The 69,265-nt window shown below is 28.4% G+C and overlaps 5 protein-coding genes, 3 long non-coding RNA genes and 2 other non-coding genes across 11 annotated transcripts; 5 read left to right on the forward strand and 5 right to left on the reverse strand.

The window, feature by feature from the left end:
- The first annotated feature begins 2,442 nt into the window (after window positions 1–2,442).
- LOC146886639 (protein DETOXIFICATION 16-like) lies at window positions 2,443–7,421 on the forward strand. The gene is made up of 8 exons (XM_085672278.1): window positions 2,443–2,762; window positions 4,774–5,318; window positions 5,427–5,513; window positions 5,638–5,694; window positions 5,818–6,056; window positions 6,286–6,404; window positions 6,495–6,581; window positions 7,166–7,421. The coding sequence occupies exons 1-8, from the start codon at window positions 2,565–2,567 to the stop codon at window positions 7,238–7,240; spliced, it is 1,407 nt and encodes a 468-aa protein (XP_085528404.1). The 5' UTR covers window positions 2,443–2,564; the 3' UTR covers window positions 7,241–7,421.
- Window positions 7,422–10,093: 2,672 nt separating this feature from the next.
- LOC146886640 (uncharacterized) lies at window positions 10,094–11,085 on the reverse strand. Its single transcript, XR_014994155.1, has 2 exons — window positions 10,626–11,085; window positions 10,094–10,197 (listed from the first exon to the last, which is right to left on the reverse strand). It is a non-coding gene; the product is annotated as an uncharacterized LOC146886640 (long non-coding RNA).
- An 18,197-nt stretch (window positions 11,086–29,282) lies between these two features.
- On the forward strand, window positions 29,283–34,260 carry LOC114181102 (protein DETOXIFICATION 16-like). Its single transcript, XM_028067448.2, has 8 exons — window positions 29,283–29,601; window positions 31,613–32,157; window positions 32,266–32,352; window positions 32,477–32,533; window positions 32,657–32,895; window positions 33,125–33,243; window positions 33,334–33,420; window positions 34,005–34,260. The coding sequence occupies exons 1-8, from the start codon at window positions 29,404–29,406 to the stop codon at window positions 34,077–34,079; spliced, it is 1,407 nt and encodes a 468-aa protein (XP_027923249.2). The 5' UTR covers window positions 29,283–29,403; the 3' UTR covers window positions 34,080–34,260.
- Window positions 34,261–36,932: 2,672 nt separating this feature from the next.
- Window positions 36,933–37,924, reverse strand: LOC146886641 (uncharacterized). Its single transcript, XR_014994520.1, has 2 exons — window positions 37,465–37,924; window positions 36,933–37,036 (listed from the first exon to the last, which is right to left on the reverse strand). It is a non-coding gene; the product is annotated as an uncharacterized LOC146886641 (long non-coding RNA).
- Window positions 37,925–41,598: 3,674 nt separating this feature from the next.
- On the forward strand, window positions 41,599–43,467 carry LOC114181136 (uncharacterized). The gene is made up of 3 exons (XR_003603754.2): window positions 41,599–41,735; window positions 41,842–41,912; window positions 43,237–43,467. It is a non-coding gene; the product is annotated as an uncharacterized LOC114181136 (long non-coding RNA).
- A 1,126-nt stretch (window positions 43,468–44,593) lies between these two features.
- Window positions 44,594–49,380, forward strand: LOC114181563 (protein DETOXIFICATION 16-like). The gene is made up of 8 exons (XM_028068042.2): window positions 44,594–44,835; window positions 46,817–47,361; window positions 47,470–47,556; window positions 47,693–47,749; window positions 47,876–48,114; window positions 48,344–48,462; window positions 48,553–48,639; window positions 49,150–49,380. The coding sequence occupies exons 1-8, from the start codon at window positions 44,638–44,640 to the stop codon at window positions 49,222–49,224; spliced, it is 1,407 nt and encodes a 468-aa protein (XP_027923843.2). The 5' UTR covers window positions 44,594–44,637; the 3' UTR covers window positions 49,225–49,380.
- A 2,741-nt stretch (window positions 49,381–52,121) lies between these two features.
- On the reverse strand, window positions 52,122–56,783 carry LOC114182411 (cyclin-dependent kinase D-3-like). Of its 2 annotated transcripts, none has more exons than XM_028069282.2 (7): window positions 56,344–56,780; window positions 55,494–55,792; window positions 55,302–55,410; window positions 54,606–54,731; window positions 53,892–54,127; window positions 53,496–53,807; window positions 52,122–52,770 (listed from the first exon to the last, which is right to left on the reverse strand). In XM_028069282.2, the coding sequence occupies exons 1-7, from the start codon at window positions 56,446–56,448 to the stop codon at window positions 52,725–52,727; spliced, it is 1,233 nt and encodes a 410-aa protein (XP_027925083.2). In that variant the 5' UTR covers window positions 56,449–56,780; the 3' UTR covers window positions 52,122–52,724. The 2 variants fall into 2 exon arrangements, with proteins under 2 accessions (XP_027925083.2, XP_085527915.1); XM_085671789.1 differs by lacking the exon at window positions 52,122–52,770 and adding an exon at window positions 52,803–52,983 and having other exon boundaries at window positions 56,344–56,783.
- Window positions 56,784–58,049: 1,266 nt separating this feature from the next.
- Window positions 58,050–58,122, reverse strand: TRNAK-CUU (transfer RNA lysine (anticodon CUU)). Its single transcript has one exon. It is a non-coding gene; the product is annotated as a tRNA-Lys (tRNA).
- Window positions 58,123–64,446: 6,324 nt separating this feature from the next.
- Window positions 64,447–67,284, forward strand: LOC114181133 (GPI-anchored protein). The gene is made up of 2 exons (XM_028067490.2): window positions 64,447–65,285; window positions 66,518–67,284. The coding sequence occupies exons 1-2, from the start codon at window positions 64,617–64,619 to the stop codon at window positions 66,863–66,865; spliced, it is 1,017 nt and encodes a 338-aa protein (XP_027923291.2). The 5' UTR covers window positions 64,447–64,616; the 3' UTR covers window positions 66,866–67,284.
- A 982-nt stretch (window positions 67,285–68,266) lies between these two features.
- TRNAK-CUU (transfer RNA lysine (anticodon CUU)) lies at window positions 68,267–68,339 on the reverse strand. Its single transcript has one exon. It is a non-coding gene; the product is annotated as a tRNA-Lys (tRNA).
- Window positions 68,340–69,265: the final 926 nt, after the last annotated feature.

The raw sequence follows: 69,265 nt of genomic DNA on the forward strand, positions 1-69,265 counted from the left end.
AAAAAAATTATTCATATATACATAATAAAATTAGTCATTAATTTTGGTAATTATGTATCAATAATTATAGTATCAATAAGTATAGTAAATAATACAAATTAACAATTAAATCAGCCATAATTTAATTAGTAATATTTTTTTCCATCTCGAAATTTTAGTCATTATTTACTACAAGAGAATTATTATGCTAATATATATTACATAAATTCTTATATACATTAATTAAGTATCAAATTGGTTTATATTAATATAATAACTTATAAATATGGTATAATAACAAATTTCTAACTAACAATTCACAAATCTTAACCCAGCCGTTTGTTCTTCAGTTTTATTAATACAGTCTAATTAATACATTACTAATTTGATTTTCTATATTATTATTTAATTAAATCTCATTTTAAATATAGCCTTTGAATTAATAATTTCAAAACTTATCAATCTTATCATATACCTATAATTAAATAATAATAATAATAATAATAAATATTTAGAGTGAAGTTTACTTATAAAGTTATAATGTGATTTAAAAAAAGTTTAAAACGTTAAATAAAACTTGTTTAAAATACTTCAAAATATTTAATAATATATTATAAGTTGTTTAACATACTTTACAACATTTAATAATATCATTATAACGTGTAATATAGCTTGTTTAAAAATTTTAAATATTTAATAGTAACATTAATAATTTGTTGAAATTGATTAAAATAGTTTAAAACATTTAATAATAACATTATATTTTGTTGAAAATAGTTTGAAAAGTTAATAATAGCATTATAATTAGTTGACTCATTGAAATCTTTTTTAAAAATTTAATATAATTACATTACATAATGTAATATAACTTGTTTAAAATATTTTTAAATATTTAATCATAAGTGAAAAATATTATAATATTCTATAAACACAATTTGGTCATAAATAACTTTTCAGAAGTAAGTCAAACATTGACGGAAGGATGTAGTAATTATATTTTACGTTAATAATTGTTGAGATATTTTGTTGAGCACCTCTAAGATTCTATTTTTTATATTATTTTATTTTTGGTTGTTAAAAAATTATATATTACACTAATAATTGTGGCTTCATTAATTCATACCATTCTTACATACTGTTCAAATTTTATTTAATTAGTTATTACCATAATTGTGTGAGTGAGACTAATTTATTAAATTAAAAAATTTGTGGTATAATATATATATATATATATATATATATATATATATATATATATATATATATTAATATATATATATATATATAACATAATTAAAAAGAAATTACAGGAAAATTTAATTAAGGTTGAGTTTCGGGTCAAAAGATATTCATTTCACGATTACAAATAATAATAACAATATTTTAATATGTTTATTTTATTTTTTAATTTAAAACTTTAATATGTGTTATTATATTACGGATTAAATATGTTTTTGGTCTCTCAAGTTGCAGTGAAATGTAAAATTGGTCATTCTTTAAATTTTTTGACTAATTTAATCTTCATCTTTAAAAATGTATGAATTTAGTTCTTTTAACCAGTTTTTGTTAAGTTTATTTGACGTTGTAAGTGTATTTCATGATAGTATTTGAATTATTTATATCGTTTAATCTAATTTTACTTAAATGCTAACTCAAATAATATCATAAAATGTATTTAAAATTTCAAATAAATTTAACAAAATTTGATTAAAAAAACTAAATTCACATATTTTTAAAGATAAAAAATTAAATTAGTTAAAAATTTCAAGAAAAAACTAATTCTAGATTTTAATAAAATTTGAGAAACAAAAATATATTTAACCATGTGTTATTAAATAGGTGTATTTATATTTAAGAGGTGTGAAACTATTATTTTTTTTTCTTTTATTCATTTTCCAGCTCAACTATGCCACCGCAGCATTTTCGAAATAAGCAGGGCCACGAACCCGCTTTTCCATGAAGCCACGATTCCATGCAAAGAACCAAAAAGCTGTTTTTTTCCTCTGTTTTCAAAAAGTTTCTGAAGATGTCTGTTTCTAAATTTAAGGCTTTCGAATAAAAACATGCAGCAATTAATGTATGAGGTATTCTTCCAAAAAATTATATTTTTAATTAAATTGACTCATCTTTTTATTACTTTAACTCATATTTTAATCATTTTTAAATCATCATATTACACAATTAAAGAAAATCAAAATAATAATTAAAATAATAAATTAAAAAAATAAATTAAACTATCAATATCCATAAAAAATTGTTACTCCTTTTTATCTTTTACAGAAGTTTAGATTTAACAGATAACACTCCCCTTTAAGACCAAAAACGCTATCACGATTCAACAAAAGATTACTGTAAAATCTGAAATTTCAGATGACTTATTAAGTATTTGTAGTCATGAAGTTATACAGAGTCCTGAAAGTAAACAGTACATTAATGTTATTAATTAATGTATTGACATCACAATTTAATAAAAGCAAATATTTATTAATTTCTGAGGATACGAGAATTCCGTGTTTCTCTCTCAGTACATAAATAATGTTGTGTTGGGGAAAGTTGTGTTGTGTGGGAGAGTGGAGAAAGAGAGAATGGGGTTATGGAAAAAGGAGATAGCAGAAGAATCAAAGAAGCAGCTATGGCTGGCAGGTCCTATGATATTTGTGTGTGTGTTTCAGTTCAGTTTACAACTAATCTCTCTTATGTTTGTAGGTCATTTGAATGAGTTGTTTCTGGCTGCTGTATCTCTCTCTTCTTCCATTACCAATGCTTTTGGTTTCAATGTCATGGTAAGTTTCCACCATTTTCTCTCTGTTATACTTTACCAACTTGTTGCAGAAGCTACTCTGATATCAGATTTTTACATGCATATGTCATATATGGAACTCTTCTTTCTCAGCCACCATTTTAGTTTGCAGTGTATTCTGTCTCTGTTGAGTTTTCATGTTTTTATTTTTGTTGTGTTTTCAAGATACATCATCGATGATGATTACTCGTTTTAAAATTTTAAAATATATTAAAAAAAATTAAAATATTAATACAGTATATCTTTAATACTCTAGAATGAGCAGTATAGCATAGAAAGTCCATTAAAGAATCTATACTCATCCTGTTATCAATTATATGTGTTCAAACACGAGTTCTTTTTGCAATTATAGATTTACACAGGTTGCTAAGAATCTGGGTCACTTCATGAATATGAGTTTGATTTCATTGGGAGAGATCACTTTTTCTATTTTAGATAATAATAATAATATGATTTTTACTTTTTTTTTTAAGTAATTTAGTATGAATTATTGATTAATATATCATTATTTTTTTCTAAAAGAATTAACGATCTATGTTAAATCCGGTTAGAAAACAAAGAATAAGAATCAAAGAATGATAATCATAGTATAGTTTTCCTTCTATTTTACTTTCTTTTTAAATAAGTAAATAAATACAAAGATAAATAATTTTTTAATTTTAATAAATTCTTATTTTTTTTAATTTTGTTATTTTTATTTCTACTTGCTGTAAATAGTAAAAGAGCAATTGTAATTTTAAAATTTTAGTATAAATCTTTCAAAACAATTCACCACTAAACAAATAAAGAGAATAATTTGAATAACAGAAATCGAGTAAAACTGTAATTATTATTATTATTAAACTCCTGTAATTTTTAGGTTGGTGTTTGTTGAGAACTCAAACATGTTATTAATGTCTTGTTGCTAATAAGAATGTCTATTTTCAATAAGAATGTCTGTTTTCTAGGTTGTTCTCGTTAACTAGTCAACACCGTTTCCCTATTTTGATGTGCATAATTATTAAGGTTGTCTCCGGGTTGATTTCTTTGTTAAAATAAGAACACTAAACTTGGTTAATGTACATAGATTGTTTTAATTTAGGGTTTGACATCTCAAACGAAATCAAATTAAATTTCAATTTACAAAGAATATAATACTTTAATTTTATGATATTAAAAACTAATAAGTATATAAGTTCAAATACACACAGGAGTGTAAATAAAATATGAATAATGATATTTTAACCAACTTTTAATCTATCATTTCAATTATTTCTTAATTATCTATTTCAATTTTTTTTTTGTAATGGTATGATGTGATGATCAAAGGACGATTGAAGTGGTGAATAAAAAATTGGTCAAAAAAAGTCAGTCAAAATATCATTATACATAAAATATACTAGCAATAGTTTGATGTTAGTCCTTCTAAAAGTTAAAATTGGATGTTTTGTATGAATCTTGACAAATTTTATGAATTTGATATGACCTCTACTTACATACATGGCTGGACTAAGTTTGTAAATAGAAAAAAAACTTTTATGCAACTTAGATTGCTATAGATATTAATCAACTCATATTCATATTTTTAACCTAAAACTTATAGATTTCTTTTATATATTGTTCATATTAATATTTTTTCCTCATAAACTTACAATTTCACACTTAAATTCTTTACATTATTAATTTAAATTTGTTACATTTCAATTTGAATTAATATAATGATTAATTCCTCTAATATCAAATAGAATAACACATATTTTAAATTGTCTATTATCTTTAGGACAAATGTTATTTGACACTATTTAACAAATTATATAAAGGTGAAATAGTTTTAACAAAAGTTAACTTTTATATTTTTAGAAGAAAAAGTAAATAATAGTGAGAAATAGTGTTAAATGGTAGTAAAAAAGAGAATGATGTCAAAATATCAGTTTCCTTATCATAATTATTATACACTATTTCTTCATCTCATATATAATGTTAATATTTTTCACTTGATGATTCACTTTGTTTAGATGGGTTTGTCAAGTGCATTGGACACATTCTGTGGCCAAGCCTATGGAGCAAAGCAATATCACATGGTTGGTGTGCACACTCAAGGAGCCATGGTGGTTCTTATCCTTATTAGTATACCAGTGTCCATTATTTGGGTATTCTTAGAGCCTATTCTAATCCTTCTTCATCAAAACAAAGAAGTTGCAGCACTAGCTCAACTCTATGCCAGATATTTGATCCCAAGTCTTTCTGCCAATGCTCTTCTTCGTTGCATTACCAAGTTCCTACAAACCCAAAACATAGTCTTTCCTATGGTCCTAGCCACTGGCTTAACTAGCTTGTTGCACTTGCTTCTATGTTGGCTTTTCATTCAAAAACTTGATTATGGTATTAAAGGATCTGCCATTGCTATTTGCATTTCAAATTGGTTTAACACCATAATCTTTGCACTTTACATTCGATTCTCCCCTTCATGCAAACAAACTTGGACTGGCTTCTCTAAGGAATCACTGCATAACATCCCAAAATTCCTCAGACTTGCTCTTCCTTCAGCTGTCATGGTGTGGTATGATCTTGTTTTTTGAACCACAACTTTCTTTTATAGAATGTATCAACTTGCATTATATCATTATGTTGCAGCTTAATTATGTTATATTGTATCATTATGTTGCAGCTTAGAATCATGGACGTTTGAAATAATTGTGATCTTGTCGGGTGCTCTTGCTAATGCGAAATTGGAAACTTCAGTTCTTTCTATATGGTTAGTTTTTCTGTTGATATCTGAAGTGCTAAGCTACTGTATGTTATTATATTTTTATCTTTCTCATTTGAAACCCCACTTTCTTCCCTTCTTAATCATCAACTATATTTCTTTTTTCACCCAGTCTTAACACATCTGGTATATTTTGGATGGTACCATTTGGAGTTAGTGCTGCTGGAAGGTTAGTCTTTCTTACAAAACTGCATTGTTTATATTATATTCATTAGTTTTCAAAACATGTTTAAAAATGTCTATGTTATTACCATCTATGTAATGTTGCAGTCACATGTTACCTTTTAAACAGTACAAGGATCTCAAATGAATTAGGGGCTGGTAAACCAAAAGCTGCATATTTAGCAGTTAAAGTCACCATGTTCTTGGCCCTTTTGGTGGGGCTTGTGGAATTTTCAGTGCTAATGTCGTTATGGAAAGTTTGGGGGCGTGTTTTTACCAATGTGCATGAAGTGCTCACATATGTGATTTCCATGATGCCAATTGTTACAAGTGCTGCCTTTGTAGATTCAATTCAAACAGCATTTCAAGGTATTCAATAAGTTCATTCAATTCAAAATTTCCATTTTTCCCTTCCAGTGTTCATTGAATATTCAGGAATTGGATTAAACTGGTTCAAGGAAAACAAAGTAATCTCATCCAATGCCATCATTTCTCTTACTTATTACCATCATATTACTAACTCGATCTCATTTAAACTTATCTAGACTTCTGCATAATCAAATTATAGAATGTGAACTTTTTCAATAATTGTGAACAGGTGTTGCTAGAGGATGTGGTTGGCAGAAACTTGGTGCATTTATCAATCTAGGATCTTATTACATTTTAGGTCTTCCTTTTTCGGTTGTCTCAGCTTTTGTATTCCACATGAAAGGACAGGTAAAATTGATCATTAAACTCTTGAGAAGAGATCTTAAAGTAAATATTAAAACTAACAAATATTAATGTGTTGATTCTTCGTGAGTACAGGGGCTATATTTAGGGATTGTATTAGCACTAACTGTGCAAGTGGTGTGTTTTCTTCTGGTCACGTTACGCGCCAATTGGGAGAAAGAAGTAAGTTGTCCTATCTTCAACTCAGTATTTGTATTAATTATGGATATTACGTTAAGAAGTTAAGTTAAGTCTAATTCAGCTCTACAAAACCGACTTGTAAGATAAGGTGAAGTTCGCATCCCACTTATATATCATGAAATTGTCTTATCTCTAGTCGATATGAAACTTCCAACATATTACGAGAGATAGAAATACGATGCTGAAAAAACTTGAATGATTGCGCATCTGTAAAATCTTACGAAAGATAGAGTTAAGTAATGAGACAAGACCAAGGAGAAAATTCTTATACATACTCCTAAAAGATGAAAGTTTTTTACACCTTTAGATAGATATTGCTATCTCTTAGAATGTGCTCTATCTCTAAAAGTTGTTGTGATGTCTCACTATGAAGCAAGTGTGTTGCAATGTCATATATTGAAGCAATTATTACTGGTCAATTGTGCATCTTATTAATATTAGGAAAACTTTAAGAAAAAAAATGTAATTTAAGATAAATTTAATGTAACTAATTAAACTAATTAGTTTTCTTAATTTGATTCTTTGGTAGTTGTTCCTTAACTAATAGGAGTTTGATAATTGTTCAGGCAAAAAAGGCAGCGGCAAGAGTAGGAGGCAGTGGAGTCCAAATTGAAGACCAAAATGTTCATACTTCTTCATAGTTCAACAATCTTTTGTACTAAGTAGAGCACCTGCCTTGAAAAATTAATGTTGCTTAATTATATGAATCTCAAACTTAGCATCAATGTACTCATAGAACAACCACAATTACCTTTGCAGCACACTGTCAAAACAATAACCATGAGTTTTTTGAGAAGCTATGATTCAATTTCTTTTAATATATATTTTGTTGCAAGAAAATAAAATAATATAAAATGTTTGAAGAAAAAAGAAAGTGAGTAAAAATTATATTCATTTGCCGAGAAGAAAGTAACATTAAAATGAAAAAAATGGTAAAGTAATAAATAAAATAAAATTAAAATAACATTTGAGGTGGAATATGAGACTCTCAAAAATCCAATTGTTGCTTCATAGTGAGAGAGTTCCAAGTTACAAAGAGAAATAAGGAGATTCATCCGCAAAAGTTTTTCAAAGCTTTATTATATATTGAGTGATGTAAAAGAATTTAGTAAGTACATGTAACTGTTTGTATGTTATATTTATAAGTTCATGAATGAATAAATATAGATATGTTAATCAAGTTCTATTACTTGAAATTTTTCTGAAAATGATAATTATCATATTTATATATTCAAATTCTTTTATTAGAACAATGTCTTAAGTTTCGAATTTTTTGAGAATTTGTTCCGAATATATTGACATTCAAGCATTTCGGGTCGAGTAAATACAATTACATTTTATTTTATTATGGATATAAATAAAAGAGAGAGAGTGTTTTATACTTTCTATTTCTCCTAATAATTGATTTCTAACTTGCTTTCCACTTTATGCCATGACATTATATAGATATTTCACTTTTTTTTAACTTTTTTCTGCATTATTATAAATGACCAATTGCAGTTCTCTCACGCAACTTTAATACAGTTTGTCTGTTTTGGATGATTTTTATTTTTTTATTCTCATCTTTTTTTTTTTTGACTTAGTGTGAATTATTGATTTTTTTTTAAAAAGATAGTAGTATATTAATCAATGATCCACACTAAATCACATAAAAAATCAAGGATAAAAATCAAAAAATGGAAGTCATAGTATCATTATCTATTTCGAATGATCAATGTTGCAGCAAGCAAGGTTAATCTAAGGTTTTGTTGGGATTGTTTATATAATATTCATTATGCAAACACATATGACATGTTACCTCTCAAACAATACAAGGATCTCAGATGAATTAGGGACTAGTAGACCAAAAGTTGCATATTTAGCAATTAAAGTCACCATGTTTATAGACTTTTTGGTGGGGTTTGTGGAATTTTCGGTCCTTATGTCGTTATGAAAACTTTTGTGGCATTATTTTACCAATGTGCATAAAATGCTCACATATGTGATTACATGATGCCAATTGTTGCAAGTTATGCCATTGTAGATTCAATTCAAACAAGATTTCAAGGTATTGAATAAATTCATTTATTAATGAGATTTATTACACCATTTTTCACGTTAGACAACCGCTAAACAATGTAATCTGAAATTAAAAAAGCGTGTCCTAAACTTTAGACAATAATTTTGTAGACGTGAAGAATATGACTGTAAACTTAGGATATTGATATAATTTTTTTACCAAGGTCACACACAATTTAAAAAACCATTGTCTTATAATATTAGAATATACACACATTAACAATTTTGTAATATTATAATATGTCACACATTTTTAAATGTTATTTATTGTTTCAGACAACACATTTTTAAATTTTGCTTGTTTTTCTTATAGACAATTAAACACATGCAAATCCCATGAAAAATAATACTCAAACTTCCCAAATTACTTACACTGTGACTTAGCCAAAAACTAAAACATATTCAACTATTTTTTTCTAAATTTAATTTTTATTTCATTTTATCAGTAGTGACGCAATAGTTAAAAGAAGTTTCTCTATAATGATTTTCTTTTGTGAAAAATGGAATGTGCAGTGAGAACGAAAAATTATATAATACTTTACAATTATAACTTTTAGAAATTTAGGTGTTGTAATTTTGTTGTTACAATGTTATATATTTTTATGAAGATTATAGTTTTTCTTTTCTTTATAAAATATTATAAATCACTTCTTCCCTTACAAAAAACATTTTCTGCATCAGCTGGTTGTTATTATCCATATCATTTTTATTAAAAGTCTTAAATAATTACTTGATACAGTAATTAATTTTGAGACTCTTTCATCTCATAGATTGGTCTTCTCTCCTTGTCATTAAGTCCTCACAACCTTCCACACTTAAGTGGTTACAGAATAACAACATTAGTACATGATAAGAACATGTGTAGTTAATTATTTACAAGAATAATAAAATCACGTAAACAGTTCCTTAAATATTGAGAAAAAGTCAATAAATTTTCTAACGTTACCAATTAAAGCTTTTATTTATTTATTTTCGTATGAAGAATGTCAATGCAACCTATATTATTTTTCAGTTTTCTAATGGACAATTATTAAGAGGAAAATTATTGCAGGTTGTACAATTATCCTCTGACGGAGATCAGGTGAGCCAGATCGCAATCGAATAAATTAAGGCGCATGAATTTGTATTACACTCTTAAGTAAAAGGAATTGCGTCCTGACTAATAGTTATAACTTTTAAGTTGTATCACACTCTTATGTAAAAAGAATTACTTCCTGACTAATAACTATAATTTTTAATTTAGTGGTAAGCGTTAGATCGTTACATTCTTTCCTTACTTTCTGAAACAACTATCGAAAAACAATACTTTTTTTTTACAAAATTAATTTCATAAACATGCATGACAGCATCTCCATCTAAAACTGCTATAAGAAACATCAACAATGCTTTAAGAATGAAAACTATATAAGACAGTAGTAAATTAGCATACACTGAAATGAAAGTTCAAATCATTAGCTTGTTAAACAAAAATTAAACCAAGGTTCTGCACAAACACAGCACTCCAGAAGAGCATGCATTCAGCCAAAATCAACCACGATGTCTACAAAAGAAATTGATCAGTGCCAAATCCCCCAAGAAATACATATTATACACTTTGAGTGTAAACAATAATTTCTCTTTATGTTGAATGACAAATCAATGTTAACATCCAGTTTTCCCCACCATTACTTTGTGAAGCGTGAGGCAAGGGCTCAAGAAAAAGCCCTCAACCAAGCATCAAGCATCCATGAAGAGATACAAGTTCTGTTGAATGCTGAGAACAAAAAATTCAGAGCAAAGGGATCCAAAGAGTACGGTTACTTATTTTTTTAATCTATGATAGTTACTTTCAACTCTCTTGAAACTACTATATAAATGAGATGCTTCTTATTGTTAAATCGCTGTCACTGTTACGTTCTTCTTCCTTTAAAAATCAACATAATCATAGTAGCTTCATGCAGACAGAGAGAGAAGGAAGGAATGACATACAACCGAAGCTGATACGCACTGTTTTTTCTCAATGTACTGATGCAACCACCATTAGAATATTTCATCCAGGTTGCTAAAATTCTAGATCTAACTTTCTTTTTAAATGTGATCTGTCAGCACTGCAGAACAAGAGATAAAATTAATCAATTAGATAGCACTACAAATTTATGAACTTAACTTACCATGAGCATGAAACCAGTAGCATTGACAATTGAAGTAGAGAGAGATACAGCAGCAAGAGGCAATTCACTCAAATGGCCTACAAACATAAGAGATATTAGTTGTAAACTGAACTGAAATACAGACACAAATATCATAGGCCATGACAGCCATAGCTGTTTCTTTGTTTCTTCTGTTATCTCCTCTTTGGATAACCCCATTCTCTCTTCCTCAACTACAGAGATCCTACTATGCTCACAGACTAATCAATATTTAGTTTTATTAGATTGTCAATAGCACATTGATTTGAAGAGTTCAAATGTAAGATGGAATTAAATAATAAATATATTTCAAGTGGATTATGACTTGTGGTTATAAAATAAAATTTATTTTACATGCAAAATATTGATAAAATATTTATTAATAATTTTTTATCTTTGTTATATTTTTTATTATCAAATTTTGTTATATTCCTAAAATATTGCAAAATATCTGTAAAATAATATTAATTAATATATTATAATATAACTCTTTATTATTATATTTTATTATCTTTATAACATTACTATAGAATAATCGATTATCTAATATAATTAAGATATATAATAATTTATTATCTAATATTTCATATAATAATTATATTTAAAATATAATATTTTTTTTATTTTATTAATGATAATGAGTAAGATATTTTATAAATAAAAAAATGATGTAAGATTCAATAAAAAAATATAATACCAATGAAATTTATTCATGATTGTAGTAGAATAGGATAGGATATATTAAGTGGACTATGACTTGTGGTTATAAAATAAAATTTATTTTACATATAAAATATTTATATAATATTTGTGAACATTCAAATTCATCCGGATAAATAAAATGTATTTTTAAAATTAAAAAATAATAAATAGAATAACCCACACTCTCTCACACACATCATTGATTGACTCTCTCACTCACTTCACACACATCACTCATTCACTCTCTCACTTACATTATTCAGGTAACACACTTTACTCTCTCGTCTTTTAAACACACATTCAACGTGCTTTAACACCTATAGCTATTTTTTTTTCTCATTATGATACACTTTTTGGTGTGACAATCCAAAATTTTCATTCTTCCAACCAACAGTCACAGTAAACAAACCCATCACCACACAAGCAACTACCAACAACTCAATCATCATTTCTCTCTCCATCGACACAATTGAACACGCAAAATTGACCGAACCAACACCAATCTTTCCTTCTTCATTTTTTTCACATCCACTAAATCTCAATCACATTCACAAAGTCCAGGCTCACACACCAACATATCCATTATACACTATCAACCAACACCATTTCCTTCGCCTCTCCCATTCTCGTTATCATCCATTCACCGTCGGGTCCCTCCAACACTAGTCACCACTCCAACATTTCCAGAATACAGTACAAACCAACACAGAGAAAAAGAGAAACAAAAGAAGGAGGAGAAAACAATCGCCGGCACCAGCACCAGCACCGCTGCCGGTGAGTCGGAGCTTCGAATTGAGATGCGCGACAGCGGCATGGTGTCGTGCCATGGTTGCGAGCCCTGATTCAACGCCAAGAGTGAGAAGTTCGGGTGACGCCGATGGAGGCTCTGACTGCGACGGACATCGCCGGCGATGGCTTTCGCCGATGGGGCTGCTGCGTTTCGCGCATTCCACGGGAGGGAAGGAGGATGATGCCGCTGCAGCACCGACGACGCCTTCTGTGGTGGCCAGCGACGTTAATGGGCACTCCGGTGACGAACGGCTTCGTCGGCGACGAACGTGGTACGTGCGGTGGCTGTAGCTGTTGTTTGCATCTGTGGTAGTCTGCGGTGGTGCTTGGTGGGAGGACGTCCCATGCTGCGTGAAGGGGAGAAGAATCCTTTGGGGTTTTCTGCAAAAGACAGAAGAAAGGGCTTCCTAAACCTATCATTTCTTCGTGCACCCCTTGGTTTCATCTCTTACACCTCCTCATTTTGTATTTTGTATTGGCTTGTTCATGTGCACCCCGTCGTATTTTGTTAATCTACACCCCTGTTGACTTTGTTTATTGTTTTAGTTGTGTTTCTGTGTTTACTCGTTGCACCCTTACTTCCATTACACACACTTCTCAATGCACCATTTTTTTCTATTCTCACACTCCATGTTATTTTTCTTTTTTTTTTTCTTTTTCCGTTAATTGAACTGATTCTTAAATTTTCAAACAAGCACGTTTTAAAAAAAAATAAAATAAAAATATATTTTAAAAGTAATTATAAAAATAATAATTTTCTTTATAAGATAATATAAAAAAAATTATAAAACTATAAATGAAAAAAATAATTAAATATGTTTTGAAAAGAATGTAATCATCCTGGTTGTCTTAGTACTTATAATCTTTTTCTTTATATAATTAAATACGTTTTTAAGGATATGACTACTCGTGTAATGGTATTAGGGATGGCAACGGGGCGGGGACGGGTTTCACTATCTCATACCCATCTCCGTAAAAAAAGTTCATCCCCATCCCCATACCCAAACCCAACGGGTATCAAACTTTTATCCCATCCCCATCCCCACCGGGTAACGGGTATAATCTTATACACATACCCGTACCCGTTTTCTTACTACTTTAATATTAATTTTAATTAATTTTTATAAAATAATAAAAAATTATGGTAAAGGAAACATAATATTATCAAATATTCAATATTAAGAGTATGGTTATTTTTTCGATATCAAATACTTTGAAATAAATTATAATTGCTTATATTTTATATTAGAATACCAAATAAAATTTAATGAGAACCAAAACATTTATTAAATTTGCAAACATTAATGAAACCTAGTTGATAAATTTTAAAAATATTTTTAAAAAAATATAAAAGGAAAAAAAATTCTTAAAAAAATATAAAAGGAAAAAAATATTTAAATTAAAATATATTTTAAATGTTTGTTTACTTCAATTTTTTAAATTATAATGAATCTATTTTTTATACACTAATAAAAGTTATAATACATCATTTGATTAAAATAACGCAAAGAACAAATAATAAATATAATAATAAAATTTTAACATAAATCTTGTATCTTTTAAACCACAATATATGTTGGATGGTGGTAAAATAATATTCATGACAATTACATTAAATTTTTATATTGTAGTAAATAAAAATTATTTATACAATTATAGTGAAAAAAATTAAAGTATGATTGTAATGAGTTAGAAAATAAAAAATAATTAGATAAAATTTAATAGTATTCTACATGATGAAAATAAACAAAAAATAAAAATATAAAAAAATTAACAAATGTGTGTCTTATAAACAATTTGGAGAGTATTGGAAGGAATCACACAAATGAAAACAAATATATAATTAAAGATATGATAAGATGAAAAATATCTTAGAGATCTAAGAAAATTTTTCAAATATCAACATATATACTCAATGTTTGATAAAAAAAATGACAAACAAATAATAAACATAATAAAATTTTATCATAGATCTGGTATTTTTTAAACTCCAATATATGTTGAATGGTGATAAAAAAATATTCATGACAAGTACATTAAATTTTTATATTGTAGTAAATAAAAATTATTTATACAATTATATTGAAAATATTAAAGTATGATTGTAATGAGTTAGAAAATAAAAAATAATTAGATAAAATGTATCGAAATAGTATTCTATATGATGAAAATAAACAAAAATAAAAATATTAAAAAATTAACAAATGTGTGTCTTATAAATAATTTGGAGATTATTGGAAGGAACTGCACAAAGAAAAACAAATGTATAATTAAGGGTATGATAAGACGAAAAACATCTTAGAGATCTAAGAAAACTTTTCAAATATCAACATATATACTCAATGGTTGAGAAATAACAAAAATTATTTTAGCGAAACAAAAGAGTTCTTCAAATGAAACAAAAATTAATAATAATAAGTAAAGAATTTTTTTTTATATTACCTAGTAAATGAAATGTTTATGCTATTAAACACTTAAATTGAAAGTATTAAATATTCTCATGTGAAAGGAAAATATACAATAAAAAAATATTAAAAAATAATAGAAATATTCAAATGTTAGACATAATTTTTTTTTAATTGACATACATCATTTTAACATAATTACATAAATGTTGTGATAAAATAAAAAATATATTGGAGATGCGAAATGAGTTTCATGACAAACCAAATATTTAGAAGAAATAAAAAATAAAAAGCATCCTCATTTAAATTATTAAAATATTTACAATTAATTAAGTAACCCTATATATATATATATATATATATATATATATATATATATATATATATAGGGTTACTTAATTAATTGTAAATATTTTAATAATTTAAATGAGGATGAGGATATGGCGGGGATGGGTATTATGGCGGGGATATATTCATCCCCATCCCCATACCCAATTGAAAAAATCGGGGATTCCCCATACCCATACCCATACCCAGTCAATGCGGGGATTCCCCGTCAAAACGGGGACGGGTTCGGACAATACCCACGGAGACGGGTTTGTTTGCCATCTCTAAATGGTATGTATCCTCCTGGTATTTGGTTCCTCTCTTTTATTCAAAACTATTAAAATTTTTTTTTTTTATTTTTTTTTTCTGTCTAATCGATCGTGTCCGATTAAAATTGATGTACATATTTTTTATCTAAAACTTTAAAATAATAGATTTATAATCTTTATCTTTATATAATACTTTAATTTCTTAATTTTATTAAATATGAAATTTAAATTATTTCAAATATTTTTAATAATTAATTTCAGCATGCGTACTTTTGCCTTCCTAAACCATCTTGTACATAAAAAATATTTATTTTAATCTCCATTTTTAATTACACAAAGGTCAAACATTATTAGAAAGTACACACGTAAGAGAGAAAACGGGAAGTAGAAACTGAAGTCCATTCCAAAGGGTGATTAAACATTTCCTAGTACATAGGAAAGATGCATGTAGTTTCTTGCATACGGTATTATATTATATTAAACATTTTTTTTCATGTAGTGTTAATGAAGTTGAAAAAAGCAATATTATGCAAAATTCTGTAGTTGACTAGAACACACTTTACTGGTGTACTTGGACAAAAAAATATAGAAATAACTCAAGTGAATCACACCAGGAAATATATGTTAAAGAGAATTTTCTTTTATTTGCCAAATTGAATAATTTAATAATCCTCCTAGTGATTAGGTTATGTACCCCCATCTAATTTCTTTCCTGTCATATTTCCTGTCATAATATATATATATATATATATATATATATATATATATATATATATATATATATATATATATATATATATATATATATATATCAATTGTTTATATCTTAAGTGCTTCTTTACTATCAATTGTTTTAATTCTTATAAAGACTCTATCCTTGCCAAATTAAGAAATCGCATTTAAAATGTTGAGTGCCTACAAAACCTTTTATGGTCACACAAAAATTATTTTATATATAGTCAATGAATAAACTTTTTTTTTCTGATAATTTAATATCTTGATTTTTCAGACAAATAAGGCTGCTGTAAGGGTAAAAGGCAAAGGGGACCAAGCTGATCTACATTAGCTTTTAAGTCACCCAAATGGAACTTAACTTAATGAATATAAATTTTGCTTTAGTATCCAACATTACCAAAAGTATTATTTGTGGCACATTTTTTGTGTCATTTTAGTATTTTAGGGTTTTTTTATCACAAAATTGTAAAATAGGGTATGTTGATTTTTTTTAAATTGGGTCAAACGGTTATGGGGAGGACGACATCAAAGTGAAATTGTTCTTTACCCGACCGGTTTCATTTAAAAAAAAAAAACAATGTCGTCGTTGGAGACGACGGTTTTGGTTTTAAATGAAAAGTGAAGTTGTCCTCTAAGACTTCACTTTTCGCTTTTTTTATTTTCTTTTTTTATTATTTTTTTACTTTTATTTTCAAAATTTTCACTTTTCATTATTTTTCTTTTTTTTTCAAATATTTTAGATTTCATTATTTTTCTTTTTTTTTTCAAATTTATCATTTATCATTATTTTTTCTTTTTTCAAATTTTTCAGTTTTGATTATTTTTCTTTTTTTTATTTTAAAAAAAATTCAGTTATTAGTTTTATGTATTTTGTTAAAAATCATTAATTATGAAAAGAAAAAAAAAAATTGAAGAAGTGAAGTTGTCATATTAGAGGACGATTTCATTTTTTTCACCACACACAAAACGTTCTTACAGAGAAAACATTGCTTTTAAAAAAATATAAAGATACCGGCTGGGTGGAGGACGACTTCACCTGTAATGTTGTTCTATACCCTGACGACTTAATCCTTCTTGGCAAAAAAAAATGTACGAATCTATTTATACAAATTTCACTTCAAATAGACCTCAAAATAAAAATAAAAAAAACCCACATTTTTGTTTATGTTGTTGTTATTGATATGTTGGGTTAAGTGGAAAAGAAAATTCGTTGGTAATATTACATATATTGATATTAATTAATATATCATAAACATGGACGTTTGCTGATAATATTACATATATATGTAGTTCTGTCCATTAACATGCATCATGCATATACATGTGCATTAACGGTAACAGGACTACATCACTTACACGAAATATATATAATTAAGATGACAGAATACATGGACGTTTATTGGTAATACTAGACATATAGTTGTGTCCATTGGCATGCATCATGCATATACATATGCATCAACAGTGGAGGATCACGTCCTTTACTACATCAGTACATGACATATATATATATATATATATATATATATATATATATATATATATATATATATATATATATATATATATATATATATATATATATATATATATATAAGATGGGATAATACATGATGGTGGATGGATGCATATGCATGGGTCAGTTGCATGGGAAGGGTTGCGTGGTGTTGAATCCACAAATGAGGCGTGTAGTGTTGAAGACAGCTTGGGGTGTTGAATTGGATCCTTGTGCAACACGGTTTAGTATAGGGCAAATGGTGGAATTAAGTGATGTGCTTAAGACATTACAAGGGTTAGGAATCCCCATGCGTAAAAAGCTTAGGAGTATCCGAATGAGGTCAGTAAATGTTGGATTGTTCTGTGAGCTAACCATGGAAGACGAAAGAAGAAGAAAAAGAAGAAGAACAAAGGTAGTGGATTTTGTTGTCTCACCCATTTTCATATATAGCAGATTCAGAAATCACACCTTCATGCTCTCAACTTCATTTGCAACACAATTTATAGATCTAACACTTCTGCCTTTTTACATCACAAAATGCTGCTTCAATTGAAATATTTAATGCAAAGGAAAAAAGAAAGGTCAAAGAGAGAGAATAGATAAATGAAAAACACTTATTTTGACAATTTTCTTTTATAATACGAGCTATCATTTTTTAAGTAATTTTTTATTTTTTTTATTTTTTCATTCTCAATATTCTAAAATCATTTAAAAAATAACACTATATATTATAAAATAAAATTGTCAAAATATAATTCTTTTATATAAATATAGCATACAACAGCATACAACCAAAAGTAAGCATAAAGTCAGTATTTTTACTTTCATCTCGCATAACTCGTAGTTTCTGCGAGTCTTTCATGCAATAAGATGGATCCCGTAACACAATAATTTTTATCATATTTTAGATTTTAATTCGGACATAATTCTTCTATTTTATATTCTTTTATTATTATTATTTTACTTTATATTTGAATTTTTAAATCAGTTATCTTACTTCTATCTAGTATTGATTAATATTTTATAATTTTTTGGTAGCTTAACCAATATAATTTATTTTCATGTTTCCTTGTTCGTAAAAAATTTAACTTTGACATATTTATGGTATAAAGTTTAATAGTCTTATGTTTGCTTAATTTATTTTAATTTTATTGTGAATAATATACTCATGAAGTACGATAAACATGTGAAATATAAAATATAAAATTTTATTGTTATAAGTATAATGTTTTTTAATATTTTGTTTAGCGAATTAGTCCTTATGTGGGTATAATCCAATAAAATTAACTGTAATTCTTATGTGATGTAGGTCAAAATGGGACAAATCAACCCATATTATCATCCTTGAATAAAATAAGAAAAGAAATTAATTTCTTTTAAAGAAAAATAGATCAAAGAGAGGATGGATTTAATGTTTGGATGTTATTTGGTTTAAAATAACTTAAATAACGAAATTTTAATACAGTACATATATAAATATTAAACTTAAGTCACATAGATATTATTATATTAGCAACATTATTCATTTTGAACCATTCATAAATTTTCTCTTCTTTAATTATTTTATCCTCACACCCGTATTATCTCTTTACCCTGCATATCTATCCAATAATTGTTGGATTCACACCGATCATTATGATGAAGTCTTTCAAAAATTTAATTCTAAAAAAAAAATCACATGAGTAACAGATCTAACACTCTAAGTCAGTAGAGCAAATCAAGTGGTATTATTGTATACTCTCAATTACACACAGGTTTATCATAGAACAACGGTTAACATATTTAAATATATGAAATTAGGAGACAAAATATTTTTTTTAAGTACATAGTAATAATTTAAAAAAAAAATCAAGGACACACCTACACATATTCACTAACAAAAAAAAAACTTATAATGTCACTTATTCAACATTAGAAGTCGAAAAAACCAACATAAAAAATTATCAGTGACATTTTTTTCGGCGAAATCTCTTCATTGTTCTTCCTCTTTCTCGTTACATACGTAAAAAACTTCATCTTCAACTCATTCGCTTCATGTTAACGTTGTGGTTATCGTTTGGGTTCAAGCTTTCTTTCTCTCCGATTGCATTTCATAAAGGTTGATGTTTTCTCATCTTCTTTCCTAGTTTTAGAGTTTTGTTAAATAACTAGAATGTTCACATATTACATATTGGTCTTAGACTAAGAGTTGTGATGGTGAAAAACTTCAAAAAGTCATAAATTTTGCTATGAACCTCAAATGGAGATGCTTCAAAAACAAAAGTTATTGAAAATGAAATGACGAACGTGTTTGCCAATACAAAGGGGATTGGGATTTTGGACTTTTTAAAAATTCATTGTTTAAATTTTATTTTTTTGTATTATTTTTCACCAATTTTTTTAATACCTTATAGCTTTATTTGAGATACTTAGAGCACTTTGAAAATCTTGAATATATTTTGTGATTTTATTTTATATTGTATATTGATTTTTCATGAGTTTAGTGTAGAAAACTATTGGTGAAAATTTTAAAAGACAAACCTACAAATTGACGTTTGTTATTCCTACAACAAACGTTGGTTAAAATTTATTACAGATTTTGAACACATGTTGATCAATGTTTGTTTAGAGATAACAGACGTCAATTAAACAGGTTGTCAGACCTTCAAAAACCATCAAAAACTTAAAATACAAGATGTTAAAAGATTATTTTGTGTTGGTGTATACATGTAGATGCAGCAATGCATGTATTCCTATTAAAAATTGGTTGAATTCTATTTCTGTTTAAAAGTTAACAATTGAATTAAATTTAGAAAAAAAAAAGGTTTTAGAAAATAAGTATAAATGATTCCCCATCATTTTATATCAATAAATAAATTAAAATCTCTTTTTAATTTAAAGTCAAACGAACTTAGAAAGTTATTTTTATTTTATTTATTTTTAGCTTAAAATATTCTTTTAAATTAGTAGTTTTCCGGTAAAACAAATTAAAAGGTTTATTTTTATTTAAATTTATCTTATCATGTAATAGAATAACCTTCTTAAATAACAAATATTGTGTAAAAGTATTACAAAACAGCAAATTTAAAAATATCAAATTATTTTCATTAATAAAAATTAAATTATTAGTAATAATTTGTAAACTATACACACATGCCGTGAAGATAATGGATCTATTGAATGAGACTATTTAAGAAAAAAAAAGTTTATATAATTCAAGTGAAATTATCTTCTACCAAATACACCTAAGTCAAATATGTGATGATTCTATTTAAGGAAACACTTATGGCTGACAAAATTGCCGATCGAACACGGTGTTGTTAAAGAGTGCTTTATTAATGATGTAGTTTTTTTTTTTTTCATTTTTAAAATTTGTAGTTAAAAAGAATAGTATTTTGAAAACGTGTGTGTAAATAAGCGAAAAGAATTATAAAAGCTAATGAGAGAGTTTTTGTTATGAGGCTCTTTTTTTCAGTTTTCAGAGTTTTTTATGGAAAATGAGTTTGGTTTAGTTTTTGCCTAAAAGGAGAAGCAAATTCCAATAGTAGTATACCAAGTTTGAACTCCGTTTTCTAAAAACAAGGTCCAATAATAAGAGAAATTTGAAGTATACTATTTATTTTGTAAGAAATAATTAGTTTTTTTTTTAATTTATTGGAATAATTTTTGATTAGATTTATCTTACTTTATCAATCAATGTGGGGTTTGGCCAATTGATTCAAGTTCAATAATTCAACTTTAGTGGGATGGAAGTTAAACCAATGTTATAAAATTATTATAATACAGTTTAACTTCTAAAATACATATATAAATTAAGGATTAAATATATTTTTTATCTATTAACTTTCTGTGTAAATTGAAATTACTTTTCTTTTGAAATTTTTTACCAATTCAGTTATCCTTCTTTATAAATGCGTACATTTAGTCATTTTACCCAAATTTTGCGAAGCTTATGTAATGTTTCAGATGTGTTTCTCAGCTAATGTTGAATCGAAGATGTGTCAAACGGTATAAACAACTTAAATCCTATCATGAAATACGTTGAAACGTCAAATAAACTTAGTAAAATTTAGTTAAAATGACTAAATTCATACATTTCTAAAGTTGGAGGACTAAATTGAATCAAAGTTTCGAGGAATAATTAATTTCCATTTTCATTTGAAAGATAAGAGACGAAAAATATATTTAACCCATAAATTAAATATATGTATTTAAATTAAAATTTTATAATATTTATTATTAATCAGCAAAACACATTTGGTTTGGTGTATTTACATTTTTATTATATTAAAACAATATTATTTTATTATTTTGCCATTTTTATAAGTAATTAATTGAAAAATATAAAAATAATACATATATATATATATATATATATATATATAAATTTTTTGTAAAAATAATAATAGAAAAGTTATGTCATGGTTATTTTTAAAAACAAAAGTTCTTTAGTTATTTGAAAATAAAGAGAAGTTATTTAATTGTTTTATTAAAGATAAATTGTTTTTTATTTATTAAAAAGTAAAATTATTTAATTAAAGGATGATACAGAAAATTTTATCAAATAGTGTATTTTCTTTATTTAGTGATATAAATAGTTTTGTGCTTAAATAAAAATAAAAAAGTTAAATTAAACTTTATTTTTCTTAAATCTAATATACTACTAAGTGTTTTTTTTTTTCTAATTGAATCAGTTTTTAAAAAATATTAATTTTAACTAGTTTAACCAGTTTTGAACCCTATTTTTATTCTTTAATAAGTTTTCTTTAGGTAGATTTTATAATTTATTTTTAATCTGACCAGCTCCAATCAAATCTGATTTTCTAAACAAAGAGTATTTTTTTTTTCTCTGATATTAAGCATATTCCATTTTTAATCTGAACTAAAACATAAGCAAAGAATTTGGACTCTTTTTTTTAATCATCCATATCTTTCATTAACACTAATTATTTCATTTTTGACTCCAATATCTTTCCTTATTCATACATAAATATCCATTAAAAGAGTGTTATTGCTAATTAGTTGAATATGTTTGTGACCATTTAAGTTTCAAAACACGAATTAATAATGAAAAAAAAAAGGATACAAACATATTTAACACAATGAATAATTTCGTAGTAGTTGCCACATTATTGAGGACATCTTAATTGGAGAAAGTCAATGCTAATTAATACACAATAACAAACACAATTCTCGTTGTAATTAGTCATATAGTTGGTCACATTTGTAACAATATCTTCACAATTATTGTACTAACTCCATTGTAAAAATATTGATGTTTTATGAATTCCAAATTTCATGGAATTTTTTTTTTCACGTACACTTCTATTTAAAATAACAATGTGTGTTGATAAAATAAAGGGTTAAATATGTTTTTGTCTCTCAAGTTTCAGTAAAATTTGGAATTAGTCCATCTTTAAAAATTTTGACCAATTTAGTCATTCATCTTTGAAAATACGTGAATTTAATCCTTTTAACTAAATTTTTGTTAAGTTTATCTAACATTTCAAATGCATTTCATGATAGCATTTGAATTGTTTACACCGTTTAACACATTTTCGCTTCAATGTTAACTCAAATATTATAATAAAATGCATTTAAAATGTCAAATAAACTTAACAAAATTTTGTTAGAATGATTAAATTCACGCATTTATGAAAATGAAAGATTAAATTAGTATAAAGTTTTGAAGAAAAACTAATTTCAAAATTTACTGAAACTTAAAGGATAAAAACACATTTAACCCTAAAATAAACAATAATTTTTTTAGTAGATTAAATCTATCAATTACGGATGAAGTTTGAACTCTTTTCATCCAAACATACCGTCCAAATGGGTGAACTGATTTTCGAATAATTTTGCAAGTTTTGTAATCTGGTGTCATATTAGAAAAAGTTCAACTTATCTATTTAGTTTATTCAATATATCTCAGATTAAAAAAATTACAGAGATTACATGAAAGATCTTTAATAGTTGTTTTAAAAGTTAAAATAGTGATTTTTTTTAATCGGATAAATTTTATCAATTTATTAAACATGGCAGAATTTGAACAAAAAGTTCAAAAAAGTCAAACTAGATTTTTTTAAAATAAATTATTATTTTTTAATTATTATCATTTTCATTTTCTCTTTTCATTTTCTTGACTCAAAGCAAATATAAATATTATAATAATATATATAAAGGTGTAACATAAAGTTAATTTATCTTCAACAATAATATATTAAGGGTTTAATTACTCTTTTGATCTTTATTTTTGTCCAAAAATGTCAAATTGATCCTTCAATTTTTTTAAGTTTGAATTTGATCCCGGTTATTAAAAAAATGATGCAATTTGGTCTTTTTCGTTAAATTTCTTGAAGCGAATTGATGACTGTTTCTCAACAACCATTTCCCAGCAAGTGTACTGGTATGTAGTAGTATCAACAAGTGGTATCCAGAGGGATTTAACAAGTATATTGGTAGTGGTAGTTTGATTTTTGGGTTTTATGTTTGTGATAGAGAGTGCAAGTAAAAATATATAGTAGTTATTAGACAGATTGAGTGGAGTAGGGGCTATGAATTAATTTCATCTCATCTTTTTTTACTACATCACTACAATCTTGTTTTCTTACTTTGCAAATCATTCAATATCCTGGGAGTATTCTTTCTATGTAGATCTAGGTTCATCCCTGGTACACTAGAACCTAAGGACTTCAAACCCAGTATGATTCAACTCCTGGTAGAATGAATCATTGCTTTAATGTACAAGACTTTCACCTCTAGCATCCCCTTTAGCTATTGAATCAACACTAATAGAAATATGATGATCGATTGAACCTTAGTTTGATATCACTTTTTCAACTCAATTCCAACCAGTGAAATAGGATGAGTCGTCAATTCATCCACACAAGTTGAGATCAATCTTCCAACTCAAATCAAACCCGTGAAATAAGATGAGTGATCAAGTCATCATTAAGCATAAATCAAACCATAAACAATTGAATGAAAGCAAAGATAAATACCCAAGAAGTAGAAGTGAATAGAATCAGAACTGATTACATCAAACTTAGACACGAGGGAGTTCAGCTACTCATAGAATATTACAATGCAATTCCAACAACATCTACACATAAGATCTACACTAAAAGCATCTCCCTCGTGCCTCACAGACCCTATTCTATCTTTTTGCTACACTGTAGAGCCTCTAGTGGATGCTTGAAATGAGTACCCAAGGTCTTTCTTTATAGAAATTTTTGGGCAGTGGTCAGCCCAACTTTTGGCGCTCAGTCATGCACCGCCTTAAGTGTTAAGCACATTATCTTGTGGCTCAACCATGCACTGTCTTAAGTGCTGAGCACATTCTCTTGTGGCTCAATCATACATCATCTTAAGTGTTAAACACCATTTTGTTCTAGCTCAGCTCCAAAATTCATATTATGAATCCTTCATTGACCGCCTTACTAGAGCTCACCCATGAATTTTGGGGCTCAGCTGCATCATTTTTAATTCTTCAAGAAATTGCTACAAAATCGTCAAAAATTCATCAATTTCTTATTTTTCTTCTTTTTAGTACCTCATTCTGTAATTATAAGCTAAAATGGATTGTTTATTTACAAAATATAATCAATTAAAGCATGATAAGTGTCAAATTTATATGAAAATTTATGTATTCTAGACACTTATCACAAAACCCCACTTTAACTCTTTGTTTGTCCCCAAACAAAGCAAAACAAAATTAGTTTGTACAAAATGGGTCAAAATAATTTTTGCATTAGTTGGCCCAAGAACTAATATCAAATCTCAAGGCATTGCTCATAATATTAAACGACGTCCATTCAAACTATCAAAATACAAGTGCAAAAATCATTAAACAATTTTGAACACAATTTCTCTCATCAAAATTCGCATTCAAGTGCAAGAAATTCTCCTCCCCAGTTGAGTGTTTCACTTGAGGCAACCTTGCAAGCTTCCACTTAGTTTTGTATTTTTATTTTCAATCACTATGTACAAACAATTAGCATTGATCACTAAGGTCTTTTAAGGGTTGTAATGTGGTTGGATTGCCAAGAAAGCATGGTGTTTCAAGAGAAACAAAACTCACTGAGAAAGGAATTTTAACAATATGCATATGACATGAGTTTCTTTCTTCCTTTTCCAACCTTATTTGGCATTTTTCATTTATCCCTCCAAGGTGTATTTTTTTCACTCACCCTTTGGAACTGCATTAATTTGTTTTCAAGCTCTTCTTGATAACACCTATCATATAACTTAAATTACTTACTAACTTTCACAAAATTAATTTTCAAATTCACTCATTTTACCATCTAAATTCACTCAAAGAAACACATATTCATCACTTCAAATTCACACGAATTCATCTTCACACTCTCTTCTTAAGAAAATACACCATTGATGAAATGATTAATTGGGTTATAAAATTTATGAGTCATTTTATAAGATAGATTAATTATTTCACGTCCATATATATAATTCTTGAGTTAAGATATGTTTTAATACTAATCTATTATCTAAAACAAATTTACTAATATACATAGACATGATATCAAATATTTATTTTCTTTCATTCATATTAATTATTAATTATTGATAAGAAAACATGATATACTGCACTCCAATAAACATATAATATAAGTCTGTTGGTTAATTTTAATTTTCTTAAACTTATTAAAATTACATTGTAAATAACAACAATTTTATTAGTATATTTTCGTCCCTTATTTATTTTATTTTTTCCATGCACATGTAGACATATATGATCACATGTTGTATTTTTTGGCCAACAAGAGTGAGGTGGTCACAGAGGTTTTTGTTTCTTTGAATTCTCTTGCATCATATTCAATATGCCACATTTTTTGAACAATAGTGCTTTTGTTTCCCTTTTCAAGGTTAGCATGTCCAATCATATAAATCTCTCTGTTTGATAAAGTTAGTAAAAATTTCACTATATTTTCAAAAATTAAAAATAGCCTTAATTTTATAATGGATTTTTGTCATTTAGCCATTTCTCTTTCACACCTCTGTCTATTTCAATGCGAGGAGTGATAAAATAAAAAAGAGGGAAGATATAAATAATGCTATACTTTCTTTTATTTGATTAAGTGAAAAATAAAATAAAAATCTTCAAAATTGATCTTGCATGAGGTAATAAATATGAGTACCTTTGAACTAAGAGTACTTTCATTATTATATATTTATATTATTATTATTATTATTATTATTATTATTTATATACATCTTTACCAAAATTATTTCGATAAATTTATTCGTAAATACTATATCATCTTTTTGAAAATTAAGTTAATTTACGTGTATCACTAAAAAAAAATTATTCATATATACATAATAAAATTAGTCATTAATTTTGGTAATTATGTATCAATAATTATAGTATCAATAAGTATAGTAAATAATACAAATTAACAATTAAATCAGCCATAATTTAATTAGTAATATTTTTTTCCATCTCGAAATTTTAGTCATTATTTACTACAAGAGAATTATTATGCTAATATATATTACATAAATTCTTATATACATTAATTAAGTATCAAATTGGTTTATATTAATATAATAACTTATAAATATGGTATAATAACAAATTTCTAACTAACAATTCACAAATCTTAACCCAGCCGTTTGTTCTTCAGTTTTATTAATACAGTCTAATTAATACATTACTAATTTGATTTTCTATATTATTATTTAATTAAATCTCATTTTAAATATAGCCTTTGAATTAATAATTTCAAAACTTATCAATCTTATCATATACCTATAATTAAATAATAATAATAATAATAATAAATATTTAGAGTGAAGTTTACTTATAAAGTTATAATGTGATTTAAAAAAAGTTTAAAACGTTAAATAAAACTTGTTTAAAATACTTCAAAATATTTAATAATATATTATAAGTTGTTTAACATACTTTACAACATTTAATAATATCATTATAACGTGTAATATAGCTTGTTTAAAAATTTTAAATATTTAATAGTAACATTAATAATTTGTTGAAATTGATTAAAATAGTTTAAAACATTTAATAATAACATTATATTTTGTTGAAAATAGTTTGAAAAGTTAATAATAGCATTATAATTAGTTGACTCATTGAAATCTTTTTTAAAAATTTAATATAATTACATTACATAATGTAATATAACTTGTTTAAAATATTTTTAAATATTTAATCATAAGTGAAAAATATTATAATATTCTATAAACACAATTTGGTCATAAATAACTTTTCAGAAGTAAGTCAAACATTGACGGAAGGATGTAGTAATTATATTTTACGTTAATAATTGTTGAGATATTTTGTTGAGCACCTCTAAGATTCTATTTTTTATATTATTTTATTTTTGGTTGTTAAAAAATTATATATTACACTAATAATTGTGGCTTCATTAATTCATACCATTCTTACATACTGTTCAAATTTTATTTAATTAGTTATTACCATAATTGTGTGAGTGAGACTAATTTATTAAATTAAAAAATTTGTGGTATAATATATATATATATATATATATATATATATATATATATATTAATATATATATATATATATATAACATAATTAAAAAGAAATTACAGGAAAATTTAATTAAGGTTGAGTTTCGGGTCAAAAGATATTCATTTCACGATTACAAATAATAATAACAATATTTTAATATGTTTATTTTATTTTTTAATTTAAAACTTTAATATGTGTTATTATATTACGGATTAAATATGTTTTTGGTCTCTCAAGTTGCAGTGAAATGTAAAATTGGTCATTCTTTAAATTTTTTGACTAATTTAATCTTCATCTTTAAAAATGTATGAATTTAGTTCTTTTAACCAGTTTTTGTTAAGTTTATTTGACGTTGTAAGTGTATTTCATGATAGTATTTGAATTATTTATATCGTTTAATCTAATTTTACTTAAATGCTAACTCAAATAATATCATAAAATGTATTTAAAATTTCAAATAAATTTAACAAAATTTGATTAAAAAAACTAAATTCACATATTTTTAAAGATAAAAAATTAAATTAGTTAAAAATTTCAAGAAAAAACTAATTCTAGATTTTAATAAAATTTGAGAAACAAAAATATATTTAACCATGTGTTATTAAATAGGTGTATTTATATTTAAGAGGTGTGAAACTATTATTTTTTTTTCTTTTATTCATTTTCCAGCTCAACTATGCCACCGCAGCATTTTCGAAATAAGCAGGGCCACGAACCCGCTTTTCCATGAAGCCACGATTCCATGCAAAGAACCAAAAAGCTGTTTTTTTCCTCTGTTTTCAAAAAGTTTCTGAAGATGTCTGTTTCTAAATTTAAGGCTTTCGAATAAAAACATGCAGCAATTAATGTATGAGGTATTCTTCCAAAAAATTATATTTTTAATTAAATTGACTCATCTTTTTATTACTTTAACTCATATTTTAATCATTTTTAAATCATCATATTACACAATTAAAGAAAATCAAAATAATAATTAAAATAATAAATTAAAAAAATAAATTAAACTATCAATATCCATAAAAAATTGTTACTCCTTTTTATCTTTTACAGAAGTTTAGATTTAACAGATAACACTCCCCTTTAAGACCAAAAACGCTATCACGATTCAACAAAAGATTACTGTAAAATCTGAAATTTCAGATGACTTATTAAGTATTTGTAGTCATGAAGTTATACAGAGTCCTGAAAGTAAACAGTACATTAATGTTATTAATTAATGTATTGACATCACAATTTAATAAAAGCAAATATTTATTAATTTCTGAGGATACGAGAATTCCGTGTTTCTCTCTCAGTACATAAATAATGTTGTGTTGGGGAAAGTTGTGTTGTGTGGGAGAGTGGAGAAAGAGAGAATGGGGTTATGGAAAAAGGAGATAGCAGAAGAATCAAAGAAGCAGCTATGGCTGGCAGGTCCTATGATATTTGTGTGTGTGTTTCAGTTCAGTTTACAACTAATCTCTCTTATGTTTGTAGGTCATTTGAATGAGTTGTTTCTGGCTGCTGTATCTCTCTCTTCTTCCATTACCAATGCTTTTGGTTTCAATGTCATGGTAAGTTTCCACCATTTTCTCTCTGTTATACTTTACCAACTTGTTGCAGAAGCTACTCTGATATCAGATTTTTACATGCATATGTCATATATGGAACTCTTCTTTCTCAGCCACCATTTTAGTTTGCAGTGTATTCTGTCTCTGTTGAGTTTTCATGTTTTTATTTTTGTTGTGTTTTCAAGATACATCATCGATGATGATTACTCGTTTTAAAATTTTAAAATATATTAAAAAAAATTAAAATATTAATACAGTATATCTTTAATACTCTAGAATGAGCAGTATAGCATAGAAAGTCCATTAAAGAATCTATACTCATCCTGTTATCAATTATATGTGTTCAAACACGAGTTCTTTTTGCAATTATAGATTTACACAGGTTGCTAAGAATCTGGGTCACTTCATGAATATGAGTTTGATTTCATTGGGAGAGATCACTTTTTCTATTTTAGATAATAATAATAATATGATTTTTACTTTTTTTTTTAAGTAATTTAGTATGAATTATTGATTAATATATCATTATTTTTTTCTAAAAGAATTAACGATCTATGTTAAATCCGGTTAGAAAACAAAGAATAAGAATCAAAGAATGATAATCATAGTATAGTTTTCCTTCTATTTTACTTTCTTTTTAAATAAGTAAATAAATACAAAGATAAATAATTTTTTAATTTTAATAAATTCTTATTTTTTTTAATTTTGTTATTTTTATTTCTACTTGCTGTAAATAGTAAAAGAGCAATTGTAATTTTAAAATTTTAGTATAAATCTTTCAAAACAATTCACCACTAAACAAATAAAGAGAATAATTTGAATAACAGAAATCGAGTAAAACTGTAATTATTATTATTATTAAACTCCTGTAATTTTTAGGTTGGTGTTTGTTGAGAACTCAAACATGTTATTAATGTCTTGTTGCTAATAAGAATGTCTATTTTCAATAAGAATGTCTGTTTTCTAGGTTGTTCTCGTTAACTAGTCAACACCGTTTCCCTATTTTGATGTGCATAATTATTAAGGTTGTCTCCGGGTTGATTTCTTTGTTAAAAAAAGAACACTAAACTTGGTTAATGTACATAGATTGTTTTAATTTAGGGTTTGACATCTCAAACGAAATCAAATTAAATTTCAATTTACAAAGAATATAATACTTTAATTTTATGATATTAAAAACTAATAAGTATATAAGTTCAAATACACACAGGAGTGTAAATAAAATATGAATAATGATATTTTAACCAACTTTTAATCTATCATTTCAATTATTTCTTAATTATCTATTTCAATTTTTTTTTTGTAATGGTATGATGTGATGATCAAAGGACGATTGAAGTGGTGAATAAAAAATTGGTCAAAAAAAGTCAGTCAAAATATCATTATACATAAAATATACTAGCAATAGTTTGATGTTAGTCCTTCTAAAAGTTAAAATTGGATGTTTTGTATGAATCTTGACAAATTTTATGAATTTGATATGACCTCTACTTACATACATGGCTGGACTAAGTTTGTAAATAGAAAAAAAACTTTTATGCAACTTAGATTGCTATAGATATTAATCAACTCATATTCATATTTTTAACCTAAAACTTATAGATTTCTTTTATATATTGTTCATATTAATATTTTTTCCTCATAAACTTACAATTTCACACTTAAATTCTTTACATTATTAATTTAAATTTGTTACATTTCAATTTGAATTAATATAATGATTAATTCCTCTAATATCAAATAGAATAACACATATTTTAAATTGTCTATTATCTTTAGGACAAATGTTATTTGACACTATTTAACAAATTATATAAAGGTGAAATAGTTTTAACAAAAGTTAACTTTTATATTTTTAGAAGAAAAAGTAAATAATAGTGAGAAATAGTGTTAAATGGTAGTAAAAAAGAGAATGATGTCAAAATATCAGTTTCCTTATCATAATTATTATACACTATTTCTTCATCTCATATATAATGTTAATATTTTTCACTTGATGATTCACTTTGTTTAGATGGGTTTGTCAAGTGCATTGGACACATTCTGTGGCCAAGCCTATGGAGCAAAGCAATATCACATGGTTGGTGTGCACACTCAAGGAGCCATGGTGGTTCTTATCCTTATTAGTATACCAGTGTCCATTATTTGGGTATTCTTAGAGCCTATTCTAATCCTTCTTCATCAAAACAAAGAAGTTGCAGCACTAGCTCAACTCTATGCCAGATATTTGATCCCAAGTCTTTCTGCCAATGCTCTTCTTCGTTGCATTACCAAGTTCCTACAAACCCAAAACATAGTCTTTCCTATGGTCCTAGCCACTGGCTTAACTAGCTTGTTGCACTTGCTTCTATGTTGGCTTTTCATTCAAAAACTTGATTATGGTATTAAAGGATCTGCCATTGCTATTTGCATTTCAAATTGGTTTAACACCATAATCTTTGCACTTTACATTCGATTCTCCCCTTCATGCAAACAAACTTGGACTGGCTTCTCTAAGGAATCACTGCATAACATCCCAAAATTCCTCAGACTTGCTCTTCCTTCAGCTGTCATGGTGTGGTATGATCTTGTTTTTTGAACCACAACTTTCTTTTATAGAATGTATCAACTTGCATTATATCATTATGTTGCAGCTTAATTATGTTATATTGTATCATTATGTTGCAGCTTAGAATCATGGACGTTTGAAATAATTGTGATCTTGTCGGGTGCTCTTGCTAATGCGAAATTGGAAACTTCAGTTCTTTCTATATGGTTAGTTTTTCTGTTGATATCTGAAGTGCTAAGCTACTGTATGTTATTATATTTTTATCTTTCTCATTTGAAACCCCACTTTCTTCCCTTCTTAATCATCAACTATATTTCTTTTTTCACCCAGTCTTAACACATCTGGTATATTTTGGATGGTACCATTTGGAGTTAGTGCTGCTGGAAGGTTAGTCTTTCTTACAAAACTGCATTGTTTATATTATATTCATTAGTTTTCAAAACATGTTTAAAAATGTCTATGTTATTACCATCTATGTAATGTTGCAGTCACATGTTACCTTTTAAACAGTACAAGGATCTCAAATGAATTAGGGGCTGGTAAACCAAAAGCTGCATATTTAGCAGTTAAAGTCACCATGTTCTTGGCCCTTTTGGTGGGGCTTGTGGAATTTTCAGTGCTAATGTCGTTATGGAAAGTTTGGGGGCGTGTTTTTACCAATGTGCATGAAGTGCTCACATATGTGATTTCCATGATGCCAATTGTTACAAGTGCTGCCTTTGTAGATTCAATTCAAACAGCATTTCAAGGTATTCAATAAGTTCATTCAATTCAAAATTTCCATTTTTCCCTTCCAGTGTTCATTGAATATTCAGGAATTGGATTAAACTGGTTCAAGGAAAACAAAGTAATCTCATCCAATGCCATCATTTCTCTTACTTATTACCATCATATTACTAACTCGATCTCATTTAAACTTATCTAGACTTCTGCATAATCAAATTATAGAATGTGAACTTTTTCAATAATTGTGAACAGGTGTTGCTAGAGGATGTGGTTGGCAGAAACTTGGTGCATTTATCAATCTAGGATCTTATTACATTTTAGGTCTTCCTTTTTCGGTTGTCTCAGCTTTTGTATTCCACATGAAAGGACAGGTAAAATTGATCATTAAACTCTTGAGAAGAGATCTTAAAGTAAATATTAAAACTAACAAATATTAATGTGTTGATTCTTCGTGAGTACAGGGGCTATATTTAGGGATTGTATTAGCACTAACTGTGCAAGTGGTGTGTTTTCTTCTGGTCACGTTACGCGCCAATTGGGAGAAAGAAGTAAGTTGTCCTATCTTCAACTCAGTATTTGTATTAATTATGGATATTACGTTAAGAAGTTAAGTTAAGTCTAATTCAGCTCTACAAAACCGACTTGTAAGATAAGGTGAAGTTCGCATCCCACTTATATATCATGAAATTGTCTTATCTCTAGTCGATATGAAACTTCCAACATATTACGAGAGATAGAAATACGATGCTGAAAAAACTTGAATGATTGCGCATCTGTAAAATCTTACGAAAGATAGAGTTAAGTAATGAGACAAGACCAAGGAGAAAATTCTTATACATACTCCTAAAAGATGAAAGTTTTTTACACCTTTAGATAGATATTGCTATCTCTTAGAATGTGCTCTATCTCTAAAAGTTGTTGTGATGTCTCACTATGAAGCAAGTGTGTTGCAATGTCATATATTGAAGCAATTATTACTGGTCAATTGTGCATCTTATTAATATTAGGAAAACTTTAAGAAAAAAAATGTAATTTAAGATAAATTTAATGTAACTAATTAAACTAATTAGTTTTCTTAATTTGATTCTTTGGTAGTTGTTCCTTAACTAATAGGAGTTTGATAATTGTTCAGGCAAAAAAGGCAGCGGCAAGAGTAGGAGGCAGTGGAGTCCAAATTGAAGACCAAAATGTTCATACTTCTTCATAGTTCAACAATCTTTTGTACTAAGTAGAGCACCTGCCTTGAAAAATTAATGTTGCTTAATTATATGAATCTCAAACTTAGCATCAATGTACTCATAGAACAACCACAATTACCTTTGCAGCACACTGTCAAAACAATAACCATGAGTTTTTTGAGAAGCTATGATTCAATTTCTTTTAATATATATTTTGTTGCAAGAAAATAAAATAATATAAAATGTTTGAAGAAAAAAGAAAGTGAGTAAAAATTATATTCATTTGCCGAGAAGAAAGTAACATTAAAATGAAAAAAATGGTAAAGTAATAAATAAAATAAAATTAAAATAACATTTGAGGTGGAATATGAGACTCTCAAAAATCCAATTGTTGCTTCATAGTGAGAGAGTTCCAAGTTACAAAGAGAAATAAGGAGATTCATCCGCAAAAGTTTTTCAAAGCTTTATTATATATTGAGTGATGTAAAAGAATTTAGTAAGTACATGTAACTGTTTGTATGTTATATTTATAAGTTCATGAATGAATAAATATAGATATGTTAATCAAGTTCTATTACTTGAAATTTTTCTGAAAATGATAATTATCATATTTATATATTCAAATTCTTTTATTAGAACAATGTCTTAAGTTTCGAATTTTTTGAGAATTTGTTCCGAATATATTGACATTCAAGCATTTCGGGTCGAGTAAATACAATTACATTTTATTTTATTATGGATATAAATAAAAGAGAGAGAGTGTTTTATACTTTCTATTTCTCCTAATAATTGATTTCTAACTTGCTTTCCACTTTATGCCATGACATTATATAGATATTTCACTTTTTTTTAACTTTTTTCTGCATTATTATAAATGACCAATTGCAGTTCTCTCACGCAACTTTAATACAGTTTGTCTGTTTTGGATGATTTTTATTTTTTTATTCTCATCTTTTTTTTTTTTGACTTAGTGTGAATTATTGATTTTTTTTTAAAAAGATAGTAGTATATTAATCAATGATCCACACTAAATCACATAAAAAATCAAGGATAAAAATCAAAAAATGGAAGTCATAGTATCATTATCTATTTCGAATGATCAATGTTGCAGCAAGCAAGGTTAATCTAAGGTTTTGTTGGGATTGTTTATATAATATTCATTATGCAAACACATATGACATGTTACCTCTCAAACAATACAAGGATCTCAGATGAATTAGGGACTAGTAGACCAAAAGTTGCATATTTAGCAATTAAAGTCACCATGTTTATAGACTTTTTGGTGGGGTTTGTGGAATTTTCGGTCCTTATGTCGTTATGAAAACTTTTGTGGCATTATTTTACCAATGTGCATAAAATGCTCACATATGTGATTACATGATGCCAATTGTTGCAAGTTATGCCATTGTAGATTCAATTCAAACAAGATTTCAAGGTATTGAATAAATTCATTTATTAATGAGATTTATTACACCATTTTTCACGTTAGACAACCGCTAAACAATGTAATCTGAAATTAAAAAAGCGTGTCCTAAACTTTAGACAATAATTTTGTAGACGTGAAGAATATGACTGTAAACTTAGGATATTGATATAATTTTTTTACCAAGGTCACACACAATTTAAAAAACCATTGTCTTATAATATTAGAATATACACACATTAACAATTTTGTAATATTATAATATGTCACACATTTTTAAATGTTATTTATTGTTTCAGACAACACATTTTTAAATTTTGCTTGTTTTTCTTATAGACAATTAAACACATGCAAATCCCATGAAAAATAATACTCAAACTTCCCAAATTACTTACACTGTGACTTAGCCAAAAACTAAAACATATTCAACTATTTTTTTCTAAATTTAATTTTTATTTCATTTTATCAGTAGTGACGCAATAGTTAAAAGAAGTTTCTCTATAATGATTTTCTTTTGTGAAAAATGGAATGTGCAGTGAGAACGAAAAATTATATAATACTTTACAATTATAACTTTTAGAAATTTAGGTGTTGTAATTTTGTTGTTACAATGTTATATATTTTTATGAAGATTATAGTTTTTCTTTTCTTTATAAAATATTATAAATCACTTCTTCCCTTACAAAAAACATTTTCTGCATCAGCTGGTTGTTATTATCCATATCATTTTTATTAAAAGTCTTAAATAATTACTTGATACAGTAATTAATTTTGAGACTCTTTCATCTCATAGATTGGTCTTCTCTCCTTGTCATTAAGTCCTCACAACCTTCCACACTTAAGTGGTTACAGAATAACAACATTAGTACATGATAAGAACATGTGTAGTTAATTATTTACAAGAATAATAAAATCACGTAAACAGTTCCTTAAATATTGAGAAAAAGTCAATAAATTTTCTAACGTTACCAATTAAAGCTTTTATTTATTTATTTTCGTATGAAGAATGTCAATGCAACCTATATTATTTTTCAGTTTTCTAATGGACAATTATTAAGAGGAAAATTATTGCAGGTTGTACAATTATCCTCTGACGGAGATCAGGTGAGCCAGATCGCAATCGAATAAATTAAGGCGCATGAATTTGTATTACACTCTTAAGTAAAAGGAATTGCGTCCTGACTAATAGTTATAACTTTTGAGTTGTATCACACTCTTATGTAAAAAGAATTACTTCCTGACTAATAACTATAATTTTTAATTTAGTGGTAAGCGTTAGATCGTTACATTCTTTCCTTACTTTCTGAAACAACTATCGAAAAACAATACTTTTTTTTTACAAAATTAATTTCATAAACATGCATGACAGCATCTCCATCTAAAACTGCTATAAGAAACATCAACAATGCTTTAAGAATGAAAACTATATAAGACAGTAGTAAATTAGCATACACTGAAATGAAAGTTCAAATCATTAGCTTGTTAAACAAAAATTAAACCAAGGTTCTGCACAAACACAGCACTCCAGAAGAGCATGCATTCAGCCAAAATCAACCACGATGTCTACAAAAGAAATTGATCAGTGCCAAATCCCCCAAGAAATACATATTATACACTTTGAGTGTAAACAATAATTTCTCTTTATGTTGAATGACAAATCAATGTTAACATCCAGTTTTCCCCACCATTACTTTGTGAAGCGTGAGGCAAGGGCTCAAGAAAAAGCCCTCAACCAAGCATCAAGCATCCATGAAGAGATACAAGTTCTGTTGAATGCTGAGAACAAAAAATTCAGAGCAAAGGGATCCAAAGAGTACGGTTACTTATTTTTTTAATCTATGATAGTTACTTTCAACTCTCTTGAAACTACTATATAAATGAGATGCTTCTTATTGTTAAATCGCTGTCACTGTTACGTTCTTCTTCCTTTAAAAATCAACATAATCATAGTAGCTTCATGCAGACAGAGAGAGAAGGAAGGAATGACATACAACCGAAGCTGATACGCACTGTTTTTTCTCAATGTACTGATGCAACCACCATTAGAATATTTCATCCAGGTTGCTAAAATTCTAGATCTAACTTTCTTTTTAAATGTGATCTGTCAGCACTGCAGAACAAGAGATAAAATTAATCAATTAGATAGCACTACAAATTTATGAACTTAACTTACCATGAGCATGAAACCAGTAGCATTGACAATTGAAGTAGAGAGAGATACAGCAGCAAGAGGCAATTCACTCAAATGGCCTACAAACATAAGAGATATTAGTTGTAAACTGAACTGAAATACAGACACAAATATCATAGGCCATGACAGCCATAGCTGTTTCTTTGTTTCTTCTGTTATCTCCTCTTTGGATAACCCCATTCTCTCTTCCTCAACTACAGAGATCCTACTATGCTCACAGACTAATCAATATTTAGTTTTATTAGATTGTCAATAGCACATTGATTTGAAGAGTTCAAATGTAAGATGGAATTAAATAATAAATATATTTCAAGTGGATTATGACTTGTGGTTATAAAATAAAATTTATTTTACATGCAAAATATTGATAAAATATTTATTAATAATTTTTTATCTTTGTTATATTTTTTATTATCAAATTTTGTTATATTCCTAAAATATTATAAAATGATATTAATTAATTTATTATGATATAACTCTTTATTATTATATTTTATTATATCTTTATAATATTACGATAGAATAATTTATTATCTAACATAATCAAGATATTGCAATATAATAATTTATTATCTAATTTATAATTATATATAAAGGGGATTCTCTTTTTTGTGTCCACATTTCATAATTTCAACTTTACCTTTTACAGTTTAATTATTTATGAAATTTTTAAAAATTAACGGTTACTTTTACAAGTTTTTATAAAACTATTTACTTATCTCCTTCTTCTTTTTTCTCCTACTATTCATTAACAATTATTTTTCTCATATTTTCTCCATACATTTCACTTTAATTTTTATAAATATACTTTTATTTTGTTCATTAACTTAATAACATTATAATATCATTAATTATTAATATAATTCAAAAAATGTATACACACAGGCGCGATAGCGCCTGTGTTTACGCTAGTATTTTATATAATAATTATATTTAAAATATAGTATTTTTTATTTTATTAATGATAATGAGTAAGAAATTTTATAAACCAAAAAAATGATGTAAGATTTAATAGAAAAATATAACATTAATGAAATTTGAGTTCAAAATTACAGTAGGATAGAATATAATATTTTAAGTGGATTATGACTTATAATTATAAAATAAAATTTATTTTACTTGCAAGATATTTGTTAACATCCAATTTTATCTGGACAAATAAAATATACTTTCAAAATTGAAAAAATAATAATGCAAAGAGTAAAAAAAAAGGTGAAATGAAGTTTATAAAAAAATTAAAAAATTTGAAAGAAAATTAACTAGTTAAATTAATAATAAAAAAGAAAGCATAATACATTATTTTAACCCATTTTAGACTCTCTTTTTCTATCCACATCTCCTCTTTCTTTTATTCGCACCATTCCAAAATCTCTCCAATCTCACGACCCGACATCACTCCTCACATCAATATCATCTTTTTTTACTTTTTTCTTTCTTTTCTTTTCTCTCTCTCACATCCGTGGACCCACACACTCTCACACACATCACTCATTCACTCTCTCACTTACATTATTCAGGTGAGACACTTTACTCTCTTGTCTTCTAACACACATTCAATATGCTTCAACACCTATAGCTATTTTTTTTTTCATTATGATACACTTTTTGGTGTGATGAACACGTATCACGTCACATCTAAATTCAAATTTTTCATTCTTCCAACCAACAGTCACAGTAAACAAACCCATCAACACACACGCAACTACCAACAACCTCAATCATCATTTTTCTCTCCATCGATACAATTGACCGAACCAACACCAATCTTTCCTTCTTCGGTTTTTCCACCATCCACTAAATCTCAATCACATTCACAAATTCCAGGCTCACACACGAACATATCCATTATACACTATCAACCAACACCATTTCCTTCGCCTCTCCCATTCCCGATTATCATCCATTCACCATCGGGTCCCTCCAACATTTCCAGAATACACTACAAACCAACACAGAGGAAAAGAAAAACAAAAGGAGGAGAAAGCTATGTACACACAATTATAGCATGGATCACTAAGGTCTTTTAAGGGTTATAACGTAGTTGGATTGTCAAGAAAGCATGGTTTTTCAAGATAAACAAAACTCGCTGATAAAGAAATTTTATCTGTATACACATGACATAAGTTTTTTTCTTCCTTTCCCAACCTTGTTTGGCATTTTTCATTTATCTCTCCGAGGTGTATCTTTTTCACTTAGTCCTTTGGACTCCACTAATTTGTTTTCAAACTTTTCTTGATAACACATATCATATAACTTAAATTACTCACTAACTTTCACAAAATTAATTCATTTTATCATATAAATTCACTCAAAAAAACACATATTTATGCTTTCAAATTCACACAAATTCATCTTCACACTCTTTTCTTAAAAAAAACACACCCCTGATAGAATGATCAATTGGGTTTTAAAATTTATGAGTCATTTTATAAGATAGATTATTTCACTTCCATATATATAATTCTTGAGTTAAGATATGTTTTAGTAATAATTTATTATCTAAAAGAAATTTACTGATATACATAGACATGATATCAAATATTTTTTTTCTTTCATTCATATTAATTATTAATTATTGATAAGAAAACATGATACACTGCACTCCAATATTTAATATTGAAACATACAATATAAGTCTGTTGGTTAATTTTAATTTTCTTAAACTTATTAAAATTACATTGTACATAACAACAATTTTATTAGTATATTTTCGTCCCCATTTATTTTTTCCATGCACATGTAGACATATATGATCACATCTTGTATTTTTTGGCCAACAAGTGTGAGGTGGTCACAGAGGTTTTGGTTTTTTCCAATTCTCTTCAATATGCCACATTTTTTGGACAATGCTTTTGTTTCCCTTTTCAAGGTTACCATGTCCAATCATATAAATCTCTCTGTTTGATAAAGTTAGTAAAAATTTCACTATATTTTCATAAATTAAAAATAGCCTTAATTTTATAATGGACTTTTGTCATTTAGCCATTTCTCTTTCACACCTCTGTCTATTTCAATGCGAGGAGTGATAAAATAAAAAAGAGGGAAGATATAAATAATGCTATACTTTCTTTTATTTGATTAAGTGAAAAATAAAATAAAAATCTTCAAAATTGAACTTGCATGCGGTAATAAATATGAGTACCTTTGAACTAAGAGTACTTTCATTATTATATATTTATATTATTATTATTATTATTATTATTTATATACATCTTTACCAAAATTATTTCGATAAATTTATTCGTAAATACTATATTAAATTTTTGAAAATTAAGTTATTTTACGTGTATCACTACAAAAAGAAAATATTCATATATACATAATAAAATTAGTCATTAATTTTGGTAATTATGTATCAATAATAGTTATAATATGATTTTAAAAAAGTTTAAAACGTTAAATAAAACTTGTTTAAAATACTTCAAAATATTTAATAATATAATATAACTTGTTTAACATACTTTACAACATTTAATAATATCATTATAACGTGTAATATAACTTGTTTAAATATTTAATAGTAACATTAATAATTTTTTGAAATTGATTAAAATAGTTTAAAACATTTAATAATAACATTATATTTTGTTGAAAATAGTTTGAAAATTTAATAATAGCATTATAATTAGTTGACTCTTTGAAATCTTTTTTAAACATTTAATATAATTACATTACATCTAATATAACTTGTTTAAAATAGTTTTAAATATTTAATCATAAATGAAAAATTTCTAATATTCTATAAACACAATTTCGTCATAAATAATTTTCGAGAAGTAAGTGAAACATTGACGGAAGGATGTAGTAATTATATTTTACACTAATAATTATTGAGATATTTTGTAGAGCACCTCTGTAAGGCCCTGCTCCTTTATTTTAAGGGTTGTCCCAATCTTGTGGGTCTAAGGGCTGGCCCAAAGGGGGAGGATCAGATCTAATTTGCCCCAACCCTAACCTTGTGCTCTTTTTCGTAAATAGAAACCTTGTGCTCCCTTGAGCTGCAGCCGTCACCTCTGTTAGGGTTTGGAATCACCATAGCTAAGCGAGCTCAATCTCGTTCTTCCACTCCGCGTAAGTCCCTCCCAACTCGACCTCTGTCCATTTCGTTTCTTCTATGTGCTTTCCGTTAGGGCTTGTCCAAGGAGACTCGTTCTAACCTTGTCCCACTGGTTTTCAGCTCTCAAAGTTACTCCTCGAACTATTGTTTTCCACCGTTCGAGTATCGGAGCTCTAGCTAACATTTCCCAGGTACGGGAAGCTAGACTATTCATTTGTGTATGATAAAGTGTGTGGTTTGTTTCATCTGTTGCGTGCATAAGACAATATTGAATGTATATGGAATCGTGTTTGAATGATTGGTATGGGAGTGTACTGTTTCTGGATTTGCAGATGTCAAACAGTGGAAGGAACCTGTTATTTTCGCCCAGGTGAGCTCATCTCGCCTAAGCGAGATTCACAGGTCCTTGCCCATGAGTTTTTTCTCGAATACTCGCCTAGGCGAGTGAATTGTGTTTTGAGCGAAAGACCATCTCGCTCAGACGAGATGACCTCGTCTAAGCGAGCCTTCGCGAAACTCCCAGGCCTATTGACGCAGTCTCGCCTAAGTGAGAGCCTGCTGCTTGAGCGAGGGCACTCCCCTCGCCTGAGCGAAGGCCTCTGGCTTGAGCGAGACCCGCTGCAGGTCGCACTGTTTTTCCCTGTTTGGTGGCTGTGAACTGTTTGTGGTATGGTTCTACCCTAATTAAAGTATGAGACTTGTGAAACGCATGGAAATTTGTGGTTATTAAACTATATGCATGATTTTGGTATGAGATGGGTATGGAACTTAAACGAGATGGTTGGTACAAAAGGGACATGGTTGTGGTGTGATGATACAAATCTGTATTCGTGCTCCAGGAAGAGTGAGATGGTATTGATTCCATCGTGGTATATGAATGAGTGTGATTTATAAAGGTTGACCTGAGGTTATATGCATGATGAGTATTCCTTTGTTGTTGATTATGATGTGATCCGTGTCAGTGCGTAATTCCTTGGAGTCTCTAGGTGAGACTTTTCAGGGTCGTGCTTCAGTGGTCGGGACGTAATTCCATGGCCCCTGTTAGTGGGTGTCCATGGTGGTGCCCCATCTGTATAACTGGGTAAGGATTAAAGGTAAGGTTGCATCCTGACACTCTAAGAAGTCGGTTAGCCTCATCTAGAGCAGACTGACTCCTGTGGTGAGAGTAGCAGGAGGCCTGAAATTCATTCAAGGCTAACCTTGTGTGTGAGGGAATTGATTCATTGTAACACTTGTAACACATAGCTCGGGAGTGAGCAGAGGTATCCACCACAACTGTAAGCATCCGCTGAATCTGACCAAGTTATACGTATCCGGATGAGTCGAGTCATGTCTTAGTGTATTGTCTGAGGAGTCATAACATGCTTGATTGAGATGTGTATATGAGATTGTGAGAATATGTCTGATTGTATGGATGAAGTCTTTTGTGCTCTAGCTTACCATACTTTTATTGTTGTGTGTTCTGTTGTGTGATACTCTCTCTTGCGATGATCATCAACTTGTTGATGTGAGCAGATGCGAGAAACACCTGCGGGCAACAGGGAGATGATGGTTCCGCTGCATAATCTGCATGGCTGGATCTTAGTTTCTTTGGGCTTTCTTTAGGGCTTTGTCCCAGGTATTGCGATAAGCTTTATAACTCTACTTGTATTTGTTAGACTTTTCAACCTTTTTGCTTTTGGCATCATGGTGTGCCTAGTTTTGTAGGGGTTAGGTTAAGGACCCCAAAATTGCGTTGTTGTACTATTTGTGTGTGACTTTTTTTAATTACGTTTATTAATTAAATGGGACGTTACAACCTCTAACAGTATAAACAACTCAAATATAATTCTAAAATACGTACAAACATTAAATAAATCTAACAAAATTTGATTAAAATGACTAAATCCATATATTTTAAAAAATGAAGAACTAAATTGATTTAATAATTTAAAATGGACTAATTTCAAAATTTACTAAAAATTAAGACAAAAAATATATTTAACCCTTATACTATTTAATTGAGTTATTAAATGGATGTGTTTTTTTTTATTCATTTTCCAACTCACCTATGCCACCGCAGCATTTTCGAAAAAAGTAGAGCCACGAACCCGCTTTTCCATGAAGCCACGATTCCATGCAAATAACCAAAAAGCTGTTTTTTTCTCGGAAAATTACCTATTGACAAATTTTTTTTTACAAAGTTAACAAAGTTTCTAAAAATGGAATTAACAAACTTAAATTTTTATTTTTTAATTAAAATAAAATAATAAAATAATATTTTTTTACCTAAATAAGTAAGTTTGTCAAAAACTTTGTTAAAAAACTTTGTCAACCAATAATAGCCCTTTTTTCTCTGCTCTCAAAAAGTTTCTGAAGATGCCGATTTCTAAATTTAAGGCTTTCGAATAAAAACATACAGCAATTAATGTATGAGGTATTCTTCAAAAAAAAATATATTTTTAATTAAACAATAATGCTTTGACTCGTCTTTTCATTACTTTAACTCATATTTTAATCATTTTTAAATCATCGTATTACATTATTAAACAAAATCAAAATAAATAATTAAAAAAATAGATTAAATTATCAATATCCATAAAAAATTGTTACTCCTTTTTATCTTTTACAGAAGTTTAGATTTAACGGATGATACTCCCCTTTAAGACCAAAAACGCTATCACGATTCAACAAAAGATTATTGTAAAATCTGAAATTTCAGATGACTTATTAAGTATTTGTACTCACGAAGTTGTACAGAGTCCTGAAAGTAAACAGAACATTAATGTTATTAATTAATGTATTGACATCACAATTTAATAAAAGCAAATATTTATTAATTTCTGAGGATACGAGAATTCCGTGTTTCTCTCTCAGTACATAAATAATGTTGTGTTGGGGAAAGTTGTGTTGTGTGGGAGAGTGGAGAAAGAGAGAATGGGGTTATGGAAAAAGGAGATAGCAGAAGAATCAAAGAAGCAGCTATGGCTGGCAGGTCCTATGATATTTGTGTGTGTGTTTCAGTTCAGTTTACAACTAATCTCTCTTATGTTTGTAGGTCATTTGAATGAGTTGTTTCTGGCTGCTGTATCTCTCTCTTCTTCCATTACCAATGCTTTTGGTTTCAATGTCATGGTAAGTTTCCACCATTTTCTCTCTGTTATACTTTACCAACTTGTTGCAGAAGCTACTCTGATATCAGATTTTTACATGCATATGTCATATATGGAACTCTTCTTTCTCAGCCACCATTTTAGTTTGCAGTGTATTCTGTCTCTGTTGAGTTTTCATGTTTTTATTTTTGTTGTGTTTTCAAGATACATCATCGATGATGGTTACTCGTTTTAAAATTTTAAAATGTATTAAAAAGTCCATTAAAGAATCTATGCTCATCCTATTATCAATTATATGTGTCCTCAAACACCACTTCTTTTTGCAATTATAGATTTACACAAGTTGCTAAGAATCTGGGTCACTTCATGAATGTGAGTTTGATTTTATTCGGAGAGGTCACTTTTCCTATTTTAGATAATAATGATATGATTTTCATTTTCTCACTTCCAACTTTTGTTCTCTGACATGATTTAGGATAATTTATTGATTAAGGAATTATTATCTTTTTCTTTGATAATATTAATGGTCTATATTAAATCCGATTAGGAAATAAAGGTTAAGAATCAAAGAGGGAAGTTACAGTATAATTTTCCTTTCATTTTACTTTCTTTTTAAGTAAGTAAATAAATATAAAGATAAATAATTTTTTAATTTTAATAAATTCTTATATTTTTTTAATTTTGTTATTTTTATTTCTACTTGCTGTAAATAGTAAAAAAGCAATTGTAATTTTAAAATTTTAGTATAAATCTTTCAAAACAATTCACCGCTAAACAAATAAAGAGAATAATTTGAATTACAGAAATCGAGTAAAACTGTAATTATTATTATTATTATTAACTCCTGTAATTTTTAATTTGGTGTTTGTTGAAAACTCAAACATGTTATTAATGTCTTGTTGCTAATAAGAATGTCTATTTCCAATAAGAATGTATGTTTTCTAGGTTGTTCTCGTTAACTAGTCCAACACCGTTTCCCTATTTTGATGTGCATAATTATTAAGGTTGTCTCCGGGTTGATTTCTTTATTGAAAAAAGAAGAACAATAAACTTGGTTAATGTACATAGATTGTTTTAAATTAGGGTTTGACATCTCAAACGAAATCAAATTAAATTTCAATTAATCTTACAAAGAATATAATACTTTAATTTTATGATATTAAAAACTAATAAGTATATAAGTTCAAATACACACAGGAGTGTAAATAAAATAGAAATAATGATATTTTAACCAACTTTTAATCCATCATTTCAATTATTTCTTAATTATCTATTTTTATTTTCTTTTTGTAATGGTATGATGTGATGATCTAAGGATGATTGAAGTGGTGAATAAAAAATTGATCAAAAAAAGTCAGTCAAAATATCATTATACAAAAAATATACCAGCAATAGTTTGATGTTAGTCTTTCTAAAATTTAAAATTGGGATGTTTTGTATGAATCTTGACAAATTTTATGAATTTGATATGACCTCTACTTACATACATGGCTGGACCGAGTTTGTAAATAGGAAAAGAACTTTTATGTAACTTAAATTGCTATAGATATTCATCAACTCATATTCATATTTTTAACCTAAAACTTATAGATTTCTTTTATATATTGTTCATATTAATATTTTTTTTCCTCATAAACTTCCAATTTCACACTTAAATTCTTTACATTATTAATTTAAATTTGTTACATTTCAATTTGATTTAATATATGAGTAATTCCTCTACTGTCAAATAGAATAACACATATTTTATATCATCTATTATAAGGAAAAATGTTATTTGATACTATTTAACAACTTATATAAAGGTGAAATAGTCTTAACAAAAGTTAATTTCTATAATTTTAGAAGAGAAAGTAAATAATAGTTAAAGATAATGTCAGATGGTAATAAAAAAAGAATGGTATCAAAAATCAATGTCCTTATCATTATTATCATGTACTTTTTCTTCATCTCATATATAATGTTAATCTTTTTTCCTAATGATGATGATTGACTTTGTTTAGATGGGTCTGTCAAGTGCATTGGACACATTTTGTGGCCAAGCATATGGAGCAAAGCAATATCAAATGGTTGGTGTGCACACCCAAGGAGCCATGGTGGTTCTCATCCTTGTCAGTATTCCAATGTCCATTATCTGGGTATTCTTAGAGCCTATTCTAATCCTTCTTCATCAAAACAAAGAAGTTGCAGCACTAGCTCAACTTTATGCCAGATATTTGATCCCAAGTCTTTCTGCCAATGCTCTTCTTCGCTGCATTACTAAGTTCCTACAAACCCAAAACATAGTCTTTCCTATGGTCCTAGCCACTGGCTTAACTAGCTTGTTGCACTTGCTTCTCTGTTGGCTTTTCATTCAAAAACTTGATTACGGTATTAAAGGATCCGCCATTGCTATTTGCATTTCAAATTGGTTTAACACCATAATCTTTGCACTTTACATTCGATTATCCCCTTCATGCAAACAAACTTGGACTGGCTTCTCTAAGGAATCATTGCATAACATCCCAAAATTTCTCAGACTTGCTCTTCCTTCAGCTGTCATGGTGTGGTATGATCTTGTTTTCTGAACCACAACTTTCTTTTATAGAATATATCAACTTGCATTGTATCATTATGTTGCAGCTTAATTATGTTATATTGTATCATTATGTTGCAGCTTAGAATCATGGACGTTTGAAATAATTGTGATCTTGTCGGGTGCTCTTGCTAATGCGAAATTGGAAACTTCAGTTCTTTCTATATGGTTAGTTTTTCTGTTGATATCTGAAGTGCTAAGCTACTCTATGTTCTAGATACTGTACAGAAATATGTTATTATATTTTTGAAACCCCACTTTATTCCCTTCTTAATGATCAATTATATTTCTTTTTTCACCCCAGTCTTAACACAACTGGTATATTTTGGATGATACCATTTGGAGTTAGTGCTGCTGGAAGGTTAGTCTTTCTTACAAAACTGCACTATTTATATTATTATATTCATTAGTTTTCAATACATGTTAAAAAATGTGTATGTTATTACCATCTATGTAATGATGCGGTCACATGTTACCTTTTAAACAGTACAAGGATCTCAAATGAATTAGGGGCTGGTAAACCAAAAGCTGCATATTTAGCAGTTAAAGTCACCATGTTCTTGGCCCTTTTGGTGGGGCTTGTGGAATTTTCAGTGCTAATGTCGTTATGGAAAGTTTGGGGGCGTGTTTTTACCAATGTGCATGAAGTGCTCACATATGTGATTTCCATGATGCCAATTGTTGCAAGTGCTGCCTTTGTAGATTCAATTCAAACAGCATTTCAAGGTATTCAATAAGTTCATTCAATTCAAAAATTCCATTTTTCGCTTCCAGTATTCATTGAATATTCAGGAATTGGATTAAACTGGTTCAAGGAAAACAAAGTAATCTCATCCAATGCCATCATTTCTCTTACTTATTACCATCATATTATTAACTCAATCTCATTTAAAGCGATCTATAATTTTACAGAATCAAATTATAGAACGTGAACTTTTTCACTAATTGTGAACAGGTGTTGCTAGAGGATGTGGTTGGCAGAAACTTGGTGCATTTATCAATCTAGGATCTTATTATATTTTAGGTCTTCCTTTTTCGGTTGTCTCAGCTTTTGTATTCCACATGAAAGGACAGGTAAAATTGATCATTAAACTCTTGAGAAAAGATCTTAAAGTAAATATTAAAACTAACAAATATTAATGTGTTGATTCTTTGTGAGTACAGGGGCTATATTTAGGGATTGTATTAGCACTAACTGTGCAAGTGGTGTGTTTTCTTCTGGTCACGTTACGCGCCAATTGGGAGAAAGAAGTAAGTTGTCGTATCTTCAACTCAGTATTGTTATCAATTATGGATACTATGTTAAGAATTCGAGTTTAAGCCTAATTCAACTATACAAAATCGGCTTTCAAGGTAAGGTGAAGTTCGTACCCCACTTATATATCATGAAATTGTTTTATCTCTAGTCGATATGGAACTTCCAACAGACTACTGAGAGATAGAAATTTGATGCTGAAAATTCTTATACATACTCCTAAAAGTTGAGAATTTTTACACCTTTAGATAGATATTGTTATCTCTTAGAATGTGCTCTATCTCTAAAAGTTGTGATGTCTTACTATGAAGCAAGTGTGTTGCAATGTCATATATTGAAGCAAATATTACTGGTCAATTATGCATCTTATTGATATTAGGAAAACTTTAAGAAAAAAAATATGTAATTTAAGATAAATTTAAGGTAACTAATTAAACTAATTAGTTTTCTTAATTTGATTCTTTGGTAGTTTTTCCTTAACTAATAGGAGTTTGATAATTGTTCAGGCAAAAAAGGCAGCTGCAAGAGTAGGAGGCAGTGGAGTCCAAATTGAAGACCAAAATGTTCATACTTCTTCATAGTTCAACAAACCTTGTTCTAAGTAGAGCACTTACCTTGAAAAATTAATGTTGCTTAATTATATGAATCTCAAACTTAGCATCAATGTACTCATAGCACAACCACAATTAACTTTGCAGCACACACTGCCAAAACAATAACCATGAGTTTTTTGAGAAGCTATGATTCAATTTCTTTTAATATATATTTTGTTGCAAGAAAATAAAATAAAATAAAATGTTTGAAGAAAAAAGAAAGTGAGTAAAAATTATATTCATTTGCTGAGAAGAAAGTAACATTAAAATGAAAAAAATGTGAATCATAATATCATTGTCTATTTTGGATGATACCCTTTGGATCAATGCTGCAGCAAGCAAGGTTAACCTAAGGTTTTGTTGGGATTGTTTATATTATATTAATTATGCAAACACATATGATTATTCATGTTACCTCTCAAACAATACAAGGATCTGAAATAAATTAGGGACTAGTAGACCAAAAGTTGCATATTTAGCGATTAAAGTCATCATGTGTTATGGTCTTTTTGGTGGGGATTTGTGCAATTTTTTGTCCTTATGTCGTTATGGAAACTTTTGTGGCATTATTTTACCAATGTGCATAGTGCTCACATATGTGATTACATGATGTCAATTGTTGCAATTTTTGTCATTGTAGATTCAATTCAAACGAGTTTTCTAGGTATTGAATAAATTGATTCAATAATGAGATTTATTATACTATTTTTCACTTTAGGCAACCAATACAAAATGTGTTCTTATTAAAAAAGTGTGGCCTAAATTTTAGACAACAATTTTGTAGACATGAAAAACATGACTCTGAACTTAGGATATTGATATAATTTTTTTACCAAGGTCACACAATTTAAAAAATCATTGTCTTATAGTATTAGAATATACACACATTTTTTAACGTTGTTTATTATTTATAGACAACAATTTCGTAATATTATAATATGTCACACATTTTTAAATGTCATTTATTATTTATAGACAATACATTTTTAAATTTTGTTGTTTTTTTATAAACAACATATTTTAAAATTATTTTTGTGGATTTAAATATTGAAAAATGTTTTAGAACTTAATCAATGATTAAACATCTTAAAGATTTGATTCTATACATACATTGTAATCACTTGGTCATTCCAAATAATTTTTTCCTGGTATAAATTTTTGTGCTAAAACTTGTCTTTGACTTGTGAGTTTGTGATATAAATGTTTTGGTTATGTTATAAATATATAGTGTAGAAGAGTACTGCATTGCGTTAAGTAGATGAAATTCGACCTTAATAAATTATTGCTCTGAACAGTAACATAACTTTATTTAATAATTTTATACGTTTTGTATTTAAAATCAGCAATATTACGAAATTTGAATTAGACAGTATTTATATTCTTATTCTGAATTAATAAAAATACAGTTAATTAAACACATGCAAATCCCATGAAAAATAATACTCAAACTTCCCAAATTACTTACACTGTGACTTAGCCAAAAATTAACATATTCAACTATTTTTTTCTAAATTTAATTTTTATTTCATTTTATCAGTAGTAACGCAATAGTTAAAATAGTTTCTCTATAGTGAATTTTTTTTGTGAAAAATGGAATGTGCAGTGAGAACGAATAATTATATAATACCTTACAATTATAATTTCTAGAAATTTAGGTGTTGTAATTTGCTGTTACAATGTTATATATTTTATGAAGATTATATATTTTTTTTCTTTATAAAAATATTATAAACCACTTTTTATCCTATAAAAACATTTTCTCCATCGAGGTGTTATTATTAGAACTGTCAAAATAGATTGGAATCTGCGAACCAATCCGACCCAACACAGATTCGGAGCAGATTGGATTGAAATTTTTTTATAAATTTCAATTCAGTTTGATTTTTTACTCGACTCACTTAGAACCCAACTCACCAACCTGCAAATAAAGAATTATGCAAGTATTTTTTGTTAAATTGAACTTTGCATTTAGGTCAGGTTATATTGTTATTTAACCAACACATAAATAATTTGGTATTTTTGTGATTTTAATTTGTATTTAGATTATATTGAAGTTTATTTAGATTTTAATTATAATTATAATTTAATTTTAACTGAAAAAAATTAAAAAATTATATTTTTTTAATTGAGTCTGTAAGCCAACTCGTTTAACCCACCAACTTATAGTGGACCAAGTTGGATTCAAATTTTTTTACTCGCTAATAAGTGAACCGGATTAAATTAATTCACTAAATGATCAATCTATAATAGGCCAAACCAAACCGGACTGAATTATTGTTTTGACAAATTCTAGTTATTATCCGTACCATTTCTATTAAAAGTCTTACATTGAACAGAATAATTACTTGATACAGTAATTAATTTCGAGACTCTTTCATCTCATAGATTGGTCTTCTCTCCTTATCATCAAGTCCTCACAATCTTCCACACTTAAGTGGTTATAGAATAACAACATTAGTACATGATAAGAACATACGTAGTTAATTATTTATAATAATAAAATCACGTAAACAGTTCTTAAATATTGAGAGAAAGTCAATAAATTTTCTAACGTTACCAATTAAAGGTAACATTAAAGGGTTTTTTTTATTTATTTTCGTATGAAGAATGTCAATGCAACATACATATTTTTCAGTTTCCAAGGCCTGGGTTGATGAGTTTAATGTAACAGCACAAGTTAAACGACACGTGTTTAAGGAAACAATTGTTGTTCTTTCCTTACTTTCTGAAACAACTATCGAAAAACAATACATTTTTTTTTACAAAATTAATGTGCACACAAACATGCATGACTGCATCTCCATCTAAAACTGCTATAAGAAACATCAACAATGCTTTAAGAATGAAAACTATATAAGACAGTAGTAAATTAGCACACACTGAAATGAAAGTTCAAATCATTAGCTTGTTAAACAAAAATTAAACCAAGGTTCTGCACAAACACAGCACTCCAGAAGAGCATGCATTCAGCCAAAATCAACCACGATGTCTACAAAGAAAAAAATTGATCAGTGCAAAACCCCCCAAGAAAATACATATTATACACTTTGAGTGTAAACAATAATTTCTCTTTATGTTGAATAACAAATCAATGTTAACATCCAGTTTTCCCCACCATTACTTTGTGAAGCGTGAGGCAAGGGCTCAAGAAAAAGCCCTCAACCAAGCATCAAGCATCCATGAAGAGATACAAGTTCTGTTGAATGCTGAGAACAAAAAATTCAGAGCAAAGGGATCCAAAGAGTACGGTTACTTATTTTTTTAATCTATGATAGTTACTTTCAACTCTCTTGAAACTACTATATAAGTGAGATGCTTGTTAATCCGCTGTCACTGCTACGTTCTTCTTCCTTTTAAAATCAACATAATCATAGTAGCTTCATGCAGACAGAGAGAGAAGGAAGGAATGACATACAACCGAAGCTGATACGCACTGTCTTTTCTCAATGTACTGATGCAACCACCATTAGAATATTTCATCCAGGTTGCTAAAATTCTAGATCTAACTTTCTTTTTAAATGTGATCTGTCAGCACTGCAGAACAAGAGATAAAATTAATCAATTAGATAGCACTACAAATTGAAAGACAAAATTTTGGCACACACTTTCATTATTCAACTCTGATAGAAAAAATGAAATTTCATTCTACCCTTCCCTTCCCCTGTTAAGCTTCTCATGAGACTCACACATAGAATAAAAATATTTAACACCTCACTCACACTAACAGCAATTTGGGTCTCCAACATCCTAGTCATGCAGAAGGTTGAGAATCAGCATGGTTGCAAAAGTCAGGTGTAAGTTGCCACATAAGCAGTTTAGCACAGAAATAAGGTGTAACAACTGGAGTGTAGATTCTTTCCTGGATTTTTTGGTGTTATCATCTGCTGAACATTTAAAATACACTGATATTGATATATTAAAATTCTTTTTAATATATTTTAAAACATCAAAACAATGTTCATCAATGTATTTTGAAGACATAGCAGAATAACAGCACACAAAAAAAAAACAGCAAAGAATCCACATCTAACAACTGATAGCATTGTTGCTTTCACATAGATCTCTCTATCATTTAAATTTAGCACAATTTATTAACTCCACACTCTACCTAGAGATTCAATTTTATACTATTTAACATAGTATATAATATATATATATATATATATATATATATATATATAGAGAGAGAGAGAGAGAGAGAGCCTTGATTACAAACTATTAGGCCATTTTGAAATGATAGGAGGGTCAACATGGTTTACCTGGTAATTGTAGGTCTATTTGGAGGTTTCAATCCAAAAAGAGAAAAATCTAGGGACATTGGAACTGGCTCATTTTTGCCAGTATTATCACCAGCTGCCTGTCTGACACTAACACTGTCATCAAACTTATCTCCTTGCAAAGAATTGCCTTCAGACCCATCACGCCCTGGCATTACTCTCCTAGACTTTCTAGGAGGTGACAAGACAGTAGGACCTTCGTTTGAAATGGCATCCGAAGCCTTAGATTCCTTCTTAGGGGCAGGTCTTGGAAGTTTAACAGGATCTGTGGGCAGAGGTGCAGAAGAGAAGTACCTAAAATGGAAGGGGAGAGATTAAAATCGGGGAACGAGAAAGGAAAGAAACTATTTTGCTTAAGAGAATGATTATGGTACATACCTGTGCTCTAATGCCTGCTGCACTGAAATTCTGGCTTTTGGATCATAGGTAAACATCTTTGACAACAAATCCAGAGCATCGTCACTTGCCATTGGAAACAAAGAACGCAAAGGTGGAGAAGGAACATGTTGATATTCAACATAATCAGGTAGGTAGATCATATCGGGCCACTGAGAAGAAGATGGAGTTCCAAATGCTGCGAAAATTTTTCCTAATTGATCAATATCACTTGAACCCTACCAAATCACAAACACAAACTCATGAAATCACCAGAAGAAGGATAGCTAAGTACACAAAAACAATACACACTTTCAAATTAAAAAGTAAAACAGTGACATAAAAATTTATCAGAACAGGAATAACATGGAAGCAAAAGTTAGTGGTCAATAATGTAGATAAGCACCATACCCAACAGCTTCTGAGCAGTAAAACAGTTTCTAAAGGTTTTTTATTCAGAGTGCAATTTGAACTAAAAGATGAAGTCATATAGTTAATATCATACACACACAAAAAAAAAGGTTTAATAGTTTCTCATGCAAATGGTCAAACGCTTAGAAAAAATCCATGTATTCCAGAATTTTCTTTTTAGTTTAGACATAATTAAAAGTTCCCAAATACATTAGGGGTCTATTGAGTAATTTTTAACCTATAAAAACTAAACAGAAACCCAGTGCCTACTAGTTCATAATAATCACCATGACGATATTGGTTTACCTGCAGGAAGGGTCGACGAAGAAGAAGTTCAGCAAAAATACAGGCTGCAGCCCAAACATCTACCCCTGGACCATACTGCTTGGTACCAAATAATAGTTCAGGTGCTCTATACCACCTTGCAAATACCTATTCATGTATTAAATGTCAAAAGTGCATACCAATTAAGAGAAGTTCAAGGTACAAACATAAGAATGAAACATAACAAGTTCAACGGTACACAGAAGCTAACATCTAGAGGACGCAATAAAGACATGATATTCAAAAGAAACACTTTTGTTACGAAGAGGCTGATAAGTAAGCTGTTACTGATTCAACAAATTGTACTCCACTCTTCAGGAAATGAAATAGTTGTTTATCGCAGCTTGACTTAAATTGTGTGTTTTCATACAAATTTGAACTAAAGCATAATACAACATCAAACCTGATTATAAAATGTCTATGGCGGATTATTTTCCAATCATGCAAATTCCAACAACCATCCAAATTTTAGGAAAGTTTACTAGTTTAATCATAGAAGAATCTGAAGAAAGTGGAATAAGTAACAGATGATTTGAGTTTTATTTAAATTCACAATTTACTCAGAATGCTGATATTAATTAAAGAAAGCGGTCCAATTCCAAAGTCCTTCCTCTAGTTGTAAGGATTAATCTTGCATACTTAATGGATTCACAAGATATTGTGCATAAAGAAGCAAACCTGATGAGTGAACCTGCGATCTGGGCTTCCAAATACCCTAGCTAAACCAAAATCTGCAAGTTTCAGTTGTCCGTTAGATCCTATCAACAAGTTATTTGGCTTCATATCCCTGAAAATACATAACAAAACCTCTCAGCTCAGAACTAAACGCAAGTAATGACTTAGAATGACCACATAAGTAACATAATCTACCTATGTAACACCCATTTCTTGTGGCAAACAGCAAGGCCTTTAAGTGTCATCTGAAGGTAAGATTTTATGTCACTGGGTGAAAGAACAATATTCCGGTCCCGTATAACAGCTTCAAGGTCTGTCTCCATGAAGGCAAACACAAGATGTAAATTCCCTTTATGTGGAAAGGCATCAATCAACTCAATAATGTTTGGATCTTTGAGCTCCTTAAGCAGTTTAATTTCTCTGAGAGCCGTAAAATTGACCCCTTCTTTCTGCTTGCCAAGCCGGATCTTCTTAATTGCCACAGTCTGCCCTGTCTGTTCATGCAATTAATACATCTTTATAAATTATAAGGACCACAAGATAACAACAATCATAATAACCGTACCATTGTAGTATCATCGTCATTATTAAATAAAAGGCCAGTTCATGAAAACGTGTGCAGCCATAATTCCACAATACAATCAAATAGTATCCATTGCAATAAAATCAAATAGTAGCCAGCCACCACCAACACAAAAACGAAAAATAAACGGAAACTGGAATACCCAATTGCAAGTTACCACAAAAACGCATAGTCTTACCAAATCAGTTTTTAAACAACTTTAAAATGCATACAGTCCCTTTCCACATTAAGGTTCTGGATGAAGACTTATTTCCTCTTACCCAAAGATTTCCTCAACCCAACCTTCAAGAGATTTCAACTACTTTTCCAAGTTCCAAACTTTCTTCAGACTCAATTCTCACAATCCATAGAAAAACATTTTTCCCTAAAAATACCCTCGTAATTTTGTTCAAAAACTGTTCTTTTACTTCTTTTTTCTTTACTTTAAAGAAGAGAACAAAGTTAAACATCCGAAAAAGTTACCTGCGTATCTATGGCTTTGTACACCACACCGTATGTACCTTCACCAAGAACCTCACGCTTGAGATACCTATCGGCTACTTTCTTGGACAGATCGTGTTCTGACATTTTTTTTCCCCAAAATTGGCGGAGAAGATACAAAGAAACTATCAAACACAGCTGAAATTCAGCAACAAAATTGCGAATTTACAAGTGGGTCATCTAGAAATGGCTAGGGTTTCTGGTGGGGGAAATCGCAATCTACCTATTGCAGTTGAAATTCAACTGAAAAATTGAGAATAAACAAATGGGTCACTGGAAAAAGCCTCAATTAGAAGAGTGTTGTGTTGATAGTGTTTTACTCAGTGGTGGTGTGTGAGGGTAGAGAGAGAAATAGTGAAGAACAGCTATAGAGAAAGAAAAAAAGAGAGAGGGAGCGTTAGACAAGTGCAACGGCTACACTCCTAAACCCATTTTACTGAATAAAATAAATAATATAATAAACGCGCTTCGAGTTGTTTTATTTATTTATTCTTGACAATAAATACCTTTCTAGTTTCTCAAATTTATGGACAATAATTGATAGGTGTCTAATATTTAATTATTATTTTTTTCATTCGGATTCATGAATAAATTTTTGTTTAACATTTAACTCTTTTTCGTAAGTTAGGACCCACATAATTTACATTATAAATTTTCGAAAATTAATGGTTTGTTTGGAATTTTGTTATCATAATACATTGTGATAGTTTATAATGGTTTCAAATGTAGAGGCTTGTGTCTTCCTATTCAATAATAATATTTAAGTATTTAGCTTAATTTGACATTTAGAAGAAAAATGGATTTTTTTTTTTAAGATGAGTAATGCTAGATGCTAAGATCATTGTGAGTAGTTCTCATTGGTTTAATGATTCTTCAAGTTTTTATGTTAAAAAGGGAATATCTTAACTATAATAATTCTATGTGCTACAATAAAAAGAGGTTTGAGGCAAGGTATCAAGAACATTAAAAAGTCTTTGAAATTTGTTTCATATGTGTCATTTATTGAGGGTATTTGTTAATTTTGCTTTTTTTTTTATTATTTTGGTTAAGAATGAAGGAGTTATTTTCAATCATCCACCTCATGAATAACAATAATCACGATATGTTGTTATTTTAGTAGTATTTTGGAATGTTGCTAGAAGGATCAAGTGTTGCTATTAAAACTATGTTTATCAAGTAATATAAATATATTTTTTATGAATTACACATTATGAAAAAGTTATCATATTGAATAAAGAAATATCATACATGGAATTTGAGCCATAATTTGAACGTTAGGCATTCATTTCATTGAGTGTAAAAGCAATTGGAATAAAGAGAGAATGCATTCAAAATCAGATTCTCTCCAAACTTATTTTGAGGACATTTTTTTCACTGTGCTACAATTAATTACAGTGAAAATAAAGCTTGGAATTTTTTTTCGTTTTTTAAAATATGAGCCAATACAACCATTATTTATTTGTTGTGAAATCAAGGAGTTGGCATACATTCCATTACTTGAAAATTTTATTATAATTTTATTTTATTTTATTTTTTCATTTTTCGTTATACTAAAAAGTTATTAGTTGGGTCAAACAGTGAGTAATTGGGCCATTAGAGTAAAAACCAAACCCGGGCCAGATTTTAGCTTCAGAAAGTAAAAAAAAAATCTGCATAACAAAAAAAAATTAAAAACATAATAAATTAAACGCCCACCGTGGGGCTCGAACCCACGACCACAAGGTTAAGAGCCTTGCGCTCTACCAACTGAGCTAGACGGGCTCTTGTTTTATTTAAAAATTATTACTTTAATGAAACAATAACTGGTGGGGTCATTATACTATTTAATTTTGTAGTAGTATTATCGTTTTCATCTCCTTCTTCCTTTTATTGTTTTTCACATTTTGTTATTTTTCTATATTATCTTCGTCAGTCAATTTCTTTTTCATCGAATCTAAAATAAAATTTTTGTTTTATATATAAATTTTAAATACTTTTAAGTTGTTTGATTTTTGTGATCTCAAAAATCTTATTGATCTCAAAAATAACATACAAATTAATTTAATACCGGAATAAAATTTAATTGCAATTGTTCATACATCTTTCATAATAATTTGTTATTCATTTCCAATTATTGCTTTAGAAGTATAATATTTGTTGAGTTCTTTAATAATTTCCCAATCATGAATTGTGTAGTTTATACAACCATTAACTTTAATTCAACTTTTTCTATATTTGTTTGTTGTAACAGATGATTTTGAAATAAGATGTTTCTCTTCTAATTGGTCTTTTACAATTTTACAAATTTTTGTGAATGTTTTGATTTGCATATCTTTTCTACACATTTCAAATGACCATAATTTTAACATTCTTCATTAACCCTCCAACAACATTTTGTTGTGTTTGTGATTATTTTTATTGTAATAAGGACAGGACGAAAAAAAAATGTGTATTGTTGTTTTAATTGTATTTGTTATGTAATTTCTGACTTTTGAAAACTTTCCTAGTGTGAAGTAAAGTAACTCCAATAATGAAGTCTTCTCTTATTAATTTGTAATTTGTGCTGGTCTTCCTTAAGACATGTATCATTTTTGTCAAAGTAATTATGAATAGTTTTTTTTTTGTGTTTTTCAAATGTTTTATATTCTTTGATGAGTCCAGATTTTCTACTATTTTTTTTTATTGTTCTCAGCTGAGCATTAAAAAATCATTATGTTGACATTTAAAATATATTTTTAATATATTTTAAAAGGTCAAAATTAATGGTAATTGGTGTATTATGAAAATACAGTAAAAAAACAACACCAAAGAATCCAGCAGAGAATCCAAATTCTTCCCTGACACTATTATCAAGATTTTCTCTCTAAACTCATTACCTAATAATTATCTTATTAGTTATATCATCAATGTGTGTAAATATTCCTTAATTATTTTGTACTCTTTTTATATTTTTGCAGCTCAAAGTCATTTATCAAATTTAACACTTGTATGCATAATATCTTCTTGTTTATTACATATTCTCATATCAAATAGTATTAATTTGTGTGTGTGTGACTTTAGGCTCATAATTTTAGTCAGAATCATTTGTAAAACCCTAGATAACAAACATGATTCGTCTTCCATCTTATTTTCCTTTTGCATATTTATTTGGCTCATGGTGAAATTTTAAAGTTGATCAATAATTTATTCTCTTGCATGACTTCTTATAAATCTAACACACTAGATAATTTTGCATCTGAAGAGTGCATTAATCACAACTTTTGTCATGAAACCGTAAAATGTTGACTTAGGATAAAATTTTTTGTCCTTCCATTATGTAGTACGCTAATAATAATGATAAATGTAAATAACATGAGATTTAAATTTGTTAATATATATATATATATATATATATATATATATATATATATATATATATATATATATATATATATATATATATATATATAAAAGATATATGTTATGCGAAAGTACTACGTTTAATTTTGTTAATGAGTTTTGTAAATAGAATAAAATGTGATTGAATATCCAATATTTACTATATATTAAATGAAAATATATCAGATAAATATTTTCAATGAGACCACATTGTATTTTATCATTAGCTCATTGTTAACGTTAATAGTATAATCTCATTTATTCTTCTCAACTCTAAGTCTCATTGTCTTTTTAAGCGATGGTTACATGTCCTCATTGTCAATCAAGAATAACAAAATTGGAGTTAAATATTCAATTTTGATTTTTTTTTATTTGACTCTATCCTTATAATATAACATCTAACCTCTTCTAAGTCAACCCTCTCATTCAAATTACTTTTCACTGTGATTACTTTTTAATTTAATCTATTTTTAAAAAAATAATAAATACAACAATAACATCATTATAATAATAACAAAATAATGGTACCATAAATATAATTATAATAACGTGGTTATTATGAAATTAATAAGGGAAAAAATTATATTAACTTATTTATCAAAAAATAAATTAAAACTAAGATCAATAAAAAATAATTAAGCGAAATTAAAAAAATCGAGGAAAAGAATCATTTAACCAAATATTCTACCTAAAAAAAAAAAAAATTGAAGAAATGTTCCCCACGAAAATAACTTTCTGGGTTGTTTTAAAATTTTGTCAGGATAAAGTATTTGGGAGCATCATAAATTTTATATTTTTCAAAACAAATACTTCAAATATAATTTAAATTAATTCATAAACATTGCCTCGTAATAAAAATATATAAATTTCGAATCAATGCAGAAATTTTGTAATGTATTTTGAATTATGTTTTTTGTAATGTATAAACGTAAAAAAAACAATCGTTGTACTAAAAAGTTATTAATTGGACGTAGTTGGGCCATTAGAGTAAATATCAAGCCCATTGGGCCAAACTTTAGCATGAAAACGTAAGAAATCCTACACGCCCACAAGGTTAAAAACCTTGCATTCTACCGATCGAACATGACAGACTTTTTTTTTGTATAGTAAAAAATAAATTTATTTTTCAATTAATTTTGAAAAATATCTTCCTGCACCCCATACTTCCTTCTACACCCCATATATTTTAAAATTTTAATTATAGTCCTATTATGTAATCCATAAATATTTAGAATTATATAATTTATAATTCAAAATTATATTACAGATTGGACAAATTATATTATGGATTACACATAAATTATAAAATCTGAAACTTACATTTCATTATTTTTATCGTTGATTCTGATATTCTTCCTCATCCTTTATATTATTCATACGATTGTGATTTTTCTATTTGTTTTAGTGAACACTTGTTAATGTGTTTTATAGTGCATGTAGAAGAAGATGGGGTGGGGTGAAGATGGAGATGAAGATGGGAGAAGATGGGGTGGAGTTGGAGGTGGAAGAAGAAGATAGGGTGGAGGTGGAGGTGGAGGTGGAAGAAGAAAGTATAGAAGTGTTGTGGGGGAAGAAGGGAGAAGAAGTGGAGGGCAAATTTGACTTCTTACTTTGCTTAGGGTGGTGCAGTAAAAAAAACATGGGGGGCAGGAAGCAATTTCATAACTGTTTATTATCTTTTACATATAAAATAAAATATGGGTTAAATATGTTTTTGGTTCTTTAAGTTTGAGTGAATTTTGGAATTAGTCCCTTTTTGAAATTTTATACCAATTTAATCCTTCATCATTAGAGATATGTGAATTTAGTCTTTCTTACCAAATTTTGTCAAGTTTATTTGACATTTTAAACGCATTTTATGATAATATTTAACTTAACATTAAAGCGAAAATGTGTCAAACGGTGTAAACAATTCAAATACTATCATGAAATGCGCTTGAAACCTCAGATAAACTTAACAAAATTTTGTTAAAAAGATTAAATTCACGCATTTTTAAAGATGAATGACTAAATTGGTCAAAAGTTTTGAAGATAGACTAATTCCAAATTTCACTAAAACTTGAGGGACAAAAACATATTTAACCCATAAAATATTGATTATAGTATGATATTTTTCATATATTAATATATATTTTAATCTAAATAAATAAATAAAATTACAATATCCTTGAATAACAATTCTATATTGATGTATTTTTGCTAGTAAGCATTTTGATAATAATCCTAATAAATTAACTAATATGCTATAAATTTTTATTATTTGATACATTTTATTATTATTACTAGCGGGAAAATAGATATTATATGTCTTTATACTTTTTATGAAAAAAAAAAGTGTGTGATTTGTAAGGTTTATGTTAGTTAGAGAAACTAGTTAATTTGTGTTGTTGATATATATCTAATTACCTATAGCATTTATAATATTTTTTAAAAGTTTTAAAATACAATCAAGGATAAAATATTATGTTTATGTTAGTTAAAGAAACTAATTAATTTGTGTGGTTGATATGTATCTAATTACATTTAACATTTATAATATTTTTTAAAAGTTTTAAAATATAATCAAGGTAAAATAAAATTATAAAATATGTGCGATTAAAATATAATACGAATTAATGTTTCTTACCAACTCAATGAACACGTCTTCCATATAAATAAAATGCATTTAGATGGATTTATAATTCTATAATATTTTTGCTGGTCTTACAACTTTTTTAATTAGTTGTAGTCTTTGATAAATTTTGAAAAAGAAATCATATCTAATGCGAACGTTGAGTTATAGATAGAAGTGTTATTGATTAAAATATTTCACTGATCATCTTTTATCAGTATAAAGAGTTTTAGGAACACTTTTAAAATTTAATCCTTAACCCACTTATCATAGGAGTTCAAGTTGAATAAAGAATGATATCGAATCAATATTAATAAAACTAATTTTAATAATTAAATATATTTAACATTATCGTTTTAAACTACGATAAAAAAATATATAAAAAGAAACTACATAGAATAATTTTACATTAACATACATCAGCAATAATCATTGATGTTAAAGTTATATAATATTTAAGAACTACAATTACTCAAAAAAAAAAAAATCTCGACAAGAAAAAAAAAACGTAAATGGCACATAATTGATTTGCATGATTAGGGTTTAGGAGGGAGGAGTAAGTAAGAGAAGAATAAAGGTTGCAACAACTGGTGTTGGAAACAATTAAGATATGGGCACTTCTGAGTTACTCATTCAATAAGAACCTTCATATCATGTGAAAACTTTAACCATCTCTCTGCACTCACAATGCCATCAATTAAATACACTTTACCTACTCATCTTCACACACACTAATTCTAACATCACTCAACTAAACAAAATAATCATTAATTTGGAAATCCAAAACTTATCAAGACTAATAATGTCTTTGAGTCAACAATTACACAAATAAATAATGCTAAGAATAATACAAGTGCTCGTAACAAAGTTACACCGTATATATCTTTTTCTAATAGGTAATTTAACAATAACGAAATGTTATACATAAATTGAATAATTTAAAAAAAAAATATACGGTACTAATCTTTTGTGTGATCAAATAATGATATGATGCTAGATAGTAGGTGAAACAAAATACTCAAAAAATTTTATTATAATAGACTATAATAATGACTTTGATCTTATGTGAATGTTTGATAAAATACAAATAAGAAAATTTTTAAAATAAATATTTTATTGAAAATATGAAAATCAATTATTTTACAAAAGTAAAATATATTTGAATATGAAAGGAAAATTCAAACAACAAAAAATTGTACCAAATAATGTAACAAAATATCATAGAAAACTTAATAAAAAATCATAACAGAAAACTGAGAAAATTTTAAAAATATCTTTTAACACGTATAAAAAAATAGGAATTATTTTGTTGTCTTGAAGTTTTGAATCAGTTAGGCTTAAAGTCTATTTTTCTAACATGTATAAGAGTCATCATTTAAACAAAATTAAAATCTATCTTAGCGAACTTTCTTGATGTTCCCCCGCTATTTCGGCCCGTTATTGGACTACCCATTTTTAGTTTTATGCACGAAATGAATATACCTCGGCGTGAGAGGGTGTGTTGAAAGTTTCACATCGACTAGAGATAAGACAATTTCATAATATATATGTGAGGTGCAAACCTCTCCTTAAAAACCGGTTTTATGAGGTTGAGTTAGACTTAAAGTCAATTTTTCTAACAGAATCAAAAGTGGTGATAATATTAGTATATAATCTCTCCAAATATATCATTTAGTATGCGTTTGGTTTCACTACATTCTTATATAGAATTATTGTATCTTTGGTTTTAAAATCTATGTAAATGTCAAAAGTACACATTTAGAGAGAATCAACTAATTGTTATTTCTCAGTCAATAAATCAATTCAACTCAAAATCAATTTTCTAAAGTATAATATAACCAAACACACTCTTAATTATTTGAAGATTTAACTTAAACTGTGTTAACCAGCACGCTATGAGACCACATCCAAAACCTGAATCAAATGTAGTTGTTCCATGTTTGATTTGTTCATGATTCAGCATTCCAATCCCTTCTTTATTAACATTACTCAGGGTGAGTACTTTAGATCTAAACGAGGTAGCATACTGCCAAACTTTCTCCACAACCTCACCACTTTCTCTTTCCTTTTTTTTATTATCCCTATATATTATACAAGAACCCCACCATCTTTTACCCTTTATCTTTCTCTGCCTTTCCCTTTGGTTGCTCCTACCCATAAAACCTACACTAACATCACCACATTTTCTTCTCTTTCGTTACAGAAAAAGAACACAACTTTCTCCCATTCCATTCCATTGCATTCCCCTAAGCTTAACCATACACTCTCTCACTCTTGAATTAGCACCATGTCATGCACACTTTTCCTCTTCTGCATCCTTTTCTTCTTCCCTTGCTACCTCTGCCACCCTGACTCAGCAGGAACAAACACCCTTAATCCCATTCTGCTAACCCCATCAAAGCCTTCAACAACAATCCCTGCATTCCCCGAACAATCTGATGTTGCAGGGTGCCCTCTTACCCTCTCAGATGAGCTCTTTGATGGGATCAAGAGTGCATGTTCTGGTGCCAAAAGTGGTGGTGACATGGAGCTCCACCGCAGCAGGTGCTGCCCGGTGCTTGCAGCATGGTTGTATTCTGCATATTCTTCTACTGCACTGGGCATGGTAGGCCACAGGCATAGCAGTGTTCATGGCCACGCTACATCAGTGTATGACATGATGCCTTTGCTCCCAGATGACTCAGAAACCTGTGTGAATGAGCTCGGAAAGGCTTTGGAAGTGAGGGGAATTGAACTCACCAAGCCTAATGACACTTGTGATGTGGTTTATTGCTTTTGTGGGATTAGGCTGCACCATTTGACATGCCCAGATGCATTTTCTGTTAGCCAAAGAGGGGAGCTTTTGGGGGATGCAAGTGTGAGAAGGTTGGAGAAGAATTGCTTGAGTAGTAGTGCAGATGTCAATGGCTTACCAGGTCTTGGAGGGTGCTCTAAGTGCTTAAATACCCTCTATTTGGTGAGTTTTCCCTATACATATGCATAAGCAAAGCTTATTCTTTTTCTCTTGGGTATTGTTTCAATGTTTTGGTGTCATTTGCTTAGTTCATTGGGGCTTGAAAGTTGATGGATCTTGTTGAAAAATCGAAGATCAAGATGGTGTTTTGGTTTCATTTTCATCTTCTTCACTCATGTTTGGTACTTAGTAAAGTTGTGCCAATGCTTCTGTTTACTTGTGATGTTGGTTGCTTTCTAAGCTTTTTCATAGTCTTCACGCGCCTTTGGAGTTTGTGTGGTTCACGAACATGGGTGGAACCAATGGTTGATTCAGCAACTATTTCTTTTTCTGTCACATGAGAATTTAGAGAAACCAGTATTAACTCTAGTGTCTCAAAAATCAAGTTCTTAAATAAACTAGTATAGCTGGGATATATTAAGCAATTATAAGTACAATGTCACTGCCTTGGTACTTGAAATGAAATTGTAGTTTTGAATTATTGGTATTGAGAGGATCGTTTAGCTAGCATAAGTCCTTTTAGACCATTCTCTTTTGGATCAAGTATGAAAATGACTCAAATAAAATGGTCTTATGTGAAACTAGCTTGCTTTTTATCATGATTTATGACAGATAGTGTCATTTGTTAAATGCTTGAGACCCCATAAAATTTGTCAATTTGACTGTTCTTATTTTTAGCCTGTCCTGGTCATAAATGATGGTTTCTTAATATAGAATTTTAGTTTTGTTCTTTTTCTTTCTCTCTTATACACCTCTGATTCTTCTTCTGAGTCATTCATTGTATTGTCTCTCATGATCTCATTTTTGAGTAAGCATCATACAGTTTCGAGAATCAGATAACAACAACATCATTTGTGGCTGTGTTTGGATTTGTCTTTCTTGTTTCTGATTTTTGCAGAAATGTTGCTAGAATCCTTGCAATTGTTTCAGAATCTTAAAAACTGTCATCTGAAGAAAGACTCATGCTAGGTGTCACATTTAAAAATATCATTCAGGGTTGCTAACAAAATTAATCATTGCACATTGCCACACTCATAAAAACCCTGCATTAGGTAGTGTACTAGCCTTGATATGCACATCTGAGAGAACCCTTCTGCTATGAGTGGATGTTATGTTACACCAACCAAGATGTTATTTAAGAAGCTTTGATGCACCAAACCCCTTTTGTGTAATCACTCCTAAGTATTATATGCAACCCCTTTTGGTATTCTCATTGAAGTATTACTTCTACGCAGCTTAACAAGAAGACTTCAAATTCAAGCAAAGCAGAAGAAGACAGGACCACCAAGATCCACAACAAAGACTGTGAGCTTATGGGCTTGACATGGCTTCTGGCAAAAAATAGAACAGCTTATATGCACACAGTTTCAGGGGTTCTCAGAGCTTTGATGTTGAACACTGATGGCTCTTACCCTCAATCTTGCTCTCTGAACAGTGATGGAATGCCTCTTGCTGTGGACTCATCTCAAATCTCTGATCACTCTTCATCAACGAAATCTCCAACCACTCATCTCTTTTTCTTTGTTTTTTTTACTTTGTTTGCTACTACTACCTATGCATTTCACATCTTAGCTCTGACATGAGCCAAAAAAGGATCTCTAACATGACATCTTGTAGATTTGGATCTTTATGTTGTAGCTTAGAAATGCAGTTTTTTCTCTGTTATTAGGGTGTGTATCAAGTGAGATAAGTGTTTATGAGAGAGGACAAGAGAAATTAATTAACCATGCATGGATGATAAAATCATAAACTCATGTGAGTTTGACTTTGTTCATTGATCATATGATAACTAAACAACTTTTCATCATAATCATCATCATCATCATCATCCATGTGTAGTTACTCTTTTGAACAAACACTCCTCTCACTTGATAAGTATCCCTTGATTGAGGTGTTTGATATTTGCCTCTGTTTTGTTTTGTTTTGGTGGACCACCATGATAGGAATTTGTGAAGTTGTTTTCAAGGGACAACATTTGGAAGTAGTGTTCAGTTATTAGGTTGGTATTTTGCATGAGACAGTTAATGTTTCACGGGCAATTTATGGTTTCTGGAAAGTCAACTTCACCGGAACACACTCATGTTCTCTCTTGTCTGCACTATTTAGTGAGGTTTTGCTAGCTCAATTATTTCCAAAAACTGTAACTTGTCACAAGTTCAGCTTGAAGAAATTATGACTGGGTCAATAAGGAACGTTTTGATACTCATAAAGAAGACAAATAAAAACAAAAAGAAGTTAAAAGCAACTTGTTTATACTTATATGTAAGAATAATGTTGATAACATGTCAAGATTTTGACTAAAAGAACTAAATTTATGTATTTTTAAAATTAAGAGAATAAATTTGATTATAGTTTTGAAGAGGAATTAATTTCAATATTTACTTAAAATTAAAGAAATATATATATAACAAGGGAAAAGACTAATGTATTTAACATATAAAGATTTCTTTTTTTTTTCATCTACCCTTGTAACCCTTTTCTTAATTGTATAAAGAGAATGTTGCGGTACGTGTAAAAAAATTATCTCATGAAAATATGATTCTTCAAGAAAATCACCTATGGGAATAGTTTTGTGGGGTAAAAACAAATATAAGCAAGACAATTTTGAATTATGCAATTTAGAAGTCAAAATGATTTTCGAATTGTGTAATCTAGTAGCCAAAACGGATTTTTGGATTATGCAGAAGTTAACAATAAAACTTTTGAAATCTAAAAAACATTTTTTTCTTTAAAACAAATTTTGAATTACACAATCTGATAAAAATAAATAAAACTTTCAAATTGTGTTATCAAAAAGTCCAGAAGCCAAGGATGACTTACAAATTATATAATCCTTACACACACCAACAAAGATGAAATGGGAAATTTTATATCCATGATCAGACATATAGTAATTGGGACATTAGAACCAAAGCCCATTGGGCCAAACGTAAATATGACGCTCACTCAAATATTGAAAAACCAGAAAAACTAAAAATCCTACACGCCCACCGTGGGGCTCGAACCCACGACCACAAGGTTAAGAGCCTTGCGCTCTACCAACTGAGCTAGACGGGCAATTTGATAATGATTAGACATCTTTCTTTCTTAATATATATTTAGCTTTTTCTTCCACTGCAAAGGTTACACAGGTTAGGGATGGGGACCTCACGTTGAGGATAAGGGTGCCCTAATAAAAGCACAAACTTTTTGTGAATATTTATTTGGAAAATGACATATTAGCAGATGGTAAGGATTTGTTTCTCGGTCACTTTTGACTCAAGTCTTTGACTATTAAGCAGTAGTACAAAAGTTTGTCATTCATTTCATTTTATAGTGAGATATTTTTGCATATGTTTAACCTAATAATTCATATTTTTAATAATAAATTGTTGTTTTAAATCATGTAACTATTGGACATGGTGTGATAAGAATATAAATTTTTCAATTGAGGTCTAAAGAAAATGATGGATCATCTCTACGAGAGGGTTTAAAGAGTCAATGGTTCCTTGTACAATCTCATTATAATGGAGGACTTAAGAGACCGATAGTATCACTATGCATTTGAGGGATTGTCCGCTTTAGAGCGAGCAGTTTCGTCATGGATTTTTTCTTAAAAAATGTTTTAGAAGGTAAAAGGAGAAATGTGTATTTAAATTGCCTTAGACATCAACTCCTAAGTGATGTGAGACTATTAACGTGGTAGGAACATAAGTTCTCAGTTGAAGTTTAAGGAGAATGACGGATCATCCCCAATCGAGGGTTTAAGAGATCGATGATTTGTCATAGAACCTCGTTATCGACCCCACAAAATGTTCTAATCCCAAATTTGCTTGGTGATATTTTTATGATCAATCATCATACACTCGAGGTATTGTTCATTTTGAAATGTAGAACTCTATCACAATTTTGTCTTTAAAATAGGTCTTGGGTTGTAGAAAGAGGAAGGAGTGATAATTTTTCTCTTATATAAGAATCTCATCACTGAAGGGACATGTTATTTT

Source organism: Vigna unguiculata, chromosome 4, assembly GCF_037176805.1.
Source record: "Vigna unguiculata cultivar grain cowpea cultivar isolate G323 ecotype 2 chromosome 4, ASM3717680v1, whole genome shotgun sequence".
NCBI lineage: Eukaryota > Viridiplantae > Streptophyta > Magnoliopsida > Fabales > Fabaceae > Vigna > Vigna unguiculata.

Coding starts and splice junctions, on each gene's coding strand:
- LOC114181102 (XM_028067448.2), top strand. CDS start 29,404: ATGGGGTTATGGAAAAAGGAGATAGCAGAAGAATCAAAGAAGCAGCTA. Junction 32,158..32,265: donor CCTTCAGCTGTCATGGTGTG/GTATGATCTTGT, acceptor ATTATGTTGCAG/CTTAGAATCATGGACGTTTG. Junction 32,353..32,476: donor ACTTCAGTTCTTTCTATATG/GTTAGTTTTTCT, acceptor TTTTTCACCCAG/TCTTAACACATCTGGTATAT.
- LOC146886639 (XM_085672278.1), top strand. CDS start 2,565: ATGGGGTTATGGAAAAAGGAGATAGCAGAAGAATCAAAGAAGCAGCTA. Junction 5,319..5,426: donor CCTTCAGCTGTCATGGTGTG/GTATGATCTTGT, acceptor ATTATGTTGCAG/CTTAGAATCATGGACGTTTG. Junction 6,405..6,494: donor TATTCCACATGAAAGGACAG/GTAAAATTGATC, acceptor TCGTGAGTACAG/GGGCTATATTTAGGGATTGT.
- LOC114181563 (XM_028068042.2), top strand. CDS start 44,638: ATGGGGTTATGGAAAAAGGAGATAGCAGAAGAATCAAAGAAGCAGCTA. Junction 47,362..47,469: donor CCTTCAGCTGTCATGGTGTG/GTATGATCTTGT, acceptor ATTATGTTGCAG/CTTAGAATCATGGACGTTTG. Junction 48,640..49,149: donor GCGCCAATTGGGAGAAAGAA/GTAAGTTGTCGT, acceptor ATAATTGTTCAG/GCAAAAAAGGCAGCTGCAAG.
- LOC114182411 (XM_085671789.1), bottom strand. CDS start 56,448: ATGTCAGAACACGATCTGTCCAAGAAAGTAGCCGATAGGTATCTCAAG. Junction 55,411..55,493: donor AAGAAATGGGTGTTACATAG/GTAGATTATGTT, acceptor ATGTATTTTCAG/GGATATGAAGCCAAATAACT. Junction 53,808..53,891: donor CAGCAGGCATTAGAGCACAG/GTATGTACCATA, acceptor CTTCCATTTTAG/GTACTTCTCTTCTGCACCTC.
- LOC114181133 (XM_028067490.2), top strand. CDS start 64,617: ATGTCATGCACACTTTTCCTCTTCTGCATCCTTTTCTTCTTCCCTTGC. Junction 65,286..66,517: donor GCTTAAATACCCTCTATTTG/GTGAGTTTTCCC, acceptor ACTTCTACGCAG/CTTAACAAGAAGACTTCAAA.